This window comes from Tasmannia lanceolata, unplaced genomic scaffold (genome assembly GCF_043159265.1).
Source record: "Tasmannia lanceolata isolate RefF3 unplaced genomic scaffold, GAP_Taslan_0.1 ptg000018l, whole genome shotgun sequence".
Lineage (NCBI taxonomy): Eukaryota > Viridiplantae > Streptophyta > Magnoliopsida > Canellales > Winteraceae > Tasmannia > Tasmannia lanceolata.
In genome coordinates this window covers 35,669,827-35,741,915 of record NW_027518695.1, presented here as the reverse complement: position 1 = coordinate 35,741,915, position 72,089 = coordinate 35,669,827, and the positions used below count along the sequence as shown (strand labels likewise).

Sequence of the window (72,089 nt, the reverse complement as noted above, 5' to 3'; positions counted from 1 at the left end):
CAAGTTAAACTCAACCCTTGGGCTACAATGACACTTACTCTCCAAATGTCGGTTTATCATGATAAAATGATAGCCATAGTTTAGCTCATCATGATAAACAAGCATAACACAAAAGATTTTCAATCTTTCGCTCATGCTCCCCCTGAATGTGATTTAATATTTTTCAAATTCACGCTTTACTTCCCTAAGTATGTAATATACATAACTAGCTAGGGAGATCACATATAAATGTATACCTATTCATGTTTGAGATGTTGGCACAAGGCCAATTTGTTAGATATTTTAATTAATGTGAATGTACAATCTCCCTCTTAGAATCTAAGAAGGCTAAGGGCACCAATTGAGTGACTTTTAAGATTAAGGTTTAACATCTCATATGTGTAGATATTATCAAACAAGGGGTGATAACTATAGAATATGTATATACCAATTTGAGTTCATTCTATAGGACTAAGACATAGTGAGAATGGTCAATAAAATACCATGTCTTAGAGAGACATCCATGATTATAAAGGTGAGAGTATACCTTATGAGAAAGATATGATCATCAAGGTTTCTATGGATAATCTACCATGTTTGGACACAAAGGACATGACACATAATGTACATGGTCCAAACATTACATCTACATTCACAACCACATGTAAAATGACAAGGCATTAGGCACAAAGTGCATAAGCCCATTGAAAACCAAAAATGTGTGGGAGGCACATGTTCCCATCACAATCTAATGTATACAACCACCTTAGTGAATTTTAATTTTACTCAAGTGAGTAAATGCCCAAATATGATTCTAGATTTCTATGATATTTTCATTTCAAGTCATACATTGAATCTAGATTCATGATTTAACTTTCCTATATAATATATTATTTTATGAACTTAAGGAAAGATCCAAGGATTTTTATAATATATATGTATTAAATGATGCAAACTACCTTGGACACATATATTCCATTTATGAACTTTCATGACTATTTGAACAAAATACATACAACATATCTATACATATTAAGGTTCATCTTAGTCATGAGATTATCCAATTAAAGCTCTTTGGAAATACACTAATTTTTAACCCATTTATGATTCTTATTAGATTTGATGAAAATCATTAAGCATGTAATAGAATGGGTTTTGATAGAACAACTAGGTGCATGTTCGTTCACCTAGGGCACAAAAAGTTATCTAAGAAGGGATTTGAAGTGAATTCTTAGACATAGCATCTAATACCTTAGCTTTGCTAGAAATGATATATTAAAATAATTAAATACTCAATTGTCTAGCAAGTGCCATGTTTGTCCAAAATAAAGTTCAAAGAATAGTACTTTGGCGTTTTCTCAATTTTTGCTCAAATACTATTTGATTGCCAAAAATAATTTTATTTAAGTTCAAGCCTTAAAACCTATGGGTTTCTTTTCTTTTGGTTTTTTCAATTAGCCTAACTCCTAGCAACTACCAAAACGGGTTCAAATTTTAAAGATGTACTTGAAGCTTTTAATTTGAACACATGGGCAAGAGATGTTGTTGTATATTCTATAAGGATCCATTTATGGTTTTCACATTGAATGCTCTATTGTGGTTGCCATGTGGATGAATGACATATTTTAAGTACATGATGATTTTTAAGTATATGTGGGCACTTAAACTAGGAAACTCAAAATGATATTCAATTAGGCTCATCATATCAAAGTCTCAAATTAATTATATTTAAGCATATAGACTTTGAATTTTAAGGTGATATATAGACATATGTTAAGCAAATATGAGCATATGATATCTATATACACATGTTTTGAAAGGATTTTCAATTTTAGGCACAACATGTATTGATACAAAAAAAATTAAACAAGAGCAATCACATTGTATCAACAAATATATTTTTAAATGATATTCAATTAAAGCACATCCCCTAATCTAAAATAAACACAATATAGATCATGTTAGGGGTTTTGGAACCCAAACCATCTTGGTTCCAAGCAAGTTTGTCCTAGGTGATAAGTCCTTTTTAACCCAAACAAACTTACTACTTTTTACAAGTTTAAAAGTACATTTAAACTTGTAATGTCCAAATCTACCACAATAGTCACAAGATGCATAAGAGTAGGTAGATGGACGGGATGAACATAATGAATTACAAGAGTGATCATGATGGTAATTGAATTTTATATTCTCTTGTAACCTATGATTTTCCAACCTTAATGTTTCATTCTTGATGTTTAAGTCATTGATTTTCGTTTTAAAATTTATTAATTCAAGAGATGAAAGCATTTTGATTTTCTCTTCTTCTTCTTTAAGGAGTTGATTTTCCTCTCTTAGTGAAGCAATGGTATCACTTAGTTCAATAAAATCTTTTTCAAAAATTTCATTTTCTTCACTAAGATGTGCATGATCTATTTCTAGTGACCTAAACTCCTTGTGAATACTAGCTAAATTGTTTTTCAAGTTTGAATTCTTAGCTAGTTGATCCTCAAGTTTCTTATGTAATTCTTGGACATTTTCAACAAGTTATTCAAGTGTGAATTCGGCATTATCCAAGGGGTCTACATTAGATAATCCCATTAAGAACATGTTTTGATTTTGAAGATTTTCAATAAAGTCCAAAACATTTTTAGCATTTTTACAAGAGGATACTTTCTCATAAATGTGTGGTGGTAATGCACAACATGTTGCAATTAGGGCTTTTGTATTTAGTAAAGATAATTTTTTATTATATTCATTTAATCATTTAGATTTAGCATTTAAAATAAATCCATTTTCAATTATCTGTACCAAATCTTTATCTAGACCTTTTAAGTATGTCTTCATATGGATCAAACATGATCCATAATCCGAACCATCCAAAATAGGTAGTCTAGATCCCATCTTTTAAGTTGCCAAAAAATTTGATCTTTTAACTCTTAACCGGTTAGGATCTTAATCAAGAGCCCAAGCTCTGATACCAATTGAAATCCAAGTAGAGACTTGGTTTGGCAACCTAGAGGGGGGGTGAATAGGATGTTTATAAAACTTTTGCCTCTAAGAAACTTTTTCTAAATTTCACCCTAGTTTTATCCCTTGGTTAATTAAGTTGAATTAGTTAAGCTTAACTAATTTTCACAAATGTATATAAGCTTAAAAAACCCTTGTTTAAATAACCAACTTAATTAGGAGATTTAGTGGGCTAATTAGCAATGTAAAGATATTCACGTTGGATGGAAATGCTAACTCACTCTATTCTAAATAATAAGGCAAGCACAAATAAGAGAGTGAGAGAGGGAGTGAGAAATTGAGAAATACCAACGGAAGCGACACAAGGATTTATAGTGGTTCGGCCAACGGCCTACTCCACTCTACTCAAGGTCACACTTGAGGATTTCCACTATTGAGACCTCCACGACGCCCGGCTCCAAGGCTTTTACACTCCAAGGGAATTAAATGAGGATGCCCTTCCACCTTTACAATGACTCTCCTTCTCCGCCGAGTTCTAAGCGCTTCACCCAAGGGAATTAAAAACAACGGATGCCCTTGCCACCGATCGAATAAAGAAGAAGAAGTATTAGCCTCTTACTAGGCTTGATTACAAGTTGTAGCTCCAAGGATGCTCTCAAGAATAAACAAGTTTAAGCCTAACCCAATCTCAAATGATTTTCTCAAATCAAGGCACAAGAGGTTGGTGAGAGAAATTACCCAAAAATAGTTCACAAATGATTTTCTAGGGGTTTTTTGAAGTTGGACAATGTTCCTCTTGTGTTTTGGACCCTTGAATGGGTATATATAAAGTCCCAACTTCATGTGACCGTTTGGGGGGTAAAACAGTCAAAACTGGGTCAAAAAATCAACTAGCCGTTGCACCCCAACGGCTATATTTTTTGAAGAAAAACATTTCTCGGAGTTCCGAGCAAATTCTCAGAGTTCCGAGAATTCAAGCAGAGCTTTTATTTTTAGAACCTGGAGCATTTCTCGGAGCTCCGAGAATGTTCTCGGAGTTCCGAGCTCGGAGCTCCGAGAATAATTCTCGGAGTTCCGAGACTGGTTTCCAGCAAACAGTGTCGAACTTGTAAAATTCATATCTCCCTCATTTCTCGTCGGATTTTGACGTTCTTATACTCTACGGATATGAGAAAAATGAGAGCTATCTGTTAAAAATATTTTCAAAAATATTTGAAAATATTTTAAATAAGTTTTGATAGGATTTAGTTGCTGGTCCAGGTTGTTGCTTCGGAACTCTGTTTTGTTCATTCTTGTGTTGAATGCCATATGGGTCCCAACATGTTGGTACACCACCATGGCCATTCACTTATCCATTTAAGTCCTTAAAGGGTGTGTTAGTCTCTTTGAAAAATATATTTTTAGGGGTTTAAACAATGTGCCTTGACAAGAGAATATGCAAGAGAGATAGGAATACATTCTACCCTTTCTATCACTCTCTTGAACTCTTCTTTTGAGCTGGGATCTTCTATGGTTGAGCTTCCATGCTTGACATCTTCAAGTTGTGGAACAAGCTCCTTGGTCCTTTGCATTAGGTTCTTGATCCTCCAGCTTTGGCCTTCATGAACTTCTCTGTATGTTCAATGCTTGATATGGATGATGTTGAGCTTCTCCTAGGTGGATCCTCCGAGGTGTGATTGGTCCAAGTATGTTCCGAGCTCTTTTGCCATTGTGTTTGGTTCATCTTCAAGCATAGGCCAACAAAGTGTGTGCTAGTATGATTTGACTTGTGTAGGACCTGTCTAAAGCACAACACTCAAGGCAAATGATTAGTCCATAAACGACTAATCAATTTGTGTTTGTTAATCATCAAAACAAGGTGATTGAATAAACCCATAGGGAACCCTTGGGCTTACAGTATTGTATTTCTTCATTTTCTCTGTCATCTATCTCAATCTCTCTAACTCTCTCTCACTCTCTCTCACTCTTAACTCTCTCTCTGTTATCTCTCTAACTCTCTTTCTCTCTGTTATCTCTCTAGCTCTAACTCTCTTTCTCTCTGTTATCTCTCTCAACCCTCTATCTGTCGTCTCTCTCACTCTCAACTCTCTCTCTGTCATCTCACTCTCAACTCTCTCTGTGTCATCTCTTTCTCAATCTCCATCTCTCTGTCTTTCTCTCTCTCTCCACAGTGAGAAAAAAAATAAAAAAAAATAAAGAAAGAAAGAGAAGAAAGGACATCGGATCGAGCGTCGGCGGGATTTTTCGGATTCTTCGGCTCTTAGATTCGGCGAGGATTTCAATCAAAGGTAGGTGCACTATTCTCATATTTTTCCAGGATTATTTGGTATTTTTTTATATTTTTGCATGATTTTTAGCATTTAATTGAATTTAATTCAATATTATATGTGTGTGCTAAAAATCATGATCTACATGAGTGTTTCAATTCCGATTCGTCCCGAAATTTAATACACTGATCTATTTAAATAGACTAAAATAACAATCGGATCGGATCAGACATTGGATCAAAGGATTTCAAAAATTTGAGTGAAGAATGGAATTTCATTTAAAATAATGGCTGAGAAATTACAAAATTCGAAAAAATAGCTATCTCAGGATGTTTGATTTTGTGGAATTTTAAAATTTTCTTGTGTTCATCACATTAGAACAAGATTAAAGGACATTTTCCGGAGTCGTAATTTTCTCAAAAAGCATGTTTTAAAAATAGAAAACTCTTCAAAAATATTTGTTTGACGAAGAAAAATAAAATATATACTAAATAGATTCCAAAATTAATGAAATTTCGTGGGAAAATAATATGGTACTGATACCTTCTACCATGAATTTTTAAGAATTGTGTAGAAGAAACACCTAAATCTTAATCCTAAGAAGGAAACGTAAGTGCAATAGCACCTGTAGTATTAAGCCATTAATCTAACATATATATTGTGTAAAACCCATAGGAATCAAATGTAATGATTAAAACATGTGATATTACATACAAAAAGCACATGAATTCTATAAATCTCACTTGTGGCTTTGTTTTTCTATTAGTACTCATCATTTAAAGAAGAATATTATCACTCTAAAGCATGAAATACAATACTCTCCTAATAATTCTTTTTGGTTTCATAATTAGTAACTTCTTTTAAGCCATATCACATCCCATTCATTGGCAATTATGTTTGTTCGTAGATAACTTTAAACTCAATAGCAAATTATGATTAGTACAAAGCAAGCTGTAAAAAAAGTTATTAGTATAGAACTATTAATGAGCTAATACAGAAGCATTGAATTATAGCCTTAGTTGGTGGTAAGAGGAAAAAGATGGAAAAAATATTCCAATTGCATTTCAATTAGAATTATGAAATTCTACTTGAAACAGATCTGGACTGTTTTATTAGAAAATTTTATAGAATTTATGTAAGCCTTTGTGTAGTTTAAGGTCACATGCCAATGCCTTGGTAAAGATAGAAAAAGATGGTGATTCATGTTCTTCATTCAACAATTGATCCCTATATAAAAATGTGGTGTGTTTAGTAAGGATTCTTTTAAAAGTATATGACCATAGCTGATAGAGAAGTGTCTTGTGTTTTGGAATCTATCCATCACCTGATTCTTCCTAAATTTGTGTGGTCCTTGTAATTGTAATATGATGGATTGCTCGCATTGATATGATTCCCACCTTTCTATCGTCTCACCTACAACCCTAGCTCTATGATTCGCAGCCTTCTATAGTCTCACTTACATGATCACATGCGCGATCTTCCTCTCTTTACGTCATTTGAAGTTTTTTGTGTCATTGATACATGCATGACACATACGAATGTTTAATGTTTGATACTATAGAAGGAGTACATGCACGTGGTTCAAATAAATAGGCAAAACGAAATATCAGCCAAGAGTGAAGGAGTACATGCACGTAACAGGACTGTTAAATGTTTTTGACCTTTTCATTAGCATTGGTTATGGAATCCATACTTTGGCAACCTGGAAAATATAAAAAATGGGAAGCAAATCAAATACAATAAAGTTGTTAAAAAAAAATAGGGAAGAAGAGAAACATAATGAAATAGGGGAAAAAGTTAGGAGAAGGAAAACACATCACAATTTGCACTAAATTAAAATCCATATATTATACGACCTAATAATGATATTCAAAGAAATGATAAGTACCTGTTTGGGTTCAGCTGTTGTTCATGCTCGCATCAAAAATTATATGAAAGTGGGGAACTTAACATAAGTTACATCTATAGTTTAAGATGAGCTGAAGATACAGACATGAGGTAACTTTTATTTACAAAGTTGTAGTTAAAATATACATAGTATTCAAAAGCACTCATACATAGTGAATTTACATGTAATATTAACATGTTTTATAAACCAAAAGGCGAGTTATATAATTTTCCACTCTAAAGTGATAGGAGAGCTATGTAACTCTTTTCCCAAAATGAGCTCATTTGATCTGACATCTTCATCCTGAAAATAAAACAAAGATGTTGTGTTGGTAAATGTTGGAAATTGATATCAATATTAAAGAATAGGAGCGGATAGGTTTTAAACTTAAATGGTGTGCATAGAGATTTTGTTTCCTTTGTAGTAAAATAATTAATACTATGAATGTCCCCCTATGTTATATTAAAGTCTTTGATATAAAAATCTTAAAGTTTATACCTTCTTCGGAAGCATTTCCTAAATGCAATTCATCATTTCTTGTTCTTTTTTGTGAGGCATGTATTGAAGATTTTGCGATGGTTGATTCAACCGCTTAATGCTCTCCATGAGTATGAACTGATATGATATCTTGTTCCTTTGAAAAAAGCAGACGTAATTGACCTTAATATTGAGAACTGATATAACTTCTAACAATATAGGATAAGAAAGTTTGGTGAATTAAGTACCATGCATAGAGAATCCTGTTCCCTATGTGATTCGTAATATTTTTCCTTGCCTCTCCCTTCCGCAGAGGACAAAACATCTCCTATAACAATGTAATATTTAATTATGTGAATTGTTAAATGTAATAGTAAATAGAATTGGGTTGAAAAATTGGAAATTAGAATAAATAAAGGGAGATGATATTTTCACGTCAAATCAGGTTATGAGGGGAGTGTGCATGTAATGCAGGGGGGTGAAACTATTATTACCATAAATAAATAATAATGCAAATTGTAAGCGTTATGATTTAAGTAAGACTGCATTTGACTTTAACATATGTGTAATGGTACCTTTTGTGTTTGTGAGCTGTGATTGTAACACATCGTTCGAATGAGTGATTGAACTTGCTCCGGAAGAAAGTGTTATGATTGTGTCAATTAGGGATTGATGAGTGGCTACTCCAATTACTGATGAGGAAGAGTGTACATCATGAGAAAGAGTGCTTGAACTTGGTAGTGAGGAATGCATTGTGACTGATTCAATAAGTGAAATTATTCTATTCGCATATAATGTGTACGTACAAAATCTTACGCAATAATGAAATGTTAAATGTACTGAGAATACCATCAATTAAGTGAAGTAGTGCATGACTCTCTTCTGAGTAATCTACGTCAATGATCGAATGCACTATGAAGTCTGAAGTATCAGTTATCATTAATTTCCCTTTCAAATTTGATAGAATGAAGACATATTTTTTCCATAGTCGTGGAGAGAATATCCGATTGAAATGGCCTACATCATCACCCTTTAAGAAAAATTACACGTAAGTGGGGAAATTAGTAAATGAATTAGAAATGCATTTGCCGAAAAAGATTTGATTATAAAATAATTGGAGATTATAATAAGAATTTACCTCAATAACCTGTGTTCTAAACTCCAATGCTGTGAGGCCCAATACATGCTTTGCTTCATCAGTAAATAATCTCAAATCCATGCTTCCCGTCTCATCGACAACCTCTGCCTTAATTGTGTAGCTGAATAATATGTGAAAATGTTAATGTAGACATTCAAGTTTATGATCACACACACATATGTGTGTGTGTGTGTGTACTAAAGCCTTGTATAAATGGATTGTATATAAGATGACATATGAACTGGGTAAGTAATGTTTAACATACCTCAAGATTGGTGGATCGCAACCATACCCACAAAAGCTACACTTCTTTGTATTATCTGAGGGTATGATTTTGTGTTTGCATGCTGCACATGCACTATAGCAATGCAACTGACCAATGCGAATTTGAGCTAATGTTGCGGTGATCCGATAATATGTAGGCTACAATTTTAGACCACAGTTAAGTTCATAAAAAAGATCAACAACTTGTATATTTCTTAGAAGTGAGTATGTTTATTTGGGTCACCGTTAATGCATCACGTGGCAAATGCTGATAAAACTGAATGATGTTGACTCTTTTGGCTAGCGATAAGATAGAAGTGATACTTGATGGTGAAGAAGATGATTGTATTCTGATAAGTAATGAGTGAGCAGTTGCATTTCCTTCCAACCTAAGTAGAAAAAAATTATGATTAAAATATATGTGAAAAAGGATTGAATTTAATTTTAAAGGAATGTGAAAATTGGATAGCAAGCTAGTAGCCTCTCTGCACCAACATTGATTGGATTGACTGTTGTAGTTGTGTATCCCGTGCTTGATAAAGACCCACCTATAAGAGATTATTATTAGAATATTGTTATATGTTAGAAAGGAAAAGAAAAGAAAATGCAATAGCAACTCTAGATATACCTTGATATTGAACAACTTTGACGGCCTTCACCATCAATACGGTATCGAATATGGGTAGGTGAACCATGTCCTCTGTCACGGAATGAGCCTTAAGAGCCCATAAGGTCAAAAGAACTGGATGATTACTGGTATGAATAAGGCAATTGGGGTTAAGATTGTTAATTTGAATGAAATAGTAAGATCATAATATGAATAAAGGAAGCTTAAAAAATTACCTGTCATCTATCAAGACCAACTCTTTCTTGAAAGTGAAATTGTTCTGTGTCTTAATGGTATGAATTTTGGAGACGTAAACCAAAATGCCGAGAATATCTTCCACAAAGCAACATAAGTCAAATATAAAAAGAGTATAGAGTTTATGTTGTTTAAACATACTTAAGAATGAAATTATAATACATACCACATAAGTCAGTTGTTGAAGATGTAGTTTGACACAAACTTTTCAAGGAAGGGAATTTCCAACTGATGGGCATCATGTCTCCATCAAATGGAAGAACGGTAGTAAATCTCATTGGTCGCAAATGGTATTGATGATTGGTGATTGGGCAATGCTGAGTGTTAGGTTTAACAACCACATTGTGTATACAGTAAGCACCACCTTCACTTAATATTCCTCTGTACCTTTCAATATTTTCATCAAAAAGAAGTAGCAGAATCTCCTCTTCCTGATAGAATAAAGAAATAACGATAACTATAGATTGAAGTAATAGTGAATAAAGGAAACATATATAATTGAAGATAAAAAAGCAAGCATTCATTGTTGAGGAAATGAATCGCACTCTTTCATCAGTTAGAACTATTTTCACAAGACGGCCCTTGCTGCGAGGATTATCAAAATTGTAAATGTCGTAGATATGCTTCACACGACACTTAATATTCCATTTGGTCTGAGACGGATTTATAAATGCGAATGGTGGATAAGAACGGCCTTCCATCCTGCTAAGAAAAATTCAATTAATTATATATGGTAATAAAATAGGAACTTGTGAAGCAAGTTTATAAGAATGGATAGATTAAGAGCAATATGTATACCATATATTAAAGCCACTGTAAAACTTCCTTGAAAACAACATTTCGCGTGTATCCTCGCCTAGGATGTTCTTTATTGCCAAGTAACAATCGTACACCGGATCAAGAAGTGACACGTGATAAAGCAACATAAAGTTGTCCATGACTAAAAACAGGCTTTAGTAGGTATATCCCAACCATTAACAAAGTCTGACCTTGGCTTTTATTTATCGTCATTGCAAAAGCAACCTTCAAAGGAAATTGTCTCCTTTTGAATATGAAAGGAAAATCACGGGGGGATGTGGACAATACAATTCTTGGAATGCAGTGGATGTCACCTTTGTTGGCCCCTGTAATAATCCTTGTGCGAATAGTCTGTCGCTCTAGGCTAACTACAACCAATCGTGTTCCATTGCAAAGGCCGATAGAAGCATTTAGGTTACGTAATAACATCACAGGAAGACCGACCTTTAACTCCAAACAATGCTTAGGAATTCCTGAAAAATTTAAGGAATGTAGATACTTAGGTATAGCCATGAAATCAGTAGATGAGGAATGAGTGTCTTTGTTAACAGCAGCATCAGCACTTAACTACGTTCTACTGCTAACGGACAAGATCTTTGACATTAAAGTATTAATGTGATCTACATCATCATTCTTCGGGGCTAAAATAGCTCTTTGTTCAAGGTAAGTATCATCGTCCAAATTAGATGTTAAATTTAGGTAGATCTCTGAAATTAATTGGCCCACTCCAGTATCGTTATCAAGTATCAGCATATCATCTGGAATTTTTATCCAGTCAGCTTCCATATGATTATGAATTGAAATTGAAGGCAATGTTCCGTTTCCAACATCAAGAAGCCATTGTGCAAATTCAGGGACTTCATTACGTTCTATAGACGATAATCTGTGTTGGAATACACGCATGTTTGTTGTTAGATGCAGTAGCTGACACTGCCTCCATAAATATGATTTTTGCAAGCAAGCACCAACAGTAGCCTCTCGTCTTCCTCTAGGGATAACAGGAAGTACTTGTCTGAAATCACCTCCGAGATCAGTAGTTTCCCCCCCAAAAACTTTAGATCGTGCATCAAAAGAAGGGGTCGTTAATAAATCCTTCAATGTGCGATCAACTGCTTCAATGGCGTACCGATGTATCATTGCCGCCTCATCCCATATAATAAGTTCAGCTTTTCTTATCAAGTCTGCCAACTCTGATTGATATGTAATCGTGCATGCAGTAGTTTCAAATACATCGAGTGGAATTTTGAAGCGTGAATGAGCAGTACGACCGCCTGGTAGTAACAATGCAGCAATACCAGATGATGCAATACTCAACACTAATCTTCCATCACTTCTTAATTTATTAATCAAAGTCTTCCATAAGTAGGTCTTTCCAGTACCACCACTACCATATAAAAAATAAAAGCCGCCTTGCTTATTGACACATGAGTCGATGATAGTGTTAAATATCAATAATTGCTCCGAATTTAGGCCGGAATGCAGATGATGGAATTCAAGATCTGCTGTTGTGCGATCAAAGTTTGACTCTTCCCGAATATATTTATTTGGAATGCTATGTTCTATCACCGTAGGTATCGGCATAGAAGGATAATCAGAAAGACCTCTCCCGACTATAGTAAGAATGATTTCTATCTCTTGTAGTGCAGCATTTTGCAAGACATCTTCTTGTAATAATAAGGTTGGACGGTGTAATGCGATTCGGGCTCTAAACTGCAAGTCATCTGATATGTCTCTTCAATGATTGTTCCATAATTGCAATGGATTCGTAACTTGACATGACGTTAAAATTGATACAAATAGATGTCGGAGTTGATGTGGTGAGGCCCAAATAGAAGCTTCTTGAAGTGCTTCGTGCCACTCATTATCGTCTTCCAACAAACCCAAAGAATTGCATGCAGATCTAAAGTCTGGGCAAAGGAAGCCGTTAACCGTCCGAATATCTTCGAAACTCAAAGGGCCACGTACAATGTTTAGAAGCATACGCAAGTAATATCGTTCACCTGATGATGGATATGCATAGTACAATCTACCAATGCGCCTCCCCCTTTTCCTCCGGTCCCATATTTTATCTTCTGCTTTCCATACCCAAGCAGTTGGAAATTCAACATATTTCAACAATCGAGCATCATGAAATTCATTATTGGCCATCATCCATGCTGTAAACATAGTAGTAGAAATACCAGGCCTGGATAGGACAGTAGGGAGGTCATCTCTATCAGAGAATATGACAGTCTGCTCATTCGGCAAGTGAAATTGGAGACGCTCAACGGATGGACGTTGTGCTTGTAAATCAAATTCGAAAATTCTCCAACAGGCCTCCGGTGCTGATATGTATCTGCAATCAAGGTATTGCCTAACCTCATCCTTATCATGACGGAAGTTGACAGTTGGTTGTATGGCTGATGTAGAATTTGGCTCAAGAACAATTGTAGCTCGATCGGGCCCTTTATGAAAATATTTGAATAAATACTTAATAACCTTTGTTCTAGCGCACAACTCAACATTGATATGCGAATTTGTGGGACCCGATCCCGCGAGAGGGGTGGTGGCGCGAGAGCCGCCACGCACTATCTCTTGGTCTCTCGTACCCACGCGATTGGCGTGTGCCTTTTATTATTAATTTTAATTCATCTTTTATGTGAACTTGGGATCACTAAGGCAATCCGAATTCCACACAAAAGAGACTGACAGAGTCGCCACCTAGATGTGGGATCTAGGACCCATAATTAACCAGAAATCTAGACTCACTACCTGGTTACAAGAATGGAAGGTATGGGGATTTATCAACCACATGCACCATTCCTGCCCGATAATCGGTCTTCAATTCCAAAAGTTAACTCTTTTAAATTCATTTTTAATGGCTCATTCAACTCTCTTGTTAATGTGCTATCTATGTGACATGCATCCTATGATCTAATTTCAATGTGAATCCTAAATGTGTATCTTGATTTCTTAATTGGTTTGGATTCAATCTAAGTGAAAGTTCTCCTAAAATTCTAATTTCATGGAAAATCCTAAGTGATTTGATTGTTTCAACAGTTTTAAAAGTGATTAGCCCGAGTCCTCAGATGGTCTGGTATTCATCCAAAGAAGCCTACGTATCCCCGCCTCCACGAGAATCAAGGCAACGTAGTTCTTCGCGCCTATTCTAAGTTATGATGCCTAAGACACCTAGCCCTCTATCCTAAACTCGATCTAAAAGACCGGACCAATTATTAAAGTTTATTGTACGATTATTTAAATTCCAGTGAATTGTGAATTTTAGGACACCCTATATGCCCTAACTAAATGCAGATTAGCCCTACGCTGATGCAGGTGGTTCTTACAACCTATGTGTGACTAGGCTGTATTTCCTAAGGAAAACCAAGGGTGGACTAGCGTATCCTACTCTAATCATCACTCGGCGATGTGGATCGCCAACTGACCGGACGGAGGCGCTCCTATAACTCTAGGACAGACCTCTAACTCTAAAACAAGCACACAGCAAACAATCAATCAAACAACCTATCAAAAGAAAAACCCTAACTCTAAAATTCTCTATCGAGGAGAAACTCCTAACTCTAGAGGAAGGTCTTTTGAAAACAATATTTTAAAGGTTTTTGAAGAAGGTTTAAAACGTTTATTTACAAAAAAAGTTTGGCTGGACTTGGGATGTAAATCCCAAGCTGCACTACGTACCTCGGAAGAGGATCAAGCCAACGTAGTTCGAAAACGAACTCTCAAACTACGCTTCTAAAAGAAACACTCACACTTCAGATTTTTTAAGGTTTTTTTATATTTTCAAATGTTTTTGATATTTTTAAAGTTTTCAAATGTTTTTGAGTTTTAAATTTCTAATGTTTTTGGATTTTAAAGCTTTTTCAATGCTCAGGACCTTTAGATGTTTTCAATCTTAAAGGGAACACGCAAGAACAACCACAAACTAGGGCAAAGCCCTAAATCCAAAAGGGGAAACCCCGAACAAACAACTAACGTCTCAAAGAGACGAACCATAACAAGAAAGATAGCGTCCCAAGAAGAGAGAAAACGATCCAAGATCCCAAGCAAGCAAAGCTCTAATAAGACTGAGTTAGCCTCTAATTAAAACGAAGTAATCAACAACTCTAAAGGAGAAACTCCTAACTAAAAATATTAAAGAAGGGTACAAATGAGCAAATGAGTCAATGACTCTCTAATAGCGGTGGAAAAACGAGTCAAAGACTCCACTGATAACAACTAAAGGATAGACGAGTCAAAGACTCCCTAAAAGAGATGGAAACACAAGTCAAAGACTCACTGACAACAACATCACACAAACAAATGAGTCAAAGACTCTTATATGAGGCAAAGCATGCCTCCTATGGGTACACCAATTTCGGCCCAGAATGGCATCCAAGGGAGGGAATCGTGCGCTCTTTCCTTGCGCAATTTAATACTTAGGTTATAGCATCTTATTGCCTGGCAGATCTCAGGATTTCCGTGGACAGTAACCTCGGAGCCAATAACATGTTATAGCTTAAATATCTAAATTGTCAAAGATTGGTTGCAATTGGGATACGATTATGGATGCACTGGCCATTTTTCGAGGGAAATCTAAAGACCCTAAGATTTCTGTTTCAATGGATTAATGAGTTAACATGTGACAGAGATTTAAGGTTCTTTAGAAATTTTCAGATGATTTTCAATTAATTTCGGATTTTCAATGGATTTTATCAATTTTAAACATATGAGTGTTTTTACAAGTGAAACTGTAGCAAACGAATTCGAAATGAATCAAAATTTCTACAGCAGTAAGATGGGTATCCATGCAGCTTACGGGATGAATTTTGTGGATTTGTACATTAAGCTCATATTTAATTTTGATTTAACAACAATAAGACCAGATTGCAAAAATAACACAGAAACTACTAGAAATAGAAATCTAAATTCCATGAAATTTCTACATTAGTAAGATATAAGTGAAAATAGCATGCTGTAAGATTTCCATGAATTTAGAAAACTATTTACTATCAGTTTCGGATTTTTTAAATTTCAAACCAGATTATGAATTAACACTACAGCTCATATGAAACAAGATCAAAATCACTTGAAAATTTTACAGAAGCAAGAAGTATAGAATTTAAGACTACTGTAAAAATTTGGAGAATTGTATCTGTGATTTGACATCAGTAACAATTCTCCCAAAATCTGATAATTTTCAAATAATGCATAAAATAATATACCAAACAAAATCCAAAAATTCTCACAAATTCATGGTAGAATGTATCATTATCATATTATTTTCCCACGAAATTTCATTATTTGTGGAATCTGTTTAGTATATCTTTTAGTTTTCTTTGTTAAAAATCATGCAAAAATCCGAAAATATACCAAATAATTCTAAAAAATTCCGAAAACAGTGTACCTACCTGTGATGAGTTCCTCGCCGAATCCAAGAGCCAAAGAAATCCAAAAATCCGGCCGACGTGCGATCCGCTCCGCTTCCTTCTTTGTTTTTATATTTTCCTCTCTCTCTTTCTCTCTTATTTTCTCTCCCTCTCTTCTTTTTTTTTTGTTCTCCTCTTTTTTTTTTTTCTTCTTTTTTTTTTCCCTCTTCCTTCTCCCCTCCTTTTTTTCTCTCATCACCTCTCTTTATATAGTGAAAAACTTAGTGGAGAGGTGGAAATAAATAATGAGAATGGTGGGTGTGGTGGAGAATAATGGAATATATAATGGTAATGGTGGGAATGGTGGTGGGAATAATGGAATATATAATGGTAATGGTGGGAATGGTGGTGGGGATAATGGAATATATAATGGTAATGGTGGGAATGGTGGTGGGAATAATGGAATATATAATGGTAATGGTGAGAATGGTGGTGGGGATAATGGAATATATAATGGTAATGGTGGGAATGGTGGTGGGGATAATGGAATGTATAATGGTAATGGTGGGAATGGTGGTGGGGATAATGGAATATATAATGGTAATGGTGGGAATGGTGGTGGGAATAATGGAATATATAATGGTAATGGTGGGAATGGTGGTGGGAATAATGGAATATATAATGGTAATGGAGATAATGGTGTTATTTTAAAGGGAAAAATGAAGTTGGTGGAAATGGTAGAGAAAGTTAAGTCATGCTAATGGTGAGTCCCACTTTGTGGGTTCCGCACAAGCGGGTCCCACATCAGCGGGTCCCACACAAGCGGGTCCCACACAAACGGGTCCCACACCAGCGGGTCCCATATCAGCGGGTCCCACACAAACGGGTCCCACACTAGCGGGTCCCACACAAACGGGTCCCACACCAGTGGGTCCCACATTCTCTTTTGCTCGGATTCTCATGAATAACCCTTCTCAATATTCAACAGAAAAATACGAAACATGGCGGAAACGACCAAAAATATTTAGAAATGTAACAAACGGACGCGGAAAGGAAAGACATTGGAAAACCGATGGAAAAACCCTAATTTCTTAAGGCAGAGCAAAATGGGGTGTCTACACGTCCAAGCATAGCGAACTTGGGTCCGGTCAAAATGGGGTGTCTACAGATGCCCCTCTTTGGCAAAGCGTGTGTAACACGCGAATGGCAAAGCTGAACAGACGACACATTTTGACTGACCCGAAAGCAAAGCAAATTTTTGGGTTTTTAGTTTTAAAACGATATTCACAGAGATAAAACTCTACCAACAATAGGGAGATAGCCTCTCACCGACTCTTAACTCGGCAACGACAACTCAAAGAGATAGTCTCTCCCTAATACTCATGACTCAACTGTTTAAATCAATACGCAAAGACTCTATTAAAGCAAACACAAACATACTCTGTTAAAACAAAGCTTTTAAGAAAACGAACCCAATAAAATTACCTCAAAGAAAGCAGACCACTATCGATGCAGACGTAAATCAACCCTTCAAAGAATATCAAATCAAATTACTCAAAGAGTATGTAACACTCATAGAGTCTCAAATCAAACACTCAGAGAGCTTCAAACACATAGAAATCTTTATACTCAAAGAGCCTCAACCACCCGAAGAGTCTGTAACACTCAAAGGGTCTCAACTACTCAAAGAGTCTCAAACACATGCAAAAACCTTTATACTCGAAAGAGTCTCAACTACATAGAGAAACCTTTATACTCAAAGAGCCTCAACTACCCGAAGAGTCTGTAACACTCAAAGGGTCTCAACTACTCAAAGAGTCTCAAACACATCAAAGAAACTATTTATACTCAAAGAGTCTCAACTACCCGAAGAGTCTGTAACACTCAAAGGGTCTCAACTACTCAAAGAGTCTCAAACCAACACAAAACATTTATACTCAAGGAGTCTCAACTACCCGAAGAGTCTATAACACTCAAAGGGTCTCAACTACTCAAAGAGTCTCAAATCAACACAAAAACATTTATACTCAAAGAGTCTCAACTACCCGAAGAGTCTGTAACACTCAAAGGGTCTCAACTACTCAAAGAGTCTCAAATACACACAAAAAACCTTTATACTCAAAAAGTCTCAACTACCCGAAGAGTCTGTAACACTCAAAGGGTCTTAACTACTCAAAGAGTCTCAAACCGACACGAAAATATTTATACTCAAAGAGTCTCAACTACCCGAAGAGTCTGTAACACTCAAAGGGTCTCAACTACTCAAAGAGTCTCAAACCAACACAAAAACATTTATACTCAAAGAGTCTCAACTACCCGAAGAGTCTGTAACACTCAAAGGGTCTCAACTACTCAAAGAGTCTTAAATACACCAAAACATTTATACTCAAAGAGTCTCAACTACCCGAAGAGTCTGTAACACTCGAAGGGTCTCAACTACTCAAAGAGTCTCACATCAACAAAGGAATTGCTAAATTATCTCATAAGACCCCAGATTTATATGCCCGTGGTGTAACACGGTTCCATATAAATCCAGATTTGTATGCCCGTCATGCAACACGGATCCATACAAACCCCCTCGCAGGTATGCCTGACTCCCAACTTGTTAGGTAGGGACACGCTGCGGACACTTAAAAAGTCCCAAATGCCACACTCAAAGAGTCATTCTTATTATTATTTTTTTTATTATTTTTATTTTATTTTTTATTTTTAGAGATTGAAGCTTTACCAAAGCAACACGAGCCAAATACTCGACAGGAGAGCTTGAACAAAAAGAGCGTGTTCAAACTCTCTAGTCTTATTTGAGGAGAATGTCCATTTCAAATATCAATGTGTATTTGACATCTTTTATGACGTGAGTCATAAAAGATGTCCCTAGTATGATTACTTCCATAACAAAATTCATTTGGAGAGCAACACAAGAAAAATGGGCCAAAGGCTTTCATTAATGTACACTTGGGGTTACAAACTTTTCTGATGAACACTTGGGCTTATAAGGCTCTTAAAAATACAAGAACATGGTTCTGCTCAAAATCCTGCTTCATCACTACCATCTGCTAATGCTGGAATTGGGCTGAAAGCCTATCAACCTCTGAATTGCTCTGCTTTGCACTTGTTCACAGGGGCCATAAATTCTCTGCTTCTCTGAGAGTTCTGCTTTCCCTCCTCTCTCTTTTTTTTTTTTTTTTTTTTTGCCACCCCGGCTTGGGGAGGAACAGGACTCTGAAGAATTGAACTCGACTTGACAAAGGAAAGACTTTGACAAACAACGAACGAGGACATTGACGGACACCTGACTCAAATACCAAGATAGACTGAAATCTGCTTCTTAGTCTGATAGGGTTTTTTTTTTTTTTTTTTTTTTAAACAAAAAAAATGGTAAAAGCCACTCTCTTAGAGTCTTTTGAATACCGTGTTTAAAGGTGTTTCAACCCTCTTTTCAGGATTTCTGCCATGGTTATCCTCCCTTCAGATTGCTCGATTTCAACTTCTCTGGCTCAAAGAGTACCAAAAGAAGTCTTGATGGTGCTTACTTAGACTTTGAGAAGGTGCCAGAGAAAATCGAAAGTTTAGCTGGCTTTTTAAAGCCTTGTCCTCTCTCCATGAAGTCACTGCCATGACCAAATCGCCTTTTCAGGTTTTCGATTCGGCGGACCATATGCCTTAATTTTTGCCTGGACTGTCTGCCCTTGCAGATTTTCCATCCAGCAGGCTCAGCACCCTGATTTTTGCCTAAGCCGCCCTTTCGGGTTTTCAGCTTAGCGGGTGAATGACCCTAACTTTTGCCTAGACAGCCCTTGCGGGTTTTCAGTCTAGCGGGTCTAAGACTCCATCATTTTTCTTTCTTTTTGTTTCTCTACAAACCTGGGCCTGAGTACACCAGAAGGACTTTCGGGTGGGCTTAGGTTCAAACCGGTTAGACTTTGGTATGTTTGCATGTATCTGGACCGAATCTGGATCCTCCAGACTGCCTACGTATCCTTAAAGAAATTGGGAATCAGGTCACGCGTAGTTCGGGTTTAAAATCTTTTATGACGAAAGTCATAAAAGATGCCCCTGGTTTAAGTTTAACAAAGAAATTTTGATTTTGCTTTTGGCTCACAGGTTCTTTTAGCGGAAAGGGGTTTCATTATTCATTTTTTTCTAGGCCCAACGGGTTTGCAAATAGTTTAAAACATTTGGGTATTGGCTTGAAGCTCAAATCGTCCAAGGATGGCCTCCTGGTGTACTTAAGCATAATATTTTTTTAATTGATCCAGGTTTGTAGGTTCATTTAATTTTTCTCCATTTTCATTGAGCAGTCTTACGGCTTTTCCAGGCAGGACTTCATCAACAATGTAAGGACCAGACCAGTTTGGCCTGAACTTTCCTCTTGGGTCAAATACCGGTGCCCTGTAGGACTTCAATACAAGATCTCCAGGCTTCAAATCTCGGACACGAACCTTCTTATTGAAAGCTCTCTCAATCCGTCTCTGATATCCTTGGATATGATATAAGGCTCTCAGCCTCTTCTCATCTATCATCTGTAGCTCATTGTGTCTGGCCTTCGCCCATTCTGACTCTGGCAGATCGGCCTCCACCATCACTCTCAAAGAGGGGATTCTTAACTCAACAGGGAGAACAGCCTCCATTCCGTACACCAAAGAATACGGAGTCACGCCTGTTGAAGACCTGATCGATGTTCTATAAGCCCATAAGGCATAAGGAAGTTTGTTCGACCAGTCCTTATATGTCTCAGTCATCTTACTGATAATGACTTTGATGTTCTTATTTGCTGCTTCAACGGCCCCATTCGTCTGCGGCCTGTAAGGAGACGACTTGTGATGCCTTATCCTGAACTCTTCACACAGGTGTAACACTTCTTTCTTGAAATGTGATCCATTATCTGAAATCAACTCGTGAGGTACTCCGTATCTGCAAATTATATTGGTACGGATGAACTTCGCAACTGTGTTCGAAGTGATGGAAGCATAAGATGCAGCCTCTATCCACTTTGTGAAATAATCAATAGCCACCAGAATGTACTCATGTCCGCTCGAGGATCTCGGATAAATCTTCCCAATGATGTCTATTCCCCATACCGAAAACGGCCACGGCGAAGTCAGGGAGTGCAACTCCGAAGGAGGAACATGAATAAGATTCGCATAGACTTGACACTTATGGCATTTTCTTACAAATGCGAAGCAGTCTGTTTCCATTGTAGGCCAATAGAATCCAAGTCTAAGGATCTTTCTAGATAGCATCTTCCCGTTCATATGAGGTCCACAAACACCCTCATGAGTCTGCTCAATAAGTTCTGCAGCTTTATCTTCATCAACACAAAGGAGTTGTATGCCATCAAATGACCTTCTATATAGCTCTTCACCGCAAATGATGAAATTCGCAGATAACTTCTGGAGAGTTTTCCTTTCCTTGCTTGAAGCTTCCGGAGGATGACCCTTGCCTGAAATGAGGTTTCTGATATCTGTGTACCAAGGCTTCCCATCTGGACATCTAGCTGAAATCTCTATAGCATTTACGTGCGCAGGGGCCCATTGCAGTCTGATGGCTAACGGTTGAACTTCCATTGTAGCGGAGATATCTAACATCGAGGCCAAAGTGGCCAAAGCATCAGCAAAATGATTTCTGGTCCTTGATAAGTGAGTAAATGTGACGCTCTTGAATTTTTGGACTAGAGATTCCAAATACATATTATAAGGGATCAATCTATCTTCTCGAGTTTTCCATTGCCCATTAATCTGGTAAATGATCAGGATGGAATCCCCGAACACATCAATATCTTGAATCTGCAATGCTAAGGCTGCTTCAAGTCCGGCAATACAGGCTTCGTACTCTGCCATGTTGTTGGTGCACTCGAACTGCAACTTGATGGAGATAGGAATGTATTCTTTCTTCGGAGAGACCAAGACTGCACCTACTCCTTGCCCACGACTGTTTACGGCTCCATCAAAGTACATTAACCACTTGGTACTGAGAACCTCTTCTTCTTCGATATCCATAATTTCTTCATCAGGGAATTCGGCTCTTAGAACAGCATTCTCCTCAACTGGAGCATCGGCCAATTGTTCAGCTATAACCCGCCCCTTAACTGATTTCTGAGTGACATAACTGATGTCGAACTCAGACAATAACAATAACCACCTTGCAGTCCTTCCTGTAAGGGCAGGTTTCTCAAACAAGTACTTTAGAGGGTCCATTCGTGAAAGCAGAAGAACCTTGTTTGAAAGCAAATAATGTCTAAGCCTCTGGGTTGCCCAAACTAATGCGAGACAAGTCTTCTCCAAAACAGTGTATTTTAATTCATACTCTAGCATCTTCTTGCTGATGTAGTAAATGGGTCTTTCTTTCTTAGACTCAAGATCCTGCTGAGCAAGCATGCAACCCATCGCTGTATCCGTGATAGATAAGTACAACAGCAACGGCTGGCCTGGAATAACTGGTGAAAGAACAGGGGGCAAGGATAGGCATTGCTTAACCTTTTCAAAAGCCTCCTGACACTCTTCATTCCACTTCTTCGAGGAATTCTTCTTCAGAAGCTTGAAAATGGGTTCACATGTCATCGTCAGATGTGCTATGAACCGTCTCAGATACTGAACTTTGCCAAGGAAACCTCTGATCTGCCTTTCTGTCTTCGGCGGCTGCATTTCTTGAATTGCCTTGATCTTCTGCGGGTCCACTTCGATCCCTCTTTCGCTGACCATAAACCCCAAGAGTTTCCCTGACGTAACGCCAAATACACATTTACTCGGGTTCAGACGAAGCTGATACTTCCTGATCCGCTCAAAAAACTTTCTCAGGGCAACAGTGTGCTCAGGCCGAGTCTTCCCCTTTACGATCATGTCATCAACGTAAACTTCAACCTCTTTGTGAATCATATCATGAAGAAGAGTCGTGGCGGCTCTCTGATATGTAGCACCAGCATTTTTCAAGCCAAACGGCATCACTCTGTAGCAATATGTACCCCACTGAGTGATGAACGCTGTCTTCAACATGTCTTCAGGTGCCATTTTAATCTGATTGTACCCTGAGAATCCATCCATAAAGGATAAAAGAGCATGCCCAGCAGTGTTATCCACCAGGAGATCAATGCTTGGAAGAGGAAAGTCATCTTTAGGACTTGCTTTGTTTAAATCTCTAAAATCAACACACATTCTGACTTTCCCGTCCTTTTTGGGCACCGGTACTATGTTAGCGAGCCATTCAGGATATTCCACCACCTGGATGAATTTTACTTCTAACAATTTCTTCACTTCTTCATAGACTTTCAACTCCCATTCTGTTTTGAGCTTTCGGAGTTTTTGCTTCTTTGGCTTAGCACCAAGGATTAAGGGTAATCTGTGCTGGACGATTTCCTCACTTAATCCTGGCATATCATCGTAAGACCAAGCAAAAACTTCTTTGAACTCTTTAAGCAGGGTGATCAATTCCTTGCGTTCTTCAGGGGATAAAGTTTTGCCAATCTTTATTTCCTTAATTGAGGTTTCATCACCAATATTCACAGTTTCAACTTCCTCATCAAGTGGTTTTGCTCGGCGACTCTCCTCCTGTTGGATCATATGTCTGATTTCAGGGGGAGTTTTGTCGGCATCCTCATCAGAGGGGGAGTCTTGATTGTTATTATTAAGATTATCAGATTTTATAGCAGATTCAGCAGATGAAATAGAGACAGGAATGTACTCAAAAGAAGAATCCTTCATTTCATTGAAATTTGAATCATATACATCAACAGACGAATTACCCTCATCGGGGGGTACAATGAACTTTGGACTCATTTTTACAGACTCGATGGAAATGTTGACACCTGCGTCAACTGACTCAGAACTATAAAAGGAAACAGCAACAGATGCTTTATTATGAACAGACTCCAACTCAATCTCGCTTGAAAAGGAAGAAACGTCGCCGATCTTAGGTGAATGGTCCTCTATGGTACCTGCATCAAAAGACTCATTAGAAGATATAGACTCTGAATCAAACCCGGAGACTGACACGTATTTATGGACGACTGACTCTTCTGAAGGGATTCGTTTGTACTGGAAAATAACCTGGGGTAGGACTTGAGAAGTCCAGTTAGTCAGAGGTTCCTCAGCCGGGGTGATAAGACGAGTTGGGTCAAGTATCAGCGGGCTCCTGCCAATCACGGCCACAGTCTGTGACCCTTCTTGGAAAAGTGAATTCAGAAGACTCGGCTCTATGTGCTCTGTCCAATCAGCCTCAGACTCTGTCTCTACAATCTGCATACCCACTGGCTCATCTTCTAGCTCAAGATCGAAGAAAATCTCAAACCCCGGAAGCATCTGACCTGTGCTCTCATCCAACCAAAACTCTGCAAAGCCACAGAAAGGAAAGGCTGCGCCTTCTTTTCGGAATCGACCGTTCATTTTCAAATCAATGGGTGCCATTGGTAGCCCCAAGCCCCGACGACGGTTTTCTGCCCATTTCAGCATCAACTGCTTCATCTCTACAATTTCCTTCTTTGTAGGCTTGTAACCCAGTCCGAACAAACCATTGAATGTTTTGAACACAGGAAACTCGGTCAAACCTTGATGATATTTGCCTAACCCGGCGCCTGGCATATAGCCCTGTCGGCGAATCATTCTGATGACATTCGAATTTGTACTGGTCAGGAAACAAATTTCCTCATTCAAAGCCTCTTTGAAAGTGATCGTAGTTACCTCTAGTGAAAACCCCGTCAAATTGACATCTTTGGATCTTTCCCCAGTTATGTCCGGAGTGATCTGCCCTATCTCGAGATCAGGATCCCCCTTTACTGTTATCACTCTGTTCCTGCGAATGAACTTCAGTTTTTGGTGGAGAGTAGACGGAACAACCCCGACCTTGTGCATCCAAGGACGGCCAAGCAACAGTAAGAATGAAGCCTTAATATCTAAGACTTGAAATTCTACCTCAAAGTCTTCTCCGCCAATCTGTATCTCAGTGACCAAAGTCCCGATTACATCTCGGCGAGTGCCATCATATGCTAGAATACCCTGCTCGGATGGAATAAAATTCTCAGGACTGAACCCCAGGGTTGCTGCGGTGCTTAATGGGCAAACATTCAGTGCAGAGCCGTTGTCAACCAACACCTCTGGCACCTTCTTCTTGTTACAGAAGACTGTGATTTTAAGAGGCTTAGTATGGTCTCGGCCCTCAGGAGGTAAATCGTCATCAGCGAATGACAATGTTTTCGCAGCTCTGGCCATGGCTACGAGACTGACAAGCTCGTCAGGTGAGGTATTAACAGAAACTTGTGCTGCATTAAGCTCTTGAAGGACTAGCTTTCTGTGCTTCGATGAGGCCATTAGTAAACCCCATACCGAGATATTAGCCTGAGTCTTCTTCAGCTGCTTTAACAGGCTCTCATCTTCTTCGTCTGCGCTCACTTTATTCTGCCTCTGATTTTCTGAGTTTCTTGCAACCCCTGCCGGGTTTTCTACACTCAATTCTGGTGGTTTGAACACTCGCCCACCTCGGGTCATGTGACGCATCTCGTTACACTGATCATCCAGCAATAGCAGTTCGTCTTCGTCCGTTCTGAAAACATAAGGTGCATTACTGATATCCTCTTCAAAGTCCTCCATCCTTAGAACATAGGTGGCTTCCTTTGCTTCTTCCAGACCAACATTCTGAAGCGCATATGACTGGGCTGAAGATGACTCAGCGAGTTCAGCATCGTCAAACGACAGCACATAAGGTTCTTTTTCTCTGAATTCTCTGAGCTCTTCATCGTCAAAGTTCAAAACATATGTTTTATCAGATGTAATAGCGCAAATGAGAGCAGAGGGATCAAGGATGGGCTCATCTACAAAGATAGCGTTTGTAGTGGGAGGAGCAACAGCACGGTGGTTGGGGAGAGGATTCTGAGTGATATTCGGCCTTTCAACTGCAAGCTCATCTTTATCGATCATGTTCTGAATCGCGTGCTTCAAGGCCAAACAGTTCTCAGTCATGTGTCCCGGGCCCCTGTGATATTCACAGTATTGATCCCTTCTCCAGTTTCCGGGCAGCGGATTAGGTACAGGTTTGACATCCGGAAGTCTGATCTTCTTGTCTCTGATCAACTTCTTAAGTATCATGGGCAGTGGAAATGGTAATGGGTCAAACTGCCTGAACTGCTTCGTCACCATTGGTCTAACAACTTCATCAACAGGCTTGGTCACTGGTCTGGTATAACTGACTGCTTGTACTTCCTTCGGTTGGATCATAGGCCTCTTCCCCTCTCGGACATCAGATAGCGTTTTGGCTCGGAGGCCCTTAGCAATAGCATCCTCGATCTGGGTGCCGGTCTTAATCAAATGATCGAAATTCTGATAGTGCTGCGGCGCCATGAAGTGAAAGTACTGCGGGGACAAGCTCTTGAGGACCAACTTTATCTGGTCTTCCTCTGACATTCTATGGCTCAGTTGGGCAGACTTGCGCCTCCAGCGCCTAATGAAAGATGTGAATGTCTCCTGAGGATTCTGCTTCAACAGCTTCAGATCTCTTTTAGTGACCTCGATCCCTTCCTCCATGGAGAATTGTTCTACGAATCGGTTAGAGATTTCTTCTAATGTCCTAATCTCTTCTGGTTTCAACCTCAAAAACCATCTTTTGGCTACCCCTATAAGAGACATAGGAAACAAATGAGCCATCTGCTCTCGACTTAAGCCATGCTGCTGGGAAAGAGTGATGAACCATCTGACGTGGTTTCTCGGACACCCAGTTCCATCATATTTGTCATAGTCTGGTGCCTTGAACTTAGGCGGGAATATGGCATTAGGGGACATCAGAAATTCAGAAATATCGAATCCCTTGGACGCTTGAACCTTCATGCTCTCAATGTCACGAGCCATCTTCTCATACTTATCGAACAACTCATTCTCCTTGTTAACCGGAGGGACAAAGTATTCCCCAGCATATTGCTCATCTTTTAGATCGATCTCTACGGGAGAGATGACTGGTCTGGTGAGGTTAGGAGATGTGGCCGGAGGAGGCTGAATGGCGGGATCTTTAGAAGTAGAGACCTTTTGAGTACTCTGGTCTTTTAGATGAGTCACCTCATCTTTCAACCCTGCTATATCTCGACACATATTTCTCAACATTTCCTGTATAGTTATCATGGGGTCCACTGGATCATTAGCCATTTGGTTGACTTCAAAAGAACCTGACAACTCTGGTGAAGATGGTAAAGGTGCTGTTGGTGACACAGTGGGATCAAAGTGACGAACAAGTCTAGATATTGAGGTAGGTCTAGACCAGGTAGGTTTAGCTTGGGTGCCCTTTTTTGAAGCGATGGTTGCTATCTTTCAGAATCCTGATTGGAAGTTAACATACTAGATCAATAATCATGAGATAAAGATTCTGAACAAATAGAGAAAAGAGTAATCTTGAAATACATCAACGGGTATGTTAATTTGGAAAGAATCCTCAATCTATTCCTTAAGGGTATAACCGTTCTTCTTTTGGGAATGAAAGAGTCAGGAACGATAAACATCCCTAATCAAAATAAGTTTCGATCTCAGCAACGATCATGCACTCAAAGAATACAGGTGAGATCAAACTTTTTCATCAATGATTTCGATATGATCCAGAGGTAAAAGATATATGATAGGTAAACATTGATCAATGAAAAATCAATGGCTCAGATAATAGACCATGGCCATAAGAATGACAAAAGTCGGGTCAAGGACCAGATCTAAAATCTGAATGATGGATATCAACAACAAGATGAGATCAAGATGAGATGAGATAGCATAAGATTGCTTTCAACAGATGGATCATGAATGACTAATCCTATGAGATCTTTGGAAATGAATGGGATTTACATCCTAACCCCAAAGGAAAAGTTTTTTAATTTTCGCACATTTTATCAGTGTTACCTGAAGGCATCAACCCTAACCCTAATCTAGCGGAGTGGAGAGAGGATCTCGACTCATGACTTTGTTTGTGTACCTAGGACCGATCGTAGCCATTGAAAGATGGACTACGGCCTAATCTAGACACAAATGGGTAGGATATCCTAAACTAGGCTCACACACACAATTGGGTAAGATATCCTAAACTAGGCTCACACACGTGATGCACATGTGTTCGTATACTACATGCATGTGTGGGTTAATCTAGGGGTAAGGCCAAGAGTTCCCTTAGCGCGAATCCATGTTCGATATACTGTACCAGTGTCCGGCGTATCAGTACGTGAACAAGAGATCCGTTTACGTACCATAAAGGTACTAGGCTAAGGGTGGAATGCTTCTCTAGCACAGAGGCACCAGGTGATGAAATCCCAGTCAACCATGCTAGATAACACTCCGGGTTCCTAAAATAGGACGTGTGTGCATGTGAGATGCAGGGGTTTAGATGAAAGTGATGTAAGTGTGTGCAATAAGTTCGCGCAATCTATGATGCCTTCAGGTTTTGTTAGATTAAGTTTGAGTAAATGTGATGAGAAAATAAAGCATACAAACTAATCTAACAAGCATAAAAGAGATAGAGTTTTCATGAGCCAGTTGAAATAGATTCAAATGAGTTATCCTTTGGAATTGTAATGAAGTTAGGTGGTCCCCAGCAGAGTCGCCAGTCTGTGGGACCCGATCCCGCGAGAGGGGTGGTGGCGCGAGAGCCGCCACGCACTATCTCTTGGTCTCTCGTACCCACGCGATTGGCGTGTGCCTTTTATTATTAATTTTAATTCATCTTTTATGTGAACTTGGGATCACTAAGGCAATCCGAATTCCACACAAAAGAGACTGACAGAGTCGCCACCTAGATGTGGGATCTAGGACCCATAATTAACCAGAAATCTAGACTCACTACCTGGTTACAAGAATGGAAGGTATGGGGATTTATCAACCACATGCACCATTCCTGCCCGATAATCGGTCTTCAATTCCAAAAGTTAACTCTTTTAAATTCATTTTTAATGGCTCATTCAACTCTCTTGTTAATGTGCTATCTATGTGACATGCATCCTATGATCTAATTTCAATGTGAATCCTAAATGTGTATCTTGATTTCTTAATTGGTTTGGATTCAATCTAAGTGAAAGTTCTCCTAAAATTCTAATTTCATGGAAAATCCTAAGTGATTTGATTGTTTCAACAGTTTTAAAAGTGATTAGCCCGAGTCCTCAGATGGTCTGGTATTCATCCAAAGAAGCCTACGTATCCCCGCCTCCACGAGAATCAAGGCAACGTAGTTCTTCGCGCCTATTCTAAGTTATGATGCCTAAGACACCTAGCCCTCTATCCTAAACTCGATCTAAAAGACCGGACCAATTATTAAAGTTTATTGTACGATTATTTAAATTCCAGTGAATTGTGAATTTTAGGACACCCTATATGCCCTAACTAAATGCAGATTAGCCCTACGCTGATGCAGGTGGTTCTTACAACCTATGTGTGACTAGGCTGTATTTCCTAAGGAAAACCAAGGGTGGACTAGCGTATCCTACTCTAATCATCACTCGGCGATGTGGATCGCCAACTGACCGGACGGAGGCGCTCCTATAACTCTAGGACAGACCTCTAACTCTAAAACAAGCACACAGCAAACAATCAATCAAACAACCTATCAAAAGAAAAACCCTAACTCTAAAATTCTCTATCGAGGAGAAACTCCTAACTCTAGAGGAAGGTCTTTTGAAAACAATATTTTAAAGGTTTTTGAAGAAGGTTTAAAACGTTTATTTACAAAAAAAGTTTGGCTGGACTTGGGATGTAAATCCCAAGCTGCACTACGTACCTCGGAAGAGGATCAAGCCAACGTAGTTCGAAAACGAACTCTCAAACTACGCTTCTAAAAGAAACACTCACACTTCAGATTTTTTAAGGTTTTTTTATATTTTCAAATGTTTTTGATATTTTTAAAGTTTTCAAATGTTTTTGAGTTTTAAATTTCTAATGTTTTTGGATTTTAAAGCTTTTTCAATGCTCAGGACCTTTAGATGTTTTCAATCTTAAAGGGAACACGCAAGAACAACCACAAACTAGGGCAAAGCCCTAAATCCAAAAGGGGAAACCCCGAACAAACAACTAACGTCTCAAAGAGACGAACCATAACAAGAAAGATAGCGTCCCAAGAAGAGAGAAAACGATCCAAGATCCCAAGCAAGCAAAGCTCTAATAAGACTGAGTTAGCCTCTAATTAAAACGAAGTAATCAACAACTCTAAAGGAGAAACTCCTAACTAAAAATATTAAAGAAGGGTACAAATGAGCAAATGAGTCAATGACTCTCTAATAGCGGTGGAAAAACGAGTCAAAGACTCCACTGATAACAACTAAAGGATAGACGAGTCAAAGACTCCCTAAAAGAGATGGAAACACAAGTCAAAGACTCACTGACAACAACATCACACAAACAAATGAGTCAAAGACTCTTATATGAGGCAAAGCATGCCTCCTATGGGTACACCAATTTCGGCCCAGAATGGCATCCAAGGGAGGGAATCGTGCGCTCTTTCCTTGCGCAATTTAATACTTAGGTTATAGCATCTTATTGCCTGGCAGATCTCAGGATTTCCGTGGACAGTAACCTCGGAGCCAATAACATGTTATAGCTTAAATATCTAAATTGTCAAAGATTGGTTGCAATTGGGATACGATTATGGATGCACTGGCCATTTTTCGAGGGAAATCTAAAGACCCTAAGATTTCTGTTTCAATGGATTAATGAGTTAACATGTGACAGAGATTTAAGGTTCTTTAGAAATTTTCAGATGATTTTCAATTAATTTCGGATTTTCAATGGATTTTATCAATTTTAAACATATGAGTGTTTTTACAAGTGAAACTGTAGCAAACGAATTCGAAATGAATCAAAATTTCTACAGCAGTAAGATGGGTATCCATGCAGCTTACGGGATGAATTTTGTGGATTTGTACATTAAGCTCATATTTAATTTTGATTTAACAACAATAAGACCAGATTGCAAAAATAACACAGAAACTACTAGAAATAGAAATCTAAATTCCATGAAATTTCTACATTAGTAAGATATAAGTGAAAATAGCATGCTGTAAGATTTCCATGAATTTAGAAAACTATTTACTATCAGTTTCGGATTTTTTAAATTTCAAACCAGATTATGAATTAACACTACAGCTCATATGAAACAAGATCAAAATCACTTGAAAATTTTACAGAAGCAAGAAGTATAGAATTTAAGACTACTGTAAAAATTTGGAGAATTGTATCTGTGATTTGACATCAGTAACAATTCTCCCAAAATCTGATAATTTTCAAATAATGCATAAAATAATATACCAAACAAAATCCAAAAATTCTCACAAATTCATGGTAGAATGTATCATTATCATATTATTTTCCCACGAAATTTCATTATTTGTGGAATCTGTTTAGTATATCTTTTAGTTTTCTTTGTTAAAAATCATGCAAAAATCCGAAAATATACCAAATAATTCTAAAAAATTCCGAAAACAGTGTACCTACCTGTGATGAGTTCCTCGCCGAATCCAAGAGCCAAAGAAATCCAAAAATCCGGCCGACGTGCGATCCGCTCCGCTTCCTTCTTTGTTTTTATATTTTCCTCTCTCTCTTTCTCTCTTATTTTCTCTCCCTCTCTTCTTTTTTTTTTGTTCTCCTCTTTTTTTTTTTTCTTCTTTTTTTTTTCCCTCTTCCTTCTCCCCTCCTTTTTTTCTCTCATCACCTCTCTTTATATAGTGAAAAACTTAGTGGAGAGGTGGAAATAAATAATGAGAATGGTGGGTGTGGTGGAGAATAATGGAATATATAATGGTAATGGTGGGAATGGTGGTGGGAATAATGGAATATATAATGGTAATGGTGGGAATGGTGGTGGGGATAATGGAATATATAATGGTAATGGTGGGAATGGTGGTGGGAATAATGGAATATATAATGGTAATGGTGAGAATGGTGGTGGGGATAATGGAATATATAATGGTAATGGTGGGAATGGTGGTGGGGATAATGGAATGTATAATGGTAATGGTGGGAATGGTGGTGGGGATAATGGAATATATAATGGTAATGGTGGGAATGGTGGTGGGAATAATGGAATATATAATGGTAATGGTGGGAATGGTGGTGGGAATAATGGAATATATAATGGTAATGGAGATAATGGTGTTATTTTAAAGGGAAAAATGAAGTTGGTGGAAATGGTAGAGAAAGTTAAGTCATGCTAATGGTGAGTCCCACTTTGTGGGTTCCGCACAAGCGGGTCCCACATCAGCGGGTCCCACACAAGCGGGTCCCACACAAACGGGTCCCACACCAGCGGGTCCCATATCAGCGGGTCCCACACAAACGGGTCCCACACTAGCGGGTCCCACACAAACGGGTCCCACACCAGTGGGTCCCACATTCTCTTTTGCTCGGATTCTCATGAATAACCCTTCTCAATATTCAACAGAAAAATACGAAACATGGCGGAAACGACCAAAAATATTTAGAAATGTAACAAACGGACGCGGAAAGGAAAGACATTGGAAAACCGATGGAAAAACCCTAATTTCTTAAGGCAGAGCAAAATGGGGTGTCTACACGTCCAAGCATAGCGAACTTGGGTCCGGTCAAAATGGGGTGTCTACAGAATTGTACTTAAGCAAAAGGGCTCGATTGTATGGGACAACCCATAGGTTATCTATTTCCTGTCTTCGAACTGTAGCATTTCGACCATCATTCCTTCGACGATAGTTAGCAAATCCATTAATGTCAATCACTGTCTCAGTATTAAAATTCTTAGGATATTTCTTAGAGCATTCACCACCAACGAAGCATGGCGAGTAAGGATTGGCCTCTCCGCAAGGACCATGTATCATTGTCTTTGAGACTATTTGGAAAGCCTGAGGATCAGTATCTTTATTAGGAAGTTCAGCAGAAATGAAATTATCAATGTCAGCTGGGGTGAGAAGCTTATCTTGATTTGCAAGTGTTAACAAAATATGCGCATGTGGCAATCCCCTCTTCTGAAATTCCACAACATGTATGTCTGTACGTAGGAAAAGTCGAAAGACACGAATTGGTGACCAAGAAGACTACAATGAATATAAATTATAACGGTAAATATATATGTGGTAGTTTAATATAGATACTCGAAGAAGCTTAAGAGCATGAGGATAAGAAGCACCTGCAACAATGGTTCCAAATATCTTTTGGTTGCGAAGGTCATTTATAAGTTATTTTTTCTTTATATTGAATACTCTCGCGACAATGTCAGGTCTATCTTCAACTCTCTGATCGGGAATTAGCTGTAGTGTTGAATTTATTTCTTCCCATTTTGCATTGCATGTAAATGTTATAAACAAATCTGGAGGACCATACCATTGACATATTGCCATTGCATCCTGGAAAGCTTGGGCCATGTATCTTGGACCTCCAGTGAAGGATGAAGGTAAAATCAGCCTTTGGCCAATGCTTGCAGCATTATGATCACCACTTTTTACAGCATCCTGCAAACCTTCATAGACATCAGCACGGAGTTGTTTCTGATTGGTCCGTACCCAATGCAATCTTTGTTCTTCAATTGCCGCATAAGCATCAACCACAAATTGTTGGAATAAACGGCCGGATCTCATAAGTGTCTTACCTTCCAAAGGTCGGTACTGAATCCGGTAAGCATAAAACTCTCGCATACTAACAAACTCCCGTTTACGGCTGGTAGAATTAGGATTTGATCTAATAGGCATATTGATTCTCCAACCATCCTCTCCATATGGAAATAAGAGAGGATACTGTAGAGGCATATAAGCGGGGTGGCACTCGTTTATCCTTTGGAGAAATCCATCATTGGTGCAAAGAATACTGTCATGACGCTCGACAATCTCAGACCCATCACCAACCATTAGTGCAGCGACCTCTGACGCAGTAGGTAGATTATATTGCCTAGCATCTCGTGATCTCTGTTCTATGATTCGAATACGCAGGTCAACAGCGGCACCATTAGCCAAGAAATCCCTCGCATATCTAAAAGTTTGTACATATGGATTGGTAGTGTCAAGCATTTGTCTTAAACCAGCAACAACATCCTCGTTAATGGAAAACCGACCATTATTAATGTGAACAGCATGTATCCTATTTGTGGCTTCATCACCTGTCACGCACACATATAGCTGTGCAAACATTGGTTTGCAATTAGGATTTGGTAACAATGACCCAATCTTGTGGTAGTTAGAACCTGAAATCCTAAAAGAGTACGGACTACGACCATCAACAATACTGTGATCAATCATACCGCCTATGGAAGTGAAGCTATACATCGAATTATAAGCACGGATAAGCTCCCTAAAGCACGTACGATTGTTATCATATATTCCTCTATGCAAGTCTTCCAAGTAATTTGGTGCCTCAACAAGCAACGGCAACTGAATTTTGCCATCTTGACAACACATGAAAAATCTTGGGACATGGCCGGGCTTAGAAGATCTTTCTTGATTCCACATTAATGCTCCACAGAATTGGCATCCCGTATTTGGAGGGCCGAAATCCCAAGTTTCTGTAAATCCATTATATTCTCAAAATTCCCTCTGTGCAGTATGCGATGTAGAGCCTGGGGAAAGTGCAATTAAGACATATATGCAACATATTTAACCCTTAATTAATGAACATCAGACTTGGCCAAATGCTAACCTTGATGAAAATTTTGTCGTATGTAGATTCGTAAAGTTTCTTGTGGCAACGAATCCCTTTCGGACGACTCAATATGAATGTCATTCGAGGGAAAAAAATTGAACCCCATGAAGTGATCGATATCATGTGTACGTTGTGCAGGAATATCTGTAAATTATATATTGAAACAGTTTACGAAACATATTTAATTTGTAAGTATAAGTGAGAATGAATCCCATAATGAGGCACAGCCTAACCGTCGGGATAAGATCATAGCCTGATTGGTGGAATAATATGTTGCGGAAACGGTCGAATATTAATATCAATGGAGGAGGCCAAATCAGTCGACACGCGGGTACTGATAGCTTCAGATGTTGATGCGATATTGAGTCTCTTCAGACCCAAATATCTAATTCTACGTTGGCGAGCCATTTTCGTAACGTACTTTTTTCGTGCAATATCTATAACAGTAGATACTTAAATTTTCATGTAAAAATAAGTAAAGTAAGTAAAGATAATATACATTACACCTATGGAGTCTAAATATACTCACGTGTACGACCGTGTGTGTCCATTGTGAAGGGGATTATGAAGCAGTAACAATACGCCTCAATATAACAATCTGTTTCGAAAAAAGTATGAAATCAATATCCATGATATGCTTTGAAAGGTGAGACACTATTGACGTGAGACACTATTGAGGTAGTATGTAAGTTGTTCCCATAGTGGTGGCCAAAAAAATTGTCTAACATCTGTAGTATAAAACCACTATAAAGGGGTGGTGGTTAGTAAAAGAAAATCGGAAACACAATGCAAAAGATCAACCATAGAAAAAACAAATCAAATGTTCTGGTAAACTATATCTAAAGACAAACTATGATTGTTTCCCTTGTAATAACATTGATAAAAGTCACAGCGCAAAGCATTCCTAGCAAAGAAAGATAAAATGAGAAAAGGAAAAATAAAACTGAATCATAAAACGTCAATGGCCAAACCCAACCACATTCAACGCGAAATCAAAACTCGATGCACAATCAGCAGTTTCAGTGTGAAAGAAGTATCAACAAATGAAAAATGAAGAGCATAATCATTACCTCTTTTCCCCTCCTGTGGATACGAAATGACCTATATTTCGCACCTGCAGAATAAAAACCCATATAAGCATCGCTAGAAAATGAACAGAGAAATGCCAAAGAATTACAGAACTCCCATATGGATAAATACAGATATATTAAAAAACAAGAACAAAAGAGAAAGAAGTCTCCTTTAAAAGGAGACAACCCTAAAAGTGGCTATCAAGAACAAAAGAGAAAGAGAGGGATAAAGGAACAAAAAAAATGGCTAGAAAGAAGAAAAAAAGAAGAGAAGAGATAGAAACAGAATTGGCCAAAAAAAGGCAAGTGGAAGACCAACAAACCCTAAAAATACCTAAAAAAAATGCGTTTTAATAGAACAAATACCTATGAAGAACAGCAGGAAAGAAAATGGGATAAATAAAAGCTTACTCTAGCCAGACAGAGAGTGAGCGAGAGAGAGATTTTTTTTCCCGGGTTAGAGAGATATTTATCTGACAGTAAAATATCTCAATAAAATATCACAGATTTGAGGGCACATGAGGTATTTAAAACTCAAAAAAGTGTGAATTTGAGGGCATATGAGGCATTTATCTGTTTCAGCTGAGGTGTAAATTCTACAGAATTTTCACGAAAATCAGAAAAGCAAAGCCTCCCAACCTATAGTAGAAAAAATTCAACAAAAATTAACACGAAACCCCTAGTAGAAAAATTCAACAAAAATTAACATGAAACCCCTAAGGAATAAAGAAAAAAATCAAGAAAAAAAGTAAGTAGTACCTTCCGGAAAAATCCCGATCCAGTTGAAGCTCCACAAAAAGGAAAATAGAGATCTAGGGGACATGAGAAGAGGATGGTGTTGGAATTTTAGGGGACATGAGAAAGAAGAAGAAGAAGACATTAGGAGAGAGAGAGAGAGAGAGAGAGAGAAAGCGTGGGGAGCAAGGCCAGAGAGACAGGGGAAATGTGACGGTGAAGAAGAGCTCTGTTGAGAAAGAAGAAGAGAGAGCGAGAGAGAGAAAGATGGCGTGGGGAGCAAGGCTAGAGAGACAGGGAGCAAGGCCAGAGAGACAGGGGAAATGTGACGGTGAGAAAGAGCTCTGTTCTAGGGTATTCCTTTCTATACACAGAAATACAGTGTATATCTTTCTCTTTAAAAGGAGCTATACACAGAAGCTGCATGTATAGAGGGGGACACGTGGCAGCAGCACAAAATTTTCAGAAAAATAAAAAAAGCCTGGGCTTTTCCTCCCAGCTTATTATAGTAGACTAGTTGCAGACCCGTGCGATGCACAGGGAGATGAATAAATTAGGTTGGTTCTATTGTTTGGGCATCTTAAAATGTCATATAGTAAATTGGTGGGTGCCTCATTTCACCCTAAATGATTGGAAAACTCATACGATCATGTGATGTGTTAATGGGCATTTTCATAGTGATCAAACCAAAGCAAGTGAATCAGATAAAAACCCAAAATGCAACACATTTCTAGAAGATTAGACATGATATAATCCATATGTTTATACATCTATGATTCATGGAAGGTGGAGATGATATAGTCCATGTTGTTCAAAGAAAAAATAATCTGGCTTCTTTTCTAAACCGATTGATTAATCTCCTTTAAAAGCAAAAAACACCAACGAAGTTAGCTAACATTTACAAAAAAAAAAAAGCAAGAATCATACCATAAAGTAATGACCCAAAATAATGAAAACCCCATAAAAGAAATTCAAAGGTAAAGAAACTAAAAGCAGAGCACAGAAAAGGAATTGATATTTGAAAGAACCCAAAACGGAATGAAGAAAAAAAAGAGGCTTACATCTAGAGAAAAAATCATATAGATCAGGGTAATAGTTGCACGGACCATCGATGTTCATGTCGCCAAGATCAGTAATATCTCATTGAAGCATTCCATCAAACACCTGGTGTGCATAAAAAAATTATATTCAGCCTAAAAAGCCTTAATAAAAAGTTGGTACCAGGTTTCGTAGAATAAGCATTTAGCCAACAATGTTTTAATTGTACATAGAAAACACAATTTCACCCCAAACTATGATAGCGTATAATGAGATATTTTCACATAAAATAAAATTTCCTATTACACGCAGTCATGCAACACATATCTAAGACGTGAAATTCGATGTCATAATGGATATATAAATTTATGAATGGATAAGAGCATACAAAATGTAAGTGAATGAAGTATACAGAAAGAACATCAAAGAAAAAAGGTGAATGGTGTAACAGATTAATCTAAGCACTGGCAGGAATGGGAACCAAACATCGGCATAATAAAAATGACATTGACCTGTACAAAACATTGGCATGATAAAATTATAAAATAAAAGCACTGAGACGATGCTTTAATGGGCATTTGAATATATACAGTTTCAAAGAGGAATTTGACAGTTCCCTTGTGAGAACTATCCAAATATAATCTAGTAGAGGTCCTGCCTAACCCCAGTTTACCCATAAAAAAAACCTATCCAAATATAAACCACCAACCTGTGTAACAGGCACATAAGTAGTAATTTATGTATCTCTGGATGACATCATAAAATAAGATTATTTATAAATGGACACCACACAATTGAATCTAGAAATTCATCAAACAAATTGGTAAGCAAGGATGTTATGGTAAGAACAGCTCTCCTCTTGTCTTTTCATATTATGGAAATCAAGCAAAAACTACAGCTAATACCTATGGGGATTTGGCGTTGGTGGCGGTAATTGGTTTCGATGGGAAAAAAGGGGTCTGCCATGTTCCCCATGAAGCCAATACTCAACACTCAATTAGCGTCTTAGCGAACTCGCATCCATCAATGTGCTTGCAATCCTCTCTTTAGAGAGAGAGAGAGAGAGAGAGAGAGAGAGAGAGAGAGAGAATTTTGCCATAGAAATACTTTTATGCTGTTTGGCATTGAAACGGAGGAAACCCAGAATACATTCCGATTAGTGATGGAAACGTTAAATAAGGAATATAAGGGGTCGGTTACATTAGTTTTCACAGGAATTTAATGAGCTGTTTTGGAACCATTGCAAAAAAAGAATTGCGTAGAGTTGAAATGTTGCATGGTGTTAAGGGGTCTTAATTGTAGAGAAAGGAATTTAATTGGGGTTGTTTATATGGGATTTATTGCTGTTTATAGGGGATTTATTGCAGATTGGGAAGAGTCGTCTCTAGTTGACGCTTGGGGATATAGACCATTAAAGACCTTTCGTATAGTTCCAACTTTTAACAGCACCACAGCTTAGAGGATTCCGCTTTACATATATAATAGTTGCAGTCCCCGTGGGCAAGGAAAAAATATGAAAAAATATGCTTTAAAAATATTTTAAAATTGAAGATGCATTCTTAAAGATATCCATGAGGATAAATGCTGACAACCGTATAAAAATAAAAGATAGAAAAGCTAAATGTACAAAAAAATTAGTAATTGAAAATAAAAGAAAGAAAAGACAGAATTATAATTCCTTAGTTTTGAAATAACAATACCAATAAAAGAATGAAATTGATAAGATTATACATGCAGCCAAAAAAACTAGACAAAACCCTCTTTGGATAGAAGCAAAAATGATCATTGGTTGTAATTTATTGGCAAAGAACTAAAGATGTATATTCAAAGGAAAATCTACATACCTGAAGAAGGCCACGAAATCTCAGAGCTTGGGAGGAGAAAACATGTAAATGAAGAACCATTCGACCATTAAAAAAAAGAAAATAGATAGACGGGTTGAGGTTAAAATTAAAGCAACCTGTTTCCTAATAGTTTATGGAGTCTGATCATCAAATCCTCTTCGTGGTCTGGGAAGTTGCCTTTTTTGATGTTGGGTCTCAGATAATTCAACCAACAACCATCTCAGGCTGCAACTCTTCCTTATGGATAAAACGGGTGTGAATCTATGTTTCAATGTATCTATGTGTATATCGAGATATATGCATCATGCCCAAAATAGAATAAATACATAATTTGGCATTCAACACCATATGCTTAAAAGATTAAAATCCTGCAAATTTCCAATCAGAAGCTAATTTTTGAACTGAAAAGGTTTAATGGAAAAAAAAGGTGGACTCAATGGTGAGTTTTAATTATCTATTTAGAATGCTAAAAGTGTATAAATACCTACTTAGAGTGCTAAAAGTATCCATTTAGAAGAATTATAAAATGGGTAAAAATAAGAGCAATTAGAAAGAAAATGGTTGTCGAAGCCTGAGTTCTAAATCTACAGTAACAACAAATAGCATCAATACCATTCAAGGTAAATCGAATAATGTGTGGTAAATCTTGATACTTATAAAAGAATCTTGAATGACATAACAACAGCTCTGCTTGAGTCCCATATAGATAAAAAAATACACAAATAGATGTCGATGTAATTTGACATAGATAGTACCCATATAGATAAAAAAGGTTTGCTGTTACATAATAAAATAAAATCGGAAAAATGATAACCAAATAGAAGTTTTATGAAATAGAAAGCAAAAAAAAATGTTAGCTAGGAAATCAAATTGATCTTTCCAACTCAATCTCAAAAAAAAGTTTTGTTCAAGAAAAGACAAACAATTAAAAGAAAATGATTGCAAACCAATGAACTTGGTATATTGCTGATCCATTTCTCCAAATCCAATGAAATCATTCATCGTCCTTGCCTTCAATCATCTTTGTATAGAAATCTCTTTGAACTATCCCTTGCAACATTGCCAGAAAAGACTCCCCTTTAGGCAAAAAAAAAAAATCATTGTTTTTTTAATCCTAGGACTTAATTTTCACCGATGGTTCTCCGAATACCCAACCTTTGTCTGCAAGAGAGGGAAAATGGCAAGCATTTCAACAAAATAGTTATTATTATTACCAATATGTCACTCCATTTCTATGGCAAACACCAAATACAGGTTTATGTCTATATGACATAGGAATTAGCCTTTACAAAATTAATCAAGAATTACCTCTCATTCACTCGAGAAAACAATATATTGTCAGTCAAAATTTTATTTTTCAAATCAATCGTATTCAATCACTCCCAAATTAAAAGCAATCATATTAATTTCATTTTTTTTTAAAAATCATAACAATAAGAGTGCTGCTATAGAGGCCTAGATTGGAATCGAGAATGGAACCGAACAAATCCCCACATGCCACATGGCATGACAGTGCCATTTTAAGGAAACAGAGCCAAAAAAGAAGGAATGTTATTGCTAAGGTGTGAAGAGGCTGTTTGTTTTTCACTTTTGGTCTCCAAATCAGTTTCCATATCATTATTCTAATAATAACCTTTTCTCTCTTAAAAAATAAAACACAATGAAAAATTGGTATAGAGGAATGAAGAAGAGATAGCGACGACTGTTCTCTCTCAAACAAAAATTGAAAAATGAAATACCTGCAAAAATGAAGAAATTATTGTACTTCACGTACTGATGTTGTCGGTGGTTTTAATTACTATCTAATTACAATAGAAGCATTATTCTTATTTGAACCCAAATGCAAAACAACCATAATATATAATAAACTTCTCTCTAAATTACACATGGAAGAATTGTAAGAATAAAAAAAGAAGAAGAAGAGATAGCAAGGATTATTACTTAGCAATGAGTTTTATTGGCTCTGGACTTTCGTTGAATAGTGGCGGAGCAAGGATTGTTGTCGCTCGTATCAATCTATCAATCAGTTTTCTTGGTCCTATGATTTGCTGCTGATTCCCGTGTTGGCATTGAATCTGGTAGTAGGCATTTCCGATCGCGTTTGGCCTTACACACCAATGCTATCGGTCTATGCCATTTCAGCAGGGTCTTGTCCATTACGATAACTTTTGAATAAGAATCAGCCATATCTGCAAACAACTCAAAAGAAACAAAAATGAAGAAATCAGTACGAGGGGAAAAAGTGCAAAACTAAATTAGAAATATTAATAACCTGAATTCTCCTGTCAAAGAAGAAACGCATTTACCAGAAATGGCAAGATGTGGATTCCAAACGCAATTTTTTTGTCAAAAAAAAGAATAGGAAAGGTTGCATAAAGAAATACAAAACAAAGTTGAAAGAAATAAGAGATTTATTGCCAAATTAAAGGATTATTTAAAGCCGGTACATGCGTTTTGAGAGGAATAAGAGATTTATTGCCAAATTAAAGGATTATTTAAAGCTGGTATAGGCGTTTTGCCAAGTGCTCATTCTTTTAATTAGACATTTCAAAGAATGCACGTAATTGATGCTCTGTTATTGGAAACTTACTGGAATAATAAATGAAAGAGTGGTGAAATCGTTAGAATACAAAACGCATGCTATGGCACTCCATTTCTATGGCAAACACCAAATATAGGTTTTGAAATTTCGGTGGAAAGAAGGGGTGAAAGAGAAGGGAATACGTGCAGAGCGAGAGAGGGTCTGATGCCCAAAATATCTTTGATGTATACACAGAAGCTGCGTGTAATTTGAGGGCACATGAGGTATTTAAAACTCAGAAAAGTGTGAATTTGAGGGCATATGAGGCATTTAGCTGTTTCAGCTTATGTGTAAATTCGACAGAATTTTCAGAAAAATCAGAAAAGCCTGGGCTTTTCCTCCCAGCTTATAGTAGTAGACTAGTAAAGAAACCCGTGCGATGCACGGGACGACGAAGAAAAAGATAGAAAAATAACATTGAATACTAATTTAAACATCATAAAATAGAAAAATAAAGAAATATTTGACATTGGTTGGATATAATCTTTGACATTCTTTGGTTCTCAAAAGATTTAAACATATAAAAAAGTAAGGAAAAATTGTTAGAAAAATGCAAAGTTTTGGTTAAATTGTCAAGTAAGGGTACGTTCTTTTTATTTGTGAAATAGGGGCTGTCAGTGCTTTTAGAAATCCCAAAGGACAAGAATACCCTCCCTATCCCTATGCACTTATTACCTTCTCACCTACCACCTTCTTCTTCCACAAGACTTTTCTAACATGGAAAACTCCATGGAAGGGTTTTGAAGGTTGGCATTTACAACAGGGTTTGCTAATCATGAGGGAGATAGAGAGAGAGAGAGAGAGAGAGAGAGAGAGAGAGAGAGTCGGACTTCCGAGTCGGACTCTTGGAACAGGGTTTGGTAATCATGAAGGTTGCCATTTACAACAGGGTTTGGTAACCATTGTCTTTGCATTTTTTTATTCTAAAACATCAAAATCAAGCTTCAATTTATAGTTGCCTGCATGACACTAAGATCACAATGTATGTCCCTATTATCCTTCGAATTTTTACTCAATTTGAAAATAAAAATCTTTAGAATTGTCCCTATTCTACTCGCTTCCGTCGGAAGTCCGAACAAAACTTCGAACTTCCGAATGGAAGCCAGTATATGTAACCAAAATATTGGTTACATTCGGAAGTCCGAAGGTTTGTTCGGACTTCCGAGTCGGACTTCCGAACAAACGTTCGGACTTCCGACGGAAGACAGTCAAACTTTATAGTTCGGTAATTGTCATATGTAAGTGCATCCTTTTGGTATTTTTTTCATAATTTTAATAGTTTGCTTCCATTTTTTCGTAATTTTTCATTTAAAACTTAGCACTTCAGCCACAAATCCGTAATGATTACTATTTTTTGCAAGTAATGATTACTCTTTTTTGCAATTATGCTTTTGCTAGCCACCTTTGCACCCATATTACTTCTGCCAATCTTTGCATCAAAGGATGGGCCACAAGCCGAGAAGTTGCCTCGGCAAAGGTGGCTAGCAAATTCCCATAAAAAAAAAGGGAAATGTTATCCGCACTACTGTGTTTTGATGAGGGCACTCCTCATTTAATTAAAAGTACGGTATGGCCCCCCATAGGATGATCCAAAGCGTCAATTAGATGGGCCACAGCCTAAATTGGTTGTGTCCCAAAAATCATTTCCATAGGTTGATCCTAACCCTCCGATCTATAGAGGGTTAGGCCCAACCCTCTAACATTCTGATCAGAGGGTTAGGATAAACCTTCGGAAATGCTTTTTGGGGCACAACCTATTTAGGCTGTGGCCCATCTAATGAACGGTTTGGATCATCCTATGGTGCGGGCCATACCGTACTTTTAATAAAGTGAGGAATGTCCTCATCAAAATACGGTAGTGCGGATATCATTTCCCAAAAACATCTTAAAAAATACAGCAAAAATCCGGGTGACACGTGGGTCGACCCGGCCCGTACGGGCCCAGCGTGGGAACCACATTTTCTACCCCGAAACCACTAGGGAACCACATTTTCTACCCCGGAACCACTAGAGAACCACATTTTATACGCCGGAACCACTAGGGAACCACATTTTATACCTCAGAACCACTACGAAACCACATTTTATACCTCAGAACCATTACAGAACCACATTTTATACCTCGGAACCACTATGGAACCACATTTTATACCTCGGAACCATTAGGGAACCACATTTTATACACTCGAACCACTACCGAACCACATTTTATGCCTCAGAACCACTAGGGAACCAAATTTTCTACCCCGGAACCACTAGGGAAACACATTTTATACCTCATAACCACTAAGGAACCACATTTTCTAATCCGGAACCACTAGGGAACCACATTTTCTACTCCAGGACCACTAGGGAACCACATTTTCTACCCCGGAACCACTAGAGAACCACATTTTATACCTTGGAACCACTAAAGAACCACATTCTATACTCCGGAACCACTACGGAACCACATTTTATACCCCAGAACCACTAGGGAACCACATTTTATACCCCAGAACCATTACGGAACCACATTTTATACGCCGAAAACACTAGGGAATCACATTTTCTACCCCGGAACCACTACAGAACCACATTTTATACCCCGAAACCACTACAGAACCACATTTTATACCTCGGAACCACTAGGGAACCACATTTTATACCCCGAAACCACTAGGGAACCACATTTTCTACTCCGGAACCACTAGGGAACCACATTTTATACCCCGAAACCACTAGGGAACCACATTTTATACCCCAGAACTACTAGGGAACCACATTTTCTACCCCGGAACCACTACGGAATCACATTTTATAACTTGGAACTACTAGGGAACCACATTTTATACCCCGGAACCAATAGGGAACCACATTTTATATCTCGGAACTGCAGGGAACCACTAGGGAACAACATTTTATACCCCAGAACCATTAGGGAACCACATTTTATACCCCGGAACCACTAGGGAACCACATTTTATACATAGCAACCACTAGTGAACCACATTTTATACCTCGGAACAGCTAGGGAACCACATTTTATAACCCGGAACCACTACGGAACCACATTTTATACCCCTGAGCCACTACGGAACCAGATTTTATACCCTAGAACCACTACAGAACCACATTTTATACCTCAGAACCACTAGGGAACTAGATTTTCTACCCCGAAACCACTACAGAACCACATTTTATACCTCTAAACCAATAGGAAACAAGATTTTCTACCCCAGAACCACTACATAACCACATTTTATACCCAGGAACCACTACGGAACCACATTTTCTACCACAGAACCACTAGGGAACCACATTTTATACCTCAGAACCACTAGGGAACCACAATTTCTACCCCGGAACCACTTAGGAACCATATTTTATACTAGGGAACTACATTTTATACCTCGGAACCACTAGGGAACCACTAGGGAACCACATTTTATACCCTGAAACCACTATGGAAGCACCATTTATACCTCGGAACCACTAGGGAGCCCCATTTACACCCCGGAACCACCAGGGAATCATATTTTATACCTCGGAACCACTAGGGAACCACATTTTATTCCCCGGAACCACTAGGGAACCACATTTTATACCTCGGAACCACTACGGAACCACATTTTATACCTCAGAACCACTACGGAACCACATTTTATACCCCAGAACCACTACGGAACCACATTTTCTACCACAGAACCACTAGGGAACCACATTTTATACCTCAGAACCACTAGGGAACCAAATTTTATACCATGGAACCACTATGGAAGCACAATTTATACCTCGGAGCCACTAGGGAACCTCATTTACACCCCGGAACCACCAGGGAATCACATTTTATACCTCGAAACCACTAGGGAACCATATTTTATTCCCTGAAACCACTAGGGAACCCCATTTTATACCCCGGAACCACTACGGAACCACATTTTATACCCCGAAACCACTACCACATTTTATACCCCGGAACCACTACGGAACCACATTTTATACCCCGAAACCACATTTTATACCCCGGAACCACTACGGAACCACATTTTCTACCACAGAACCACTAGGGAACCACATTTTATACATCAGAACCACAATTTCTACCCCGGAACCACTTGGGAACCACATTTTATACTAGGGAACCACTAGGGAACCACATTTTATACCTCAGAACCACTAGGGAACCACATTTTATACCCTAGAACCCCTATGGAACCACCATTTACACCTCGGAACCACTAGAAAATCACATTTTACACCCCGGAACCACTAGGGAATCACATTTTATACCCCGGAACCACTAGGGAACCACATTTTATACCCCGGAACCACTAGGAACCACATTTTATACCCCGGAACCACTAGGAACCACATTTTATACCCCGGAACCACTAGGGAACCACATTTTCTACCACGGAACCACTAGGGAACCACATTTTATATCTTGGAACCATTAGGGAAGTGAGCTAAAATGGTGATAGGGTAGGTGAAAATGCATAGGGAAGTGAGCTAAAAAGGTGAAGGGAAAAATATAAGGGAGGGTATTCTTGTCCTTTGGGATTTCTAAAAGCACTGACAGCCCCTATTTCACAAATAAAAAGAACGTACCCTTACTTGACAATTTAACCAAAACTTTGCATTTTTCTAACAATTTTTCCAAAAAGTAATGGTTAATTGAAAGTTCAGTAGCATAGAAACCATTCGAAATTATTTTTTTTTATGAAAAGTATTTTTTTGGGAAAATTGTTAGAATAATGCAAAGTTTTCATTATATTGTGAAAAAAGGGTAGTCATTTCAAAATTATAAAAAATGGGCTGTCAGGGTACGAAAATAGGCCTTTAGGACAAACATACCCCTTGGTTTTTCCCACCAACTTTATAAGCTCGTTTCCCTAAGCTATTTGACCTACCACCTTCTCTTTTTCTTTCTTCTTCCCCAACCAACTTCCAATGTGAAAAACACCATTGTTGGATACCTTGGTAGCTCATCCAACGTGAATAACAGCCATAGTCTTTTGGAAAAAAAACACCATTACTTGTTTCTTCTTGGTTGATAAACATAGCTCCAAGTATGGCCATTCTCCTTTACTTGAATAGGGTTTACATATTCTTTTCATGTTTTCATGTTTTCATGATTTCTTGGGTTTTCATGTTTTTCATGTTATTTGTGCGTTGTTTTCATGTTTTCATGGTCTACCAGCCTCTTTGTTTGGATATTACCATGTTTATCTTGACCACTCTCTCTCTAACTCTCTCTCTCTCTCTCTTTCCTCTCTCTCTCTGTGTGTATAGAGAGAAGCCTGATTGGACATCGTATGTATACTTGGACTCTTGGAACCATTAGTTAGGCTTCGGAACCACAATTTAGTGGTTCCTCGGAGGTTAAATAGTGGTTTCATGACTGTAAATTATGGTTCCCAAGTGGTTGGTATATTGTAATACTACTTTATTGGTTGTGAAAGGGATCATGACTGTATCATTAGTGTTTGGAACATATTGGAACCATTACGTAGGCCTTGGAACCACAATTTAGTGGTTTCGAGAGATTACATAGTGGTTCCAAGACTCAAAATTGTAGTTCGAAGAGTCCAATTAGTGTTTGGTATATTACTTAGGTCTCGGAAACACAATTTAGTGGTTCAAAGACATTTTTAACCTCTGAACATGTGGTTCCCTAGTGGTTCCCGGGTAGAAAATGTGGTTCCGTAGTGGTTCTGAGGAAAAAAATGTGGTTCCCTAGTGGTTCCGGGGTATAAAATGTAGAAAATGTGGTTCCGTAGTGGTTATAAGGTAGAAAATGTAGTTCCCTAGTGGTTCCGGGCTATAAAATGGGGTTCCCTAGGGGTTCCGAGGTATAAAATGTGGTTCCCTAGTGGTTCCGGGGTATAAATGGTGGTTCCCTAGTGGTTCTGGGGTATAAAATGTGGTTCCCTAGTGGTTCCGGGGTGAAAATTGTGGTTCCCTAATGGTTTGGAGCTATAAAATGTGGTTCCGTAATGGTTCCGCGGTAGAAAATGTGGTTCCGTAGTGGTTTCGACTTATAAAATGTGGTTCCCTAGTGGTTCCGGGTATAAAATATGGTTTCCTAGTGGTTCCGAGGTATAAAATGTGGTTCCCTAGTGGTTCCGGGGTAAAATATGTGGTTCCCTAGTGGTTCCGAAGTATAGAATGTTGTTCCCGAGTGGTTCCGGTGTATAGAATGTGGTTCCGTAGTGGTTCTGAGGTATAAAATGTGGTTCCCTAATTGTTCCGGGGTATAAAATTTTGTTTCGTAGTTGTTCCGGGGTAGAAAATGTGGGTCCCTAGTGGTTCTGTGGTCAAAATTGTGGTTCCCTAATGGTTCCGAGCTATAAAGTGTGGTTCCCTAATGGTTCCTTGGTAGAAAATGTGGTTCCGTAGTGGTTTGGACTTATAAAGTGTGGTTCCCTAGTGGTTCCGGGTTAAAAAATGTGGTTCCCTAGTGGTTCTGAGGTATAAAATGTGGTTCCTAATGGTTCTGGGGATGAAAATGTGGTTCCTTAGTGGTTCCGGGGTGGAAATTGTGGTTCCCTAGTGGTTCCGAGCTATAAAATGTGGTTCTCTAGTGGTTCAGGGGTATAAAATGTGGTTCCGTAGTGGTTTCGGGGTATAAAATGTGGTTCCCTAGTGGTTTCGCCTTATAAAATGTGGTTCCATAGTGGTTCTGGGATAGAAAATATGGTTCCCTAGTGGTTCCGAGGTATAAAATGTGGTTCCCTACTGGTTCCAGAATATAAAATGTGGTTCCCTAGTGGTTCCGAGGTATAGAATATTGTTCCCGAGTGGTTCCAGTGTATAGAATGTGGTTCCATAGTGGTTTCGAGGTATAAATGTGGTTCCGAGGTATTAAATTTTGTTCCGTACTGGTTCCGGGGTAGAAAATGTGGTTCCCTAGTGGTTCCGGGGTCAAAATTGTGGTTCCCTAATGGTTCCGAGCTATAAAATGTGGTTCTGTAATGGTTCCTTGGTAGAAAATGTGGTTCCGTAGTGGTTTGGACTTATAAAATGTGGTTCCCTAGTGGTTACGGGATAAAAAAAGTGGTTCCCTAGTGGTTCCGAGGCATCAAATGTGGTTCCCTAATGGTTCCGGGGTTGAAAATGTGGTTCCCTAGTGGTTCCGGGGTGGAAATTGTGGTTCCCTAGTGGTTCCGAGCTATCAAATGTGGTTCCCTAGTGGTTCCGAGCTATCAAATGTGGTTCCCTAGTGGTTATGGGATAAAAAATGTGGTTCCCTAGTGGTTCCGAGGTATCAAATGTGGTTCCCTAATGGTTCCGGGGTTGAAAATGTGGTTCCTTAGTGGTTCCGAGGTGGAAATTGTGGTTCCCTAGTGGTTCCGAGCTATAAAATGTGGTTCTCTAGTGGTTCAGGGGTATAAAATGTGGTTCCGTAGTGGTTTCGGGGTATAAAATGTGGTTCCCTAGTGGTTTCGCCTTATAAAATGTGGTTCCCTAGTGGTTCCGAGGTAGAAAATATGGTTCCCTAGTGGTTTCGAGGTATAAAATGTGGTTCCCTAGTGGTTCCGGGATATAAAATGTGGTTCCCTAGTGGTTCCGAGGTATAGAATGTTGTTCCCAAGTGGTTCCGGTGTATAGAATGTGGTTTCGTAGTGGTTCCGAGGTATAAAATGTGGTTCCCTAGTGGTTCCGGGGTATAAAATTTTGTTCCGTAGTGGTTCCGGGGTAGAAAATGTGGTTCCCTAGTGGTTCCGGGTTCAAAATTGTGGTTCCCTAATGGTTCCGAGCTATAAAATGTGGTTCACTAATGGTTCGTTAGTAGAAAATGTGGTTCAGTAGTGGTTTGGACTTATAAAATGTGGTTACCTAGTGGTTCCGGGATAAAAAATGTGGTTACCTAGTGGTTCCGAGGTATGAAATGTGGTTCCCTAGTGGTTCCGAGCTATAAAATGTGGTTCCCTAGTGGTTCTGGGGTATAAAATGTGGTTCCGTAGTGGTTCCGAGCTATAAAATGTGGTTCCCTAGTGGTTCCGGGGTATAAAATGTGATTCCGTAGTGGTTCCAAGGTGTAAATGGGGTTCCCTAGTGGTTCTGAGGTAAAAATGGTGGTTCCATAGTCGTTCCGGGGTATAAAATGTGGTTCTTTAGTGGTTCCGAGGTATAAAATGTGGTTCCAAGAGTGTAAATAGTGCTTCCAATAGTTTAAAATATGGTTCCAAGAGTGTAAATAGGGGTTAATGATTTGTAAAACTGGTGTAATACACTGGAAACCATAATTTAGTAGTTCGAAGAGTGTAAGTAGTGCTTCCAAGAGTGTAAATTATGGTTCCAAGAGTGTAAATAGACTTTCATGCACTTTATAAGTGCTTCCAAGAGTGTAAATTATGGTTCGAAGAGAGTAAATAGGGGTTCATGCTTTGTAAAAGTGGTTTAATACATTGGGAACCATTATGAGTACCTTAATCACTATCAATACACTCATGATCACTTATAAAGTGCATGAAAGTCTATTTACACTCTTCGAACCATTACTTACACTCTTGGAACCATAATTTAGTGGTTCCAAAAGTGTAATAGTATTGTTTTGGTCCAAAAGTGATCATAACTGTACTAATAATGGTTCTTATCAAAACAGGGTGTGCAAAAATTGTGGAAAAAAGGGCTTCTTTTATGTTACACGTTGATGGGTACTTGAAGGATGAAGTATCATTCCAATATATTGGCGGGACGAAAATGTGTTTAACAGTGAATCACCATATAAAAGTTTTGGAATTTCAGTCTCTAATTCACCAAAGGATTGGGACCACAGGAATCAACGTGTCATTATCTATAAAATGTCGATATGTCATGGATCCATATCAAATCATGTTATCCGACATTCGAAATGATGATGAGCTAGGTATGGTGATGATGCTTTGGAGAATAGCCTCTTTAATTCTATCAGCCTGTACATAACTAAAGAGTACAGAGTTGGAGAAATTATATCTGCACCCATCCCCATGAAGAGGTAAAATATTAACTCAGCTGGACTTTGGCATTCTTTAAATTCACATTCCATTAGAATATTATCTCATGTGGAAATTTTCATTGCTCAGAAATGTAGTTCATATAAATGAACATTATGAAGCTTCTACTCCAATCGAACCTGCTTTGAGTCCCAAAAATAATTCCGTTCGTGCAGTGTCAGCAACACCTATTCCATCTGAAGCTCCCAGCAAACGAATACGACATGGCGAAGGACATACCAACCATAGGTACTATCTGTGTATGAAATTGTGATTCCATTGATGAAATTGTCATTCCATTATTGTTAGTCTAATGTTGATCGGGTTGGCAGATATTCAGTAGACTTGGATGAAGATTATGAGGATCCAAGTTTTAATGAGACAGAGGAAGATACAACTGAACATAAGACCACTTCCATGTAATAAATTTTAGAAATTATATTTAGTTGGGAGGTTATATTTTTGTCTCATTGAATTTCATTCTAACCTAGTCCTTACCATACAGGCACGATGCACGATTCAGTAGGGATTTTCATAGTGATATGCATTTTAATGATGCCATTTGCGAGGATGGTGATGAGGGCTTTGATGAGGACAATGAGGACTTTGATGAGGACGATGACAGCCAAGGTGTAGAGCAGGATGGTGTAGATGATCAGGACAGTGTACATAACATTATCGGAGACCAGGATGGTGTACATAACATTATCGGCGATCCGTTCGGTAATACGTATACAAGGGAGCCGATGGAAGTAGATGAAATGGTTGTGGATGAATTAAATGTGGGGAGAATAGGACTTGAGGAGTTGAAGGTGGGGGGAATCTTTTCGAATTTAAAAGTATTTAAGAACAAAGTTAGAGAGTATGCAATTGATAGGCGTTTTGTATTCGTCCCAGTAGACTCAAAACCTACAAAGTATGCTGTTAGATGCAAGAATGGAAGTTGTCCTTTCAGAATCAGTGGGACAAATTACCTGGATTGTGTTAGGGTGAACAGGTTTGTGCCAGAGCATACATGCTCAAGTACGAGGAGTGGTAATGATCATCCCCTTGCCACAGCATCTTGGGCAGCTGAAACCTGCCTAGGGTTATTTCCCCATCCAGGAGACGTGACACGTAGTTTGATAAGAGCATACGTAAAGGATAAGTGGAGTATAACCTTAAGCTATACGAAGGTTTTCAATGCGAAGGTCATTATACACGAAATTATGTGTGAAAATGCGGAGGCTTCTTACCGCATCCTTTCTGCATATGCTTAGGAGATGGAGAGATGTAATCATGGCACCATTATGCGCGTATACCGAACCCGGCAGCTATGGGGTAGTGGAGATGACACATTTGGTCGTTTATTTTGGTCATTCGGCCCCAGCATCCATGCGTTCAGTCGAACAGTTAGACCCCTGATACTAATTGATGGGACACATTTGCGAGGGAAATATAAAGGAATCTTATTGGCTGCGACAACTCTAGATGGTGATGGTGGATTATTTCCGTTAGCTTTTGCTGTGGTTGAGAACGAGAACTTTGACAGTTGGCTATGGTTTATTCTTTTACTCCGCCAGAGGGTGATGCCAGTAGACAAAAACAACAATGAATTTACGATTTCCTCCGATCGGATGAAGGGCCTGCTTAGAGCTGTTGCTGAAGCATTACCGGGATCATACCATAGCTACTATATTCGTCACCTCAATGCCAATCTGTTGAAGACCTTTAAGAGTCAAAAACTTTGTAAACTATTTTCGAGAGCGGCATATGCCTTAAGGGAGAGTGACCATAAGGAGGCGATGGAACTCATAAAAGCAAAGAATGAAAAAGCAGAGAAATGGATATCTGAGATTCCTAAAGAAAATTGGGCTAATGTACATTTTAAAGGGGCCAGGTGGAATGTGCTCACCACTAATGCAGCAGAGTGCTTCAACAACGTATTGAAGGGCGCAAGGGAGTTGCCGACTGCTGCTCTAGTCGATCACACTAGATGGAAAGTACAAGACTTCTTCCACTTTCGCCGGAAAGCTGAGGCTACATGGAAAACGCATTTAACTCATAGAGCAGAAAAGTGGTTGGACAGATCATGTTCGTTTGGCAGTAAGTTTCTACCCCGCACGTGTAGTTGGAATGAATATGAAGTGCTCTCATCCACTCATACGGATAGTGCGGATTTAGAGAAGAAAACATGTACGTGTGGTCTTTTCCAAACGATGGGATTGCCATGTGGGCATGCCATAGCAGCTATGGGATTAAATAAGCTTGACCGATATAAGTACTGCCAAGATTGGTTTTTGGCTTCAACATATCGGAGTACCTATGAGGAGGTGATTCATCCAACTTTAGATCGAACACAATGGCCCGAGCCATCCTATGATTTACTAGTACTATTGCCACCGTGAGTAAGACGACAGCCCGGACGACCCAAAAAAGTACGAATAGAGAGAGGGCTGCAATTTGGACAACAACCCAACTGCAAATCATGTGGGGAACCTGGACATAACAAAAGAACGTGTAAAAATCCTCCCCTCGTAAATCGTCAGTTAAATATGACTCCCATCGGTTCATCCGCACCTACATAGAACAGGTATGTTTCATTATTACGCACTCGATATGATCTTCATATTAAACCCATCATTTTATTGATTGTAGCAACTTTCTCTTATAGGTCCGGAGTGTCCTTCGCACCTCCTTTCTTTACCTAGGGATGGAGTTGTTGGTTTTTCTGTACAAAGTGGCAATGATTTTGGGAACCTTGTTACTACACATGATACTTACTCACACGAAAATTGTAAAAATTAAACGTTGTTGTAGCCACTAGTTGGCCGGAACTGTACATTTTTTGGAACCACAATTTTTGAACAACTGGTTGAACAATTTTGTTTGGAACCGCAATTTTAATTGCTATTGGATACACCTTGTTCATATTGGAACAACTGTTTCAACACTTTTGTTTCGTTATTGTCATGTTTATCTTGACCTCTCTCTCTCTCTAACTCTCTCTATCTCTATATCTCTCTATCCTCTCTCTCTCTCTCTGTATAGAGTTAGTCTCCAATCTGGGTTTATTCGGGAGCTCGAAAGAACCTTCGGAAGTCTTATCCGGAAGTCCGACGATTAATTCGGACTCCCGAATTAATGCCAGTAGAATTGGCCTCCAATCCGGGCATCATCGGAAATTCGGGAGTCCGAAGGTTCATTTGGACTCCCGATGGACTTACAGTAATTTTGGGTTCCTAATGGCCATCATCAGGAGTCCGAAGGAAGCTTCGGACTCCCGAATCATAATTCCGAAGCTTCATCCGGACTCCCGATGGACTTCTAGTAGTTTTGGGTTCCTACTGGCCATCCTTCGGTAGTCCGAATGAATCTTCGGACTTTCGAATCGGAATTCCGAAGGTTCATTCGGACTCCTGAAGGATGGCCAGTAGTTTGGGTTCCCCCTGGGCATCATTCGGGAGTCCGAATGAAACCTTCGGAATTCCGATTCGGAAGTCCGACGATTGATTCGGACTCCCGAAGGATGCCCAGGTTTTGGGTTCTTACTTGTCAATATTCGGGGGTTCCCCTCTGGGCATCATTCGGGAGTCGGAATGAAAAGTTCAGAAATCCGTTTCGGAACTCCGAAGATTCAATTGGCGGCTCGGGGGTACACCATATGATTCGACTGTGATTTTAAGCCTGTTGCATAGATGGTGAGAATGAGGAGGCTATTTGGGTGTTTCTCAATTACCAAGTCCTGGTAAACAATTCATCGCTATGTATCAAGCACAAAATAACTGAAACAACAATTACATTACAAATCATGCCCACGAAACAAAACAACAATTACATTACAAAGTTACAACATCACTTTCTCCCAAAAGTTAAATGGATACTTTCCTATACACCCCATTTAACATTTTAGAAAATAGAGAAGTTCGCATAGCCGTAATATCTTTCTGGGTGAAATCCAAACTAGTTTCAGAAAATAGAGAAGTTCACATAGCCGTAATATCTTTCTGGGTGAAATCCAAACTAGCGTCACGGCTGAGGTATTCCATCTCTTTCAAAACGAACAGCCCCGTGGCGGTAAAACATGAAGAATATGCAACAATAAGAATTAATCGTTTACGTAGGTTTCCCTAACTCAAGTAATTGGAAGTTACATCAACCATTATTTTGTATGGGCCGAACAACCACTTCATCAATGGGAAATGCACTTATATCAATATCTTTCACCCTTTTGAACCATTGAACAAGGTAATCAACCTACAAATCAATAATTCAGTACGTTATGCCAGTAGTCAGCATAAATTAATATTTGGCCTACGAAACAAGTTTAGGGTAGTACTCACAAGGGGTTGCACCCTTGTAGGATCCGTGCGAGAGACTAGAGAGTCGTAAAGAGCGAAGGTACACTGACCCATATCCAAGAGTAGAAGAACCCAATGAACCAAATCTATGTTGATTGGAATGAGTACTTTTCTTAGCTCTTTAAGTGAGATATTCTCTAGACGCTTTACGAATCGGGAACATGCTTCAGGATTTTCACATCTAACGGATATTATAAGTTCCTGCAACCACGAAAACAAATGTTAGAATTGCCGGCAGCTTCAAATACACAAATCATTACTTGTAAGTCACTTTAATCTCACAGCTAGATGGGTAGTAAGGCAAATGCATGCTCCCTTTTTTTCTTTTCGCAAACATTCGTCCCGCAAGTTCAAGTAGTCGGTATATACATTAACGATCTACAAAACAGACCATTGGTCAACGAGAACGAACTTAATAAGAAATGTGCGCTCACTCTTTACGTTACTCAATGAACCATATCTAACAAATAACATAAAATCTTACCGGAGATGATAACCACCCTCTACGATCACTTAGTAGAAGCAAGTCTTCTTTACACATGTAGTACCCATCACTTTCAATGACTTTGTCACTGCAAATCCAGTAAAAAGTCATCTCCCTCTATGGACCTTAGCTCAGATCATTCTATTGAAACAACCTATCTATGAATTTAATAGGACAAGATAGAGTTCCAAAAAATGAAATGGGCTTTCCAACACAATCTAAGTTATAAGGAATTTACCAAGGTTGTACCGCTGCCAATGCATCCACCTTGCTCGCTGCAGGTCCGGTGACTTTGCCAAGAGCATCCTTGAATTTCCGCTGGCCTATGTAATATGGTGATCTCATTTCTCTACTAGGTCTTGTTCGCCTTCGACGTTGCTTTACATTGTTTTCAATGCTCCATTGTTTACTCTTCATTTCGGGAGTGTCAAGCAAGATAGCAACTATATTAGCTGCAGCCTCCCGGTCATCCTCTGTAATTTGACTATTAATATAGATCTGGTCTATTGGATCAACAACCACATCTTTCCCAACATCATACCCAAACTCTACAATATCCATCGTCTTCGAATCTTCTACTAATCCACCCTCCCAACGTCCCTTATCACTCCCTATCCCAACGTCCCCATCTTTCTTTTCAATATGTCCTGTTTTATCCACTTGTTCATCTTCATTTGTTTGCTTCTTCTTTGTTCGAGCATCTTTCTTTTTATCCTTCACTACCTTCTCCTCCTCACCCGATAACTGTACACCTTTCTTCTTCAATGAATCTGTCCCTTTCAACTGACTTTTTAGCTCCCTCACTTCACGTTCAAGTTTCACTATCCTCTCCAACAAAGAACTATGAGATGTGGATTCCTCTACTTCTTTCAGAAGTCCCTCTCTTACTTTCATCCCTCTCCTTCTTCGTTCTCTCCCCTTACATGCCACAATTGGCCCGATCGCATCCCCCACTGTAGGCACAATTGCCCCAATCGAATCCCCCACTGAATCCTCTACAACACCAACAACACCGTCCTGAACCTGGGCGAGCAGTACGGCTTCCTCCCTCGCCATAGCTTCAACCATCAGAACCACCTGAAATAAATGTCATATTTTTTTTATTACAAATACGAATGTAAGTAAACAACACCCAAGACATACATACAACGACCAATTAACATTAATCTCTCACCTCTGTTGCTTTCACCATCCCATCACCAACACGGTCAATCAACTTTCTATGCTCTGTCTTCTTGGTATCCTCACCGATCCACTTAAATAGACGTGGATAAGCATAAGGGTAATCAGGTACCCAGAACGTGGTATGCTCAAATAGCCATACCTAAAATCACGCTACATTATTTACGCACTCCTATAATTTAGAAACAAGTAACTATAAGGCATGAATGGAAAATTACCTGTAAAATGATAGAGCAACCCAATATATGCCCCTTCCCACCAAGTGCAGCATGTGAATTTAAGGACAGGACCAAGAATTCATGAACGAGATAAGCCCACGCAACATCTCCTATAGTCCCCAAATCAATATAAGGGAATAGGCAAGAACATGCCTTGTGATCCCTCTGTGCGAACAAGACAGGACTGCAGAATAACAAGATCACATGTTTCACTGTCGACTTTATCGACTCTTCATCATTTGAATCCATTTCCGCATGAATAACATTTACGACCTCTTCGAAGGTGGCTGTTGGAAGCCCAAACCTCCAACCATCCACCCTTGTCATGCTATCCCAATCTAGTTGCAGCCTCTCCCCTCTCATAGTTAAGCCTAATATTTTGGCTACATCACTAACTAGAAAAGGAACTACCATGCTCCCCAATCTAAATGCTTTCCGCTTCGGATCCCACTTTCTCACCAATGTCGTCAAAATCCTCTTGCGCAACTCGACATCCTCGAGGTTCTTGTGTAATAGCAAATCTCTGAGTGGGGTCTCATTTATCAAATTCTTATGCGCATCATGTAACCGAAACGTTTTTAAGGACTCCTGGAAGCGGGAAGGACAACATCTAGATAAGACATATTTGGCCTGCAAAAAAAGCTATTAGGAAACAGTTGAGGTAGAACCTTAAGGAGATGCAAATGGAAATGGAGAAGTTAATCACCATGACGAAGCTGCAACGAAGGAAATGGGAACCTTTGTATCTTTAACTTAAACACAATCTGTAGAAAGCAGCGACAACCACTTGAAACACAGTGTTAGTCCCATGCACAGGTAAAGAGAATCAAAATTATCCATAAAGGCCTGACAAATATCCCCAACTCACTTTAGAGTTGTACCATTCATTGGATTAGTAGGACCATTGCTATTCATAACAACCGTGAAAACATACCATCCATCCAAGACAGAGAAATAGAACAACCATAATAACATATCATCCATCCACCCATCCATAATAACATATCAAACCCAAATATAACATACCATCCATCCATCCATAATATCAACCATAATAACATATCACTTCATAACAACCATAATAACATACCATCCATATACATGCCAGAAACACTAAACCAAAAAGTAAATAACTGCATAGGGATCATGTACAGCTCTCATCGGCAGCAACAACCTAATGATCTGGGGGCAGCAGGCGGCGGACCAACTCGCTGAGTGAAGAAACCTGCTTAGTGAGGGAGGTGAATGACATCCCATACTCCTGCCTGAGGGTGGAGACCTCGGTGCGTAGGGTGCTCACAGCCTGCTGTGTCGCGACATGGTCCTCATGATGAGATGCCAGGAGGTGAGAAAGCGCAGTAAACTTCTCGTCAAAGTACTGACGATGTGCAACGAGCTCCTCTGCCGATACACGCTGAGCCTGCGGACGAGGTGGTGGAGCGGGCCTCTGCTCATCAAGTCGCATTGCCTTTATATTTGTACGATTCATTGGATTAGAAGGACGAATGCGTTCTTCGCTACCTTGGATCAGCTTCTCATGTTGGAAGATACGTGTCAGAAGCATCCCAAATGGTAGACTAGCCAAGGCCTTTGTCCTCGTGTCCTCCATGAAGCTAAGTATGATATAGCCAAGGTGAAGGGGCTGGCCCTTTCGAAGTCGATACATAATAAACGCCTCAAAAGGCCGGACCATGTCACTATTGCCTCCGCGAGGCGTGATATTGCTGGTCAGAATCTTGTGTAGGACTTTGCACCTACGGCTAAGGGAATTGTAGGACACCCTGGTTGACCCGTCATTAGGTGGGGGTCTGCAACCAAGGTCCCCATAAGCGGTGACAGGATCAACCATATAACGATCAAAGTCATCCATGGTATCGGGCCAGAAGAAAATCTCGTCGCCTGTAGTGGGAAGAGAGGCGACTTCACAAAACTTCTCCATGGTCATGCGAAAGGTTTTTGTAAGCCCAATGGTTCCCCATGGGTTCATTCAATCATCTTGTTTTGATGATTCACAAATGCAAATTGATTAGTCATTTATGGACTGATCATTCACCTTGAGTGTTGTGCTTTAGACAGGTCCTACACAAGTCAAATCATACTAGCACACACCTTGTTGGCCTATGCTTGAAGATGAACCAACCAATGGACAAAGGAGCTAGAGCATTCTTGGACAAATCACACCTTGGAGGATCCACCAAGGAGAAGCTCAACATCATCCATATCAAGCATTGAACATACAGAGAAGTTCATGAAGGCCAAAGCTAGAGGATCATGAACCTAATGCAAAGGACTAAGGAGCTTGTACGACAACTTGAAGATGTCAAGCATGGAAGCTCAACCATAGAAGATCACAGCTCAAGAGAAGAGTTCAAGAGAGTGATAGAAATGGTAGAATGTATTCCTATCTCTCTTGCAATTTCTCTTGTCAAGGCACATTTTTAAACCCCTAAAACTAGTGAAAAATCATATTTTTCCAAAGAGACTACAACACACCCTTAGAGCCTAATTGGATTAGTGAATGACCATGTGGTGTTCCATCGTTGTGGAACCCTCATGACATTCCATTTAACATGATAAATTTGAGTTCCAAAAGCCCAAAACAAAACAGCTCTAAAAATAGGAATATCTTGCTGTTCATAGGCTTCTCGGAACTCCGAGATTTTTCTCGGAGCTCCGAGCTCGGAACTCCGAGAGTTATCTCGGAACTCCGAGAAATGGTCCAGGAGCATAATGTCATGCTCTGTCAATTTTCTCGGAACTCCGAGGATATTTCTCGGAACTCCGAGAATTTCTTGGAACTCCGAGAACACTATGAACTCAAAAAAAATTATAGCCGTTGGAGGCCCAATGGCTAGTTGACTGTTTGACCTGAAAATTGCTGTTTTGCACCTAAAACGGTAATATGGTGTTGGAAACTTATATATACCCATTGTATGGGTTCAAAAGACTTGATGAATATGTTCCAACCTTAACAAACCTTAGAAACTCATTTGCAACCATTTTTTGGGTAAATTTCTCTCACCAACCTCTTGTGCCTTGATTTGAGAAAATAATTTGAGATTGGTTTAGGCTTAAACTTGTTTATTCTTGAGAGCATCCTTGGAGCTTCAACTTGCATTGTAGCCTACATAGAGGCAAAGCTTTTATCTTCTTCTTTATTCTATCGGTGGCAAGGGCATCCGTTGTTTTTAATTCCCTTGGAAGAAAGCGCTTAGAACTCGGCGGAGAAGGAGAGTCATTGTAAAGGTGGAAGGGCATCCTTATTTAATTCCCTTGGAGTGTAAAAGCCTCGGAGCCGGGCGTCGTGGAGGTCTCAATAGTGGAAATCCTCAAGTGCGACCTTGAGAAGAGTGGAGTAGGCCGTTTGCCGAACCACTATAAATCTTTGTGTCACTTGTGTGATTGGTATTTCTCTCACTCCCTCTCACTCTCTTATCTGATTATTTGTGCTTAGAATTTAGTGAGTAGTTAGCATTGATAATCAACCTAAATATCTTAACCTTGCTAACTAGGCTATTAAAATTACCTAATTAAGTTTGCTAATCAACAATGGTTTTGAACTTATATTAATTTGTAATATTATTTAAGTTCAACTATTTCAAACTTAATTAAACAAGGGATAAGTCTTGGGTGAAATCTTAGAAAAAGAATTTAAAAAGGTAAAGGTTTTATAAACATCCTATTCACCCCCCTCTAGGTTGCCAAACCAAGTCACTACTTGGATTTCAGTTTTATTATTGATTGTGGAGTGGAAGAACTTATAATCTTCGTCGACTCTATAATTGGCATAGAATTGTTTGACAAGAGTCGGGTATGAATCGCAGTGTACTCCGAGAAAATTGACCCAACCAAAGGCCACAAAAAGGGATCGAACATCATATGCGGCACGATCTTCAAAGATGATTTTCCTACCTCACAATATGCCCTTCCTTTCTATACGACGGACGGAGGATGCCGCCTTTACGAAGCCAACCTCGACGTCCTCCTCTCATTCGTCCATATATTCAGCTTCCTCGGAGGGAGGTGTGGGAGGGGAGGGCTCACGGACAGCCTTCCCATGCCGTTTGCGGCTGGAAGAGCCTTCAGGCACAGTAACAGTCTTCTTCGCTTTCTTCGTGCGCGGCATGATCTCTATATGGGGTTTTGGCTTAGGTTTTTAGGGGGTTGCAAATACGAAAAAGGGAACCACTTCCACTTCTTATCTGCAGAAACCAGGACAAGATACTTGAACAAAAAGAAACTTCAAACACACTATTATTCCATTCACAAAACTACGATGCAGTATAACACACTTCAAACCACATTTAATTACTATTAGACACATGGAACACTATATAGATACTTGAATTTAAAAACATTTACAGACTTCAAACAAAACCACTCTTTACAGACTCCGAACCACTTCAAACCACTGTCAAAGGATCCTCAGAACCACTAAAACAACATTTGGAATCACATATTACGAAATTGGAATTAGAATTTACTGCAGAGAGGATCCATTCATACCATTGAAACCACTCAAAACCATTGAAACCCCAAGTGAAAGCCTTCAAAGCATTGAATGAAACCCTTTCACAGCGAAAATGAAAAATGCTGAAATACCAAGTAAAATGAAACCCTTCGGAACAACAATTTCGACAGTTGGAACCACATATTAGACTGTTGGAACAGATTACTGATTAGAGGATCCAGGGAACCTTAAATTAGACAGTTGGAACCAATATTACTAGATAGAGGATCCATCAAATACTGCTTCCAACTTTCTAATATGTGGTTTCATGGATCCAACTTCCATGGAATACTGGTTCCAATTTTCTAAGCCCTAAATGAAACCCTTTCAAACCCTAACAAACCAATGCAACCATTGAAACCCTAAATGAATCCTTCAAACTATTAAATCCATTAAAACCCTATATGAAACACTAAATGAAACCATAAATGCAACCATAAACCATTGAAACCTTTTGAAACCTTAAATGAAACCCTATGAACTAGAGTGAAATCCAACATGAAATATGCCGAAACCATTGAAAACGTATATGAAACCTTTTGAAACCATTGAAACCCATTGAAATCCTAACTGAAACCCCTTAAACCATTGCAATCATTGAAACCTTAAATGAAAGAATTGAAACCCCAACTAAAACCCTAACTGAAACCATTGAAAACTATTGAAATCCTAAATAAACCCTAAATTAAACCCTAAACCAATGAAATACTTTGAAACCCTAAATGAAAATAATGAAACCCTACATGAAACCCTTTCAATCCCAAAATGTTGTTTCAAATCCTAAATAAAACTATTGAAACCGTAAATGAAACCCTTTGAAACCCTTTGAAACCATTGAAACCATTGAAAACCAAACCCTAAATTAACCCATTCAAACCACTGAGACCCTAAATTAAAGCATTGAAAAACCCTACATGAAACCCTAAACCATTCAAACCCATTCAAACCCTAAATGAGATCATTGAAACCATTTAAAGCCCTAAATGAAACCCTTTCAAACCAAAAATCAAAGCCCAACCATTGAAAACCTAGAAACCCTACATCAAAATATTTTGTTTCTAACAATTAATGGTTCCAGCCTGTTAGACCTAAAATCGGTAACAGGTACGGCAGCGATGTGAGAGCTGAGCTGGATGACTAGGGGAGCTGAGTCTTGAGGGACCGGAGTGAACGAGGAGTGAGAGCTGACCCCATTTCACAAGTCGCCCGGAGATATCTGGTCGATGGAGAACTTGTCGAAGTGGCTGATCAGTCAAGACCTTTACAGTGTGAGCTTGGAAGTACGGCCTTAACTTCCTGGCGGCCATTACCAACGCGTAAGCCAATTTCTCGACCCGCTGGTACCTTGTTTCTGCGTCGTGAAGAACCTTGCTGACATAGTAAATAGGTTTTTGCTGGCGGTGCTCTTCACGGACGAGGACAGCTGCCAGAGCCGTGGAGCTGATGGAGAGATACAAAAATAGCTCCTCGCCCGGCTCCGGCTTTGTTAATAATGGCGGGGAGGACAGATACCTTTTCAGCTCTTCGAATGCGATCTGACATTCTTCCGTCCAGGGCGCAGTCTTGAGTCCCTTGACCGCGCTGAAAAAGGGCAGGCACCTCTCCGCTGATTTGGAGATAAAGCGACCCAACGCCGCTATCATTCCCGTGAGCCGCTGGACTTCCCTGATGGTTTTTGGAGCAGTAAGCTACATCACGGCTCTGATCTTTTCGGGGTTTGCTTCTATCCCTCGCTGGCTCACCATGAATCCTAAGAACTTCCCCGAGCTGACACCAAAGGTGCACTTGGTGGGGTTAAGTTTCATGTTGTGCTTCTTCAGGACCTGGAATGTTTCTCTGAGATCAGACACATGGTCCTGCGCACTCCGACTTTTGACCAGCATATCGTCCACATAGACTTCCATGTTACGGCCGATCTGGTTCTAAAAAAGTCTGTTCACAAGCCTTTGGTAAGTAGCTCCGGCGTTTTTGAGGCCGAAGGGCATAACTCGGTAGCAGTAAGTCCCCTGATCTGTGACGAAGGAGGTCTTTGGTATGTCCGACTCGTACATCCTGATCTGATTATATCCGGAGAAGGCGTCCATGAAGCTCAACAGTTCATGACCCGCTGTGGCGTCAATGAGTTGGTCGATCTTCGGGAGTGGATAGCTGTCCTTAGGACAAGCCTTATTCAGATCGGTGAAGTCGACGCAGGTCCTCCATTTTCCATTAGTCTTCTTGACTAGGACTACATTTGCCAACCAGTCCGGGTATCGAATCTCGCGAGTGAAGTCAGCCTTCAGAAGCCTCTCCACTTCTTCTTTTATTGCCTGCCGCCTTTCGAAAGCGAAATGTCGTCTCTTCTGCTTCACCGGCCTACAGGTTGAATCAACACCAAGCCTGTGTGTGCTGATCTCTGGATCAATGCCGGGCATATCGGCAGGAACCCATGCAAAGACATCTGCATTGTCCTGGAGAAAATTGGTGAGCTGGTGCTGAATGCTGCTGCTGAGGGAGGAACCGATCAGAGCGACTTTCTCACTGTCCTCCGGGCACAGTGGGATGGAGAGGAGGTCTTCAGCAGGTTGAGTCCCTCTGAGCTCGTCCCTTACATCGAGCAGTTCAATTGGCAGTGATTCCACTGCATTTTTGCCTTTGAGTGCCATTGCGTAGCACTCTCTGGATTGAGGCTGATCTCCTCGAACTTCCCCCACACCATTGGGGGTTATGAACTTCATTTTTTGGTGGTAGGCCGAAGCTACTGCACGGATCAGGTTCTGGCCAGGCCGTCCCAAGATAGCATTATAGACCGAAGTGGCCCTTACTACCAGAAAGTTGACCATGGCGAAAGCTTGACAAGGTGGGTCTCCGACAAGAACAGGGAGCTCGATCTGCCCCACTACTTTCACGACCTCTCCGGAGAAGCCAAATAAATCTGAGTTCGCCGGCTTCAGACGGTCGTCGCCTATCATCATTTTCTCAAAGGCGTGGTAGTATAGAATGTCCGCTGAACTCCCATTGTCTACGAGGATTTTCTTCACCTCCCAGTTTGCAACGAGCATGGTTAAAACCAGTGCATCGTCGTGGGGCAGGATAAGATTATCCAGATCTGCATCTGAGAAGGAGATCTCATTCTCCGTTCTCGTCTTTTTGCTGGTTGTGTGCACGGCGTTAACTCGCCGTGCATATGCTTTGCGAGCGGTAGAGGAGGTGCCCCCAGCGGCAGGCCCACCCATAATTGTACCGATGACCCCCCTTGGCTGAGATCGGGGTGCCTCAGGCTACGCATTGGCCGGCTGAGGGGTTTTGTCCCGAGCAGGGGGCTGCTGTGATCTTCGAGGGCTGCGGCCCTGGGGGCTCTTTCCTCTGCGCTCTTGGTTGCGGCTGTCAGTTCGGATATACTTTTTCAAATAGCCCCGGCTGATGAGTTGCTCAATTTCCTCCTTGAGTTGCCAACAATCATCTATGTCGTGGCCGTGGTCCTTGTGGAACCGACAGTACTTTGAAGGATCTCTCCTGTTTCCCTTGGAGATCATTCTAGCAGGCCACTTCACGAACTCCTCTTCGCTGATCGCCGCCAGTATGTGCTTTCTGGAGGTGTTGAGAGGCGTGAAGTTTTCTTCTCTTCTCTGAGGAGGCGAAGACTTCTCTCTTCTGGGAGGTTTATCCTCCCTGTGCTGCTTAGGGAGATTCTTCTCTTCAGAGGTTATCCTCCGATTTGAATTAAGAGCTGCCAGTGTTTCTTCCACCATTATGTACTCTTCTGCCCCGGCCATAAGATCCGCTAGTGAGTGCGGATTTTGTCGAGCCACCGCTCGACGGAAATCATTAGACCTGGCGCCTGCGAGGAGCGCATTCATTGCTGCTGAGGGATCTAGATTTGGCACTTGAAGTGCCTCCCTGTTGAATCGGCGGACGAACACCTTCAGAGGCTCATTGTCGTCCTGTCGCAAGGCCATCAGGGAAGCTGTTGTTTTCCTTGGCCTGCGGCTGCTCATGAAGTGGCGGACAAGATCCTCTCCAAAATCATCAAAATTGCTGATGGAGTTCGGTTTGATCCTGGAATACCAGTCTCTTGCCGCGCCAGTTAGCGTCGTTGGAAATGCTCTGCAAAGAAAGCCATCGGAAGCTCCGTGGAGGAGCATCATTGTTCTGAATGTCTCCAAGTGGTCCACGGGGTCTGTAGTTCCGTCATACTGAGGGACGGCGGGCATTTTAAACCCTCTGGGTGCTGGGGCACCCAGAACATCATCAGTGAACGGCGTCCTGCTTGAGAACGCCCTGGAGAAGGGCCGGCTCTGGTCCTTCGCCAGTTCCTCTATCCGATGATCTATCTCCTCCATTCTCTGTAGTAGCGGATCCGTCCTGTGGTCCAAGGACCTGATCCTTTCCACAGACTGGCTCGCCGTGGAGCCGGATTGGCTCTCCCGACTCCTACGACGAGGTCGACGTTTCGCTGGTGGCGCACGATCTTCATAAGCTCGGCGCCTCTGTGCGGAGCGGGACCGCGACCTTTCACGGTGATGAGGCTCTGTTTGGGCATGCCTCGTCGTGGGGTGAGGGACTTGTCTGGTGGAATGATGAGTTCGGCCCTCACCATGGTGTGATGACTCTCCCCTGCGGACACCTGGCCTTTCCTGGCCAGGTTGCGGGGCCTCTGGAGGAGGTTGAGGGGGCACTTGAAGTAGTTGCTGGTACTGCCCAACGAGGGCTGTCATCTTCTGAAATAGAGCTTGAACTTGCTCCGGGGTGGTCAAGGGATTCAGATGTTCTGAGCGAGCCGGGCTCTGCTCTGCTGTAGCAGAAGCTGCTACTACTAGTGATGCAATTCGCTCGCTCCGGGTCCTGCGGGGTAGCGCGGTTTGGGTAGTCCGCGCCCGCGCAGTAGGCATCCGCGTACTCTTGCGTCCTGCCATTTTTGTGAGTGGGATGTGTAAGGACAGCTTTTAGTTCTGGGGTCCCACGGATGGCGCCAATCTGTTAGACCTAAAATCGGTAACAGGTACGACAGTGATGTGAGAGCTGAGCTGGATGACTAGGGGAGCTGAGTCCTGAGGGACCGGAGTGAACGAGGAGTGAGGTGGTCGAGAACGAGTCCTGCTATGAGGGCTGAGTCCTGCACAAGGCAAGCGAGGTCAGAAGACCAGACCGAGTTTTACTCCGGACAGGCCCTTCGACACTCAAGTCAGTATGAGCAGGAGTGAAGGGGAGATGTCTAAGAGTTTTTAGGGAGAGAAGGGATTTTTTATTACCCATTGGTATGAGCTTTGATCCCCTATTTATAGGGGAAAACCTGGTGAGGTGTCTAGGACAGGTGGCGGCCTGCTACAGGCTGGAGTTCACCTACTCCAGGACAGGTGGCGGCCTCTGAGAGGCTGGAGTTCACCTACTCTGGGACAAGTGGCGGCCTGTGAGAGGCTGGAGTTCACCTACTCCCAGGACAGGTGGCGGCCTGTGAGAGGCCGGAGTTTTTACACCCCATCACAGCCCATTGAAACCCTAACAATTCGAAAACCATCCAAATGAAACCCCTTCCAAAGCATTTCAAAGCCTTAAAAAATACATACTAATGCAAATCCGTTTCACACACTAGTAAAGAGGCACTTAAAAGAGGTTCAGAGAGCACATTGTTGGAAGTGTGTGAGATCAAACCCCTCAAGAAAAAAACCCAAAATAAACAAAACCCTAGATGAAATGTTTGAAAATTACCTTCGTATAGGAGAGGAAACTGATTTCCGGCGAGAGGGGATGGTTTCCACCGAGTAGGTCCTGCTTCCGGAGAGTAGAACGGGCTTCGGGAGCGACGTACGAGTTTCTCCGGAGAGATGAAACCCTCGTTTGGGAAGAGAGAATGGTAGAAGTGAGAAACGGTGAAAAATAATGGGTTAAAAGTTAAAAGTAAAAGTAAAAAACTAAAGAGGGGTATTTTCGTCAAATTCAATGTCTGATCGTACCTGACAACCCCTCTTTTACAATTTCTCCAACTCTACCCTTACTTCACAATTCAACCAAAACTTTGCATTTTTCTAACAATTTTTCCTATTTTTTAATGTTCGAAAAGAAATAATTATTCTAATATGAACTACTAAGCATGTGTATGATATACCTAAAGGGTAACCATTAGGATCCTTCTCGCAAAACTCTAGCTTCAGCTCTCTTTTGTATGGTATACTGTGATACTTTATCATGCGAAGTGTTTAGACGCCTAACCTTTTTAGTATCTATAGCAAGGGTAGTTGCTCCCTAGTTAAGCTCTCATATGTAAATTCTTAATTCTCAAGAATGATTAGCACTATAGAAAACACTAATTCCAAATTGGGATAACAGAATTGGGGGACCATGCATACATAGAGACTATTGAAAGATAATAAGAGACATGTATGTTAATAACCCATCGAGCTAGAAGATCTCTCTACCTAAAATCGGAGAGCATCTAATAAATGTATTATTTTGAAGGGAAATCATGTTCTTTAACTAACATATATAGTTATCACACATCTTGTCCCATGGTCACTGGTCAATGTGCTTCATGACAGTGTAGAATGTAGCTATGGAGACCCTCTGTGGCACTGAGTATACGGTTGCCCTGTTCTCAACGTTACCATAAACCCCATCGCATCATCTGCCAAAGCACATAAAAAAGAATAGTAAAACCCAATAAATGGTGAAAATAACTGCATTATTCTACAACAATGAGTTTTTTTTCTCCTCTTTATGATTCAAGATTCAAATAACGGTATTATGTTAAGGATTTAATATTGAGCAGTGAGTACTAAAGAATTTAATATTCTGTTTGAGACGAAATCCAGTTAATGCAAAATATTAAAATGGTGATAACCTTTCATGAATACTAAAGAATTAAGATTCCAACTACACTAACTATGATGTGAGAAACAAAAGCAACAAATCACTGCCATTATGTAATTCCAGCTCCAAAACAGGAACTAAATCTCCAAAATGGGAATAACCATAAAATGGTAACCTTCGTAAAGGCAAACAGAAATGAATGAAATTATAGCCACCAAGATCCCATTTACAAAAGCACTACTAATCTATTGTAATTTGGTTGTTAATATACTACCATTCGGAAAAAAAATTGAGAAAGTGGGTAGGAGAACAACAATAACAAACTTTTTTAAAGCCACAAAGAAACATAAACATGGAAAGCTAAATAAGAATGTGGGTTATAAGGGAATGGGCACCCTCCCTCTAACAGCTAGCTTTTAGGGGCGAGTTCTACCCGGTTAAATTCCCTACACATATAAATAAGTGTATGTGTAGACACCCCATTTTGCTCTGCTTTGATTAAAAAAGAAATTAGGGTTTCGCTGTCAATTTTTCAATGTTTTCTATTCCGGTGTTCGTCCCTTACGCTTTCTCAAATCTTTCTGGTCATTTCTGCATTGTTCTGATTTTTTCCGCTAAAGTGCGGAGAAGGGTTATTCGTGAGAATCCGAGCAAGGGAGAATTTGTACCCGTTTGGTGGGCCCGCATTGAACATTTGTTTAAAATTGAATCAACCGGGGGCCCACATTGTGGGGCCCACATTGTGGGGCCCACGTTGTGGGGCCCACGTTGTGGGGCCCACGTTGTGGGGCCCGCGTTGTGGGGCCCGCGTTGTGGGGCCTCAATGGGGCCTCTTGTGAGGCCTCTTATGAAGAGCAATGATGGTAGCTCTCCACTAAGACAACATGATGGGCCCTCCACTAAGAACAATAATGATGGATTCTCCACTAAGAAACATGATGGGCCCTCCACTAAGAACAATAATGATGGATTCTCCACTAAGAAACATGATGGGCCCTCCACTAAGAACAATAATGATGGATTCTCCACTAAGAAACATGATGGGCCCTCCACTAAGAACAATAATGATGGATTCTCCACTAAGAGGGACAACATGATGAGCTCTCCACCAACATATCTCTCTCTCTCTCTTTCTCTCCCTATATATATCTTCCTTCCCATCCATAAAAAAAAGAAGAGAGAAATTTATCTTCCATTATCTCTTTCTCTTCCATTATCTCTTCTAATCACTCCCTCCAATCCCTTTCCTCAATATATTCTTCCATCCCTCTCCCTAATATTCTTCTTCCATTATCTCTTCACTCCCTCAATCACTCCCTCTAAACACTCCAGAGAAAGCGAAAGACGGCGGAGCGGATCGGCGGCGGCAGGATTTTTTATATTTTTTTGGATTGGGCGGAGATCTTCACCACAGGTAGGTGCATTGTTCTCAAAATATTTCTGTATTTTTCCGAATTTTTCTGATTTTTTCCGCAAATTGTGTTTTAAAAATGGAAAACTCTTCAAAAAACATCTTTTGACGAAGAAAAATTAAATTATATACCAAACAGATTCTAAAATTAATGAAATTTCGTGGCAAAATAATATGTTACTGATTCATTTTACCATGAATTTATAAAGATTTTTGGAGTTTATTTGGTATATTATTTAATATTTTCTTTGAAACTTATCAGATTTTAGGAGAATTTTTACTAACATCAGATCATCATTAAAATTCATAAAATTTTTACAGTAGTCTTATCTTCCATATTACTTGTTACTGTAAAAGTTTCGTGTTATTTGGATCTGTTTTAATATGGGATGTAGTGTTAATTTATAATCTGGTCTGGAAATTGTAAAATCCGAAATTGGTAGTAAATAATTTCTAAAATTCATGAAAATCTCACTGCATTCTATTTTGATTCATATAGTATTTCTGTAGAAATTTCATAGAATTTAGAGTTATATTTCTACTAGTTTATGTGTTAATTGTGCAATCTGGACATTTAATGGTTTAATCAAGATTAAATGTGAATTTAATGTAAAAATATGCAAAACTCATCCTGTAAGCTACATACATTTTCATCTTGCTGCTTTAGAAATTTCAAATCATTTCGAATTTATTTGCAACAATTTCACTTGTAAAACCGCTCATATGCTTAAAATTGATAAAATCCATGGAAAATTCGAAATTAATTGAAAATCATATAAAAATTCCTAAAGAACTTTAAAATTCTGTCACATGTTCACTCCTTAATCCATTGAAACAGAAATTTTAGGATCTTTAGATTTTCCTGGAAAAATGGCCAGTGCATCCATAATCGTATCCCAATTGCAACTTGATCTTTGACAATTTGAATATTTAAGTTATAGCATGTTGTTGGCTCCGAGGTTATTGTCCACGGAAATCCTGAGATTCTGCCAGGCAATAAGATGCTATAACCTAAGTATTAAATTGCACAAGGAAAGAGCGCACGATTCCCTCCTTTGGATGCCATTCAAGGCCGAAATTGGTGAACCCTAGAACCATTGGTAATCCTTAAATGTCTAGAAACTGAAAATCTTCGAAATCTGAAACTCATTAACCTCGAGAACTTAAATCGATTTATCTTGTGTCTTTCGGAACCATTGGATTATGGTTTCCAATCTAAGAACCATTAGAGCCCAATTTAGGAACACTGGTGTCGTGCCGTGTCCTAGGTTTTAGGGAGTCCTAGAGTTAGGAGTCCAGCCTCATCACGGACGCTTGCTATGAATAGCAACCGTACCATAGGTCTAGTTACACTAGTCACCCAATCTTTCCTTAAGACAAGCCTAGTAAACTAGGATGTAGGCAAACCTGCATTAGTCTAAGGAACAACTTGCATTTAGATAAGAATCATACAGCATCTTAGATGAAATCCTAAGATAATAAAATCCTCAACTTGAATTAAATAACTACTTTTAAAACTGTTGAAACAGTCAAATCCGTTTAAGTCGGTGTCCTAGTTGAGTTAGGCATAAGTAGCTTAGCTTAGGTGCACCGAACTACGTCGACTCTGATCCCAGTGAGGCTTGGGTACGTAGGCAGCTTGGATGTCAGATGGCATACCAACCGCGAGTCGGCACCACAACAAATTGTGGTGTTTTGTATTTTAATTTTATTGTAAATTCTTAATTAAATCACTTAGGATCTTCTATGAGATTAGAATCTTAGGAGAACTTGCACTTAGATTGAATCCAGACAAATCAAGAAATCAAAATACACATTTAGGATTCACATTGAAATTAAATCATAGGATGCATGTCCCGTAGATAACATATTAACATAGAGTTGAATGAGCCATTTAAAATAAATTTAAAAGAGTTAGCTTTTGGAATCGAAGACCGATTATCGGGCAGGAATGGTGCATGTGGTGGATAAATCCCCATACCTTCCATTCTTGTAACCAGGTAGCGAGTCTAGATTTCTGGTTAATTACGGGTCCTAGATCCCATATCTAGGTGGCGACTCTGTCAGTCTCTTTTATGTGGAATTCGGATTGCCTTAGTGATCCCAAGTTCACATAAAAGACGAATCTAAATCAACACTAAGAAGCACACGCCAATCGCGTGGGTATTAGAGACCAAGAGAGTGCATGGCGGCTCGCGCCCCACCCCTCTCGCGGGATCGTGTCCCACAGTCTGGCGACTCCACTGGGGACCACCTAACTTCATTACAATTCCAAAGGATAACTCATTTGAATCTATTTTAACTGGCTCATGAAAACTCTATCTCTTTTATGCTTGTTAGATTAGTTTGTATGCTTTATTTTCTCATCACATA

General features: G+C 39.6%; 5 protein-coding genes across 5 annotated transcripts; 1 reads left to right on the top strand and 4 right to left on the bottom strand.

Annotated features, from left to right (window-relative positions):
• Positions 1-23,678: 23,678 nt before the first annotated feature.
• LOC143852034 (uncharacterized) lies at positions 23,679-25,516 on the bottom strand. The gene is made up of 2 exons (XM_077361544.1): positions 24,010-25,516; positions 23,679-23,897 (listed from the first exon to the last, which is right to left on the bottom strand). The coding sequence occupies exons 1-2, from the start codon at positions 25,450-25,452 to the stop codon at positions 23,889-23,891; spliced, it is 1,452 nt and encodes a 483-aa protein (XP_077217659.1). The 5' UTR covers positions 25,453-25,516; the 3' UTR covers positions 23,679-23,888.
• Positions 25,457-31,520, bottom strand: LOC143850319 (uncharacterized). Its single transcript, XM_077359577.1, has 3 exons — positions 31,393-31,520; positions 25,521-27,257; positions 25,457-25,461 (listed from the first exon to the last, which is right to left on the bottom strand). The coding sequence occupies exons 2-3, from the start codon at positions 27,085-27,087 to the stop codon at positions 25,457-25,459; spliced, it is 1,572 nt and encodes a 523-aa protein (XP_077215692.1). The 5' UTR covers positions 27,088-27,257; positions 31,393-31,520.
• Positions 31,521-32,498: 978 nt separating this feature from the next.
• On the bottom strand, positions 32,499-34,367 carry LOC143850318 (uncharacterized). Its single transcript, XM_077359576.1, has 2 exons — positions 33,129-34,367; positions 32,499-32,963 (listed from the first exon to the last, which is right to left on the bottom strand). Exons 1-2 carry the CDS (start codon positions 34,365-34,367, stop codon positions 32,499-32,501), a joined length of 1,704 nt encoding a protein of 567 aa, XP_077215691.1.
• A 17,680-nt stretch (positions 34,368-52,047) lies between these two features.
• On the top strand, positions 52,048-53,172 carry LOC143850317 (uncharacterized). Its single transcript, XM_077359575.1, has one exon. The coding sequence runs from the start codon at positions 52,048-52,050 to the stop codon at positions 53,170-53,172; it is 1,125 nt and encodes a 374-aa protein (XP_077215690.1).
• A 1,747-nt stretch (positions 53,173-54,919) lies between these two features.
• LOC143850316 (uncharacterized) lies at positions 54,920-57,454 on the bottom strand. Its single transcript, XM_077359574.1, has 6 exons — positions 57,010-57,454; positions 55,848-56,933; positions 55,610-55,697; positions 55,408-55,503; positions 55,108-55,326; positions 54,920-55,021 (listed from the first exon to the last, which is right to left on the bottom strand). Exons 2-6 carry the CDS (start codon positions 56,675-56,677, stop codon positions 54,920-54,922), a joined length of 1,335 nt encoding a protein of 444 aa, XP_077215689.1. The 5' UTR covers positions 56,678-56,933; positions 57,010-57,454.
• Positions 57,455-72,089: the final 14,635 nt, after the last annotated feature.

Excerpts from the sequence above, each read along its gene's own strand:
- LOC143852034 (XM_077361544.1), bottom strand. The coding sequence starts at position 25,452 with ATGCGTCACATGACCCGAGGTGGGCGAGTGTTCAAACCACCAGAATTG.
- LOC143850317 (XM_077359575.1), top strand. The coding sequence starts at position 52,048 with ATGGAGAGATGTAATCATGGCACCATTATGCGCGTATACCGAACCCGG.
- LOC143850319 (XM_077359577.1), bottom strand. The coding sequence starts at position 27,087 with ATGGCTAATGATCCAGTGGACCCCATGATAACTATACAGGAAATGTTG.
- LOC143850316 (XM_077359574.1), bottom strand. The coding sequence starts at position 56,677 with ATGGTTGAAGCTATGGCGAGGGAGGAAGCCGTACTGCTCGCCCAGGTT. Across the intron at positions 55,698-55,847 it reads TTGGCAGCGGTACAACCTTG|TGACAAAGTCATTGAAAGTG; the intron begins GTAAATTCCTTA and ends CTGGATTTGCAG. Across the intron at positions 55,327-55,407 it reads GCCTTACTACCCATCTAGCT|GAACTTATAATATCCGTTAG; the intron begins GTGAGATTAAAG and ends TCGTGGTTGCAG.
- LOC143850318 (XM_077359576.1), bottom strand. The coding sequence starts at position 34,367 with ATGTGGAATCAAGAAAGATCTTCTAAGCCCGGCCATGTCCCAAGATTT. Across the intron at positions 32,964-33,128 it reads GACCTGACATTGTCGCGAGA|TCTTCTTGGTCACCAATTCG; the intron begins GTATTCAATATA and ends TATTCATTGTAG.